At 38.7% G+C, this 58,933-nt stretch overlaps 2 protein-coding genes across 4 annotated transcripts; one reads left to right on the top strand and one right to left on the bottom strand.

Annotated features, from left to right (window-relative positions):
* Nucleotides 1-39,151: 39,151 nt before the first annotated feature.
* Nucleotides 39,152-45,478, bottom strand: LOC306860337 (E3 ubiquitin-protein ligase RNF114-like). Of its 2 annotated transcripts, none has more exons than XM_079401986.1 (6): nt 45,143-45,478; nt 44,010-44,160; nt 43,374-43,480; nt 43,025-43,139; nt 42,582-42,689; nt 39,152-41,670 (listed from the first exon to the last, which is right to left on the bottom strand). In XM_079401986.1, exons 1-6 carry the CDS (start codon nt 45,259-45,261, stop codon nt 41,605-41,607), a joined length of 666 nt encoding a protein of 221 aa, XP_079258112.1. In that variant the 5' UTR covers nt 45,262-45,478; the 3' UTR covers nt 39,152-41,604. The 2 variants fall into 2 exon arrangements, with proteins under 2 accessions (XP_079258112.1, XP_079258111.1); XM_079401985.1 differs by having other exon boundaries at nt 39,390-41,670; nt 43,374-43,507; nt 45,143-45,362.
* Nucleotides 45,479-47,406: 1,928 nt separating this feature from the next.
* Nucleotides 47,407-52,976, top strand: LOC306860824 (spermatogenesis-associated protein 2-like). 2 transcript variants are annotated; one of them, XM_079402768.1, is made up of 3 exons: nt 47,407-47,547; nt 48,968-49,748; nt 51,260-52,976. In XM_079402768.1, exons 2-3 carry the CDS (start codon nt 49,413-49,415, stop codon nt 52,580-52,582), a joined length of 1,659 nt encoding a protein of 552 aa, XP_079258894.1. In that variant the 5' UTR covers nt 47,407-47,547; nt 48,968-49,412; the 3' UTR covers nt 52,583-52,976. The 2 variants fall into 2 exon arrangements, with proteins under 2 accessions (XP_079258894.1, XP_079258895.1); XM_079402769.1 differs by having other exon boundaries at nt 47,410-47,441; nt 51,260-52,940.
* The last annotated feature ends 5,957 nt before the right edge of the window (nt 52,977-58,933 follow it).

Genomic DNA, 58,933 nt, shown 5'->3' with positions numbered 1-58,933 from the left:
GGAAATGATGTAAACCAATTACTTCTCCTAGAAATCTCCCTTGCGCGTGTGTTTCGCTCTCTCATTGGCTGTAGGTCATCGCCAATGACAATGTCATTTCAGTTCAAAACACATTTCGCACTACAAGACACTGACGGGACATTTTGCACAATGCCGTCTTCAGCTAAAAATGGAAAACATTTTATGTGTTTTGCCAAATTATTTACACAACAATGCCATTTCAAAACGCAAATTTGTGAAAACAGTGACGTCATATGCATGCATATTATGAGTTAAGTCTATGGCTATGTGCACAGATGTGTAGTGTTTCTTTGACGTCGCCAACTACTGGCCTGGCATGAATAATAGTCATTTTTGTGGATCCTCTTGAATGGGGATCGCTTTGACAGCATTGATGCCTGTGCATGAAACTTTTTAAAAATGTAAAGGAAAAACTTTTGAATTTTTATCACTTTGTTGTCATGTAAATGTGCAATCAGTTGCAGACAAGTCAAGATGTTTAGCTTGCTAAAAATTTCTTGGCTATCAGCTATGCATCAGCGCTTCTCTTAGATTGTGTCTATGATAATTTGCGCAATGTGTGCGTGAACGAGCACCGATTTGCCTCAAATTTCGAGGCGAAGGTAACTATTCACAGGAAATAAAGATATGATAATGCCAGAAAACACACACTTTCACAGCAATTTGTAACTATTTTATGTTTCAGTGAACTGGCGGCTAATTCGTATGAATTTGTATGATGTCATTCATACAAATCCATATGATCTGTTAACACTCAACTGACGGTTAGGTTTAGGGGTGGACCTTCATGTCAACCTTTTTTTTTTTTATTATTGCTTGTTTCTGTATGAATCGCATTGTAACATGAACTGTTTACTCATGAAATCAGATTGGCTAAAACATTTCCCGCTGTATTAAAAAAAATAGAAGCTGTTTGTGTAAATGTGAGCATTGTGTGTAAACTTTGAGAAAGATGACACATGTAAATATGTAGCTTTGTGCAAAGTGTGCAAAACCAATTCAAAATAAAACAATTCCCAAAACTGATGATTCACAAAGTCGTTGAGATTATATGCTCTTTCATGGCTCTGGGTATACACAGTGTTTCTCATCCTTTAATTTAGCACAGGCTTTGAAACAGGCAGATCTAATGGGGCCTCTTAATTCGGATGACAGGTTTAGCGGCAGTGAGTTATAGCGGCACAGCATGTTCACTTGTTAAGACCAAGTGAGGCCTGGGTTAATGTAATGCACGTTTTTTTTTGGTTTTTTTTACCTTACCTACCTCACCTGCTTCTTGCTTTTCTCCATACCTCTCTTTTTCTTCTCTAATCTCGTTTTCTTCAGTGTCATTCACATTGAATGAAGATCATATGTTTGTGAGGCTGCCACAAGAGACGAACAACAAATTTTGTCACAGGAAAGATTCATGTGACAAGTCAGAATATGATCATACAGAAATCACCTCCACTACACCAGGGTGTTGTTACTAAGGTTATTCTAAATGAGTTTTAGTGCACTGCTGTGCAGTTGCAGGTGCAGTTCTGGACAGCTGGTAGGTGGTCAAAAGAGCTCATCCCTATGAAATGCTCAGACCCTTAGATATGACTCTGCTTCTTCAAAGTTTTGCCCAATTTTTAAACAGCACACCTTTCGTCATTAAACCACAATTAGAGGTAGCAGATGGTGTGCAGAATGAGTAAAGGCTGGAATACACTAAATGACTAAATAAATGTTTTGCCACAATTTGTAGTCTGGATAATTCTACACAAGTTGCCAAAAGTCCCAGCCAGTCTTCAGATTTGGCCAGTCAGAGATGAAACGTAGTGTATGATGTGCACAGACTACTATTTGTTTAGCTTCAGTATATGATTCCATCCATTCAGAGGATATTGAACATGTTTGGTGTTTTGGGCATGGTTAAATGTGCATGCATCCACAAAACATCGTATAACAATGTTTCACATATCAAGTAAATCAGAGAGTTGCAAGTTATATTCAAATGGTGATTTTAACCTAATTTTTGCATTCTTTAACTACACCCTCCCTGCTTTTCTCTCACTCTCTCCCTCTCTTTGGAGACTCTAGTGGTCTGGTCAAGCGTGGTGATCCATCTCTGTCAGCACGCTAAAATGATAATGCCAATTAAATGAGACGGGTAATTGCCCTCGATCCCAGCAGAGCCTCAAAAGAGTAGCGGGTGTGGAGCAGGAATGAGAGGCCGACCCGTGGAGCCAGTCATGGAGCAGAAGAGAGACCAATGGGTGCAGAGATGTGATATGTTATTTTTAACCTCTACTGATCACCATTGGCCTCCATTGGGAAGAACTGGAAACACATAGGAACACATGTACACCGTATACTCAGACGTGGATGTGGACCAGGCTAGTTACAGGCTTCTTGCAGAACTAACCACAATGGAAAATAGGTCCCCATTAATTAGGTTTCCATGCTATTATTAGACACTCTTGTTGACAAGACAAATAGTTGTTTTTATTCACTGTAATTATTTTAGCTAATTTATGCTTCCATTGTTGAGCAGTACAGAGCACAATGCAAAAGAGTAAAATACAGTTTATACACAACTATACATACACAGTGCACATCAACTGCAAAATAATACAGTCTACCATAAAATGTGGTATGCACATATATTAGTCCGTTAACTTTTAGTAATTAGTAGTAAATAGCAATAAGTAAGAATTGTGCAGGTGTCATAATTATTGTCTGTGCAGTCCAGTTTGTTGTTCAGCTGTGTGTGGTGTCCCTGAATAATTATCTGTCTTATTGGTTCTGTGGAACTCCATAAATCCCCCACCAACTTGTTTTTCTTGATGATGCTGATTTCTTGATTATTATATGATTTACATGCTGGTGTTAAATGGGAATTGTTACTGGAGACAGGTACAACAGTCATGGACTCACATTAACTACTTCTATTAAGATGTTCCATGCTCCAGGAAACTGTGGTGGCATATATTTGCACAGATGGGGTTGAATGCACTGGAGTATGTGCATTCAATGATGCCAGCTTTGTCTTGGTGGGTGTAGACTCCACATGGTCTGGGACAGGGGTGTCGAGTCCTGCTCCTGGAGAACCAGCTTCCAACCAAGTTTAGCTCCAGCCCTAATTCAACACACCTGAACCAGCTAATAATAATCTTCAGGATTACTAAATTTTCAGGCTGATATTTGGGAACGAAACTCTGCAGGAAAGTGGCCCTCCATGAGCAAGATTGGACAATTGGTCTGGGACGAGAGGTTGGAGATGGACCATCTTCTCGAAAGTTGTCATAATGTCTGGTTTCAGCTAAATAATCCTTAGGTTTTATGAGATGCCCCTTCTTAAGCATCAATTGATGCATTTCCCAAAAGCATTGTAGGCTTAAGTTAAGGTGACCAGATGTGCCACTTCCCGGGTACACGTTCTGCACTGGATTTCTAAATTGTCTAAAATAGCCAGGTGTTGGTTGTTTGCGCTGCTCCAATTGATCGTTGTATGGCATCAAAGTACCGTGAGAGCAAAGTACCCATCCCTGGAAAGTGGCACGTCTGGTCACCTTAGCTTAAGTAGATCAAACATTGCCACCAGTGGTCTCTACGATCAACTACGAACACAGCCCTGCTACAGCAACTTCTACAGCAGAGGTGTCCAGTCCTGCACCTGGAAGACCACATTCCCTCAGAGTTTAGTTCCACCCTTCTCCAAAACATCTGCCTGGAGGTGTCTAGTAATTTTGAAGATGCTGATTAGCTGTTTCGGTTGTAAGAGTTGAATCTAACCTCTGCAGGAAGGTGGCCCTCCAGGAGCTGAATAGGTGCCCCTAAAGAGTGCATGTCATCAACAACACGGATTTGTTCTGTTAGACCTCTCTGCATTGCCTATGAGGAATATCAGCACTCACAAAATCTAAAAAGTTAAAGAAGAAGGTTGTCCGAGTAGAAAGCTGGTGGTGTCATTTTATTTACCCTTTCCAAGTTCTCCTGTTTTAATAAGTTACCTCCCCTGATGCCCCAAATTTTAACAGTGGTGTGTGTGTGAGCAAAATCGTCAGGTCTTCCTTGCCTCCAGACCTGAAGGTCCATTTCTTGTTTAGGAGTTTTTTTTTTTTTTTGATGATTCACCGCTTTTGTTGCTGGATCAGCACCTTTGGTTTACATAATGTATTGATCCACAAGCTGATGTTGTCAGTCCCTCGGTGTCCTCACTATCAAAGAACACTAAACAGTTAGTCTTCAACGGTCAATCCTGCAAAGTGTGTATTTGCATCCTTTGCCCAGCAGCTCATGCAAACCCAACCCAGCAGCCCAACTAACAGGCACTGATCCATTTCATAAGTAGCTCCTTAACCATTATCAAAGTGTCCACTAAAACGAGGACTTCGCCAACAATGCTTGCAGCTTTGTTAACGAGATTTATAGCACGGGTGAGCCAAAATGCCCATGCACACATCGTATCACAATGTCTCTTCCCGCTGCTAAAAAATAATAACAACAATAATAGCAATAATAAAAGCAAGTCATTGATCCTCCACCGTAACCTCCCTAGTCGTTTTCTAGCACTGCTCGCTGTTGACTTATTGTGAAGTAGCAGCGTGCCAAATCCATAATTAGAGTCTTTTGTTGCCCCCATTGTTGTTGGAAATGTAATTATGAAAGATGAAACACAGCTTTCAATGAGATTGCTGTAAAATAGCATAATTAATATGGGGTTTTGTGTGAACAATTCCACTTTATGGCGGTCCCTGCGTTGCCAGTGAAATTAATTAAGTGTGCCAGGATTTATGAGAGAGGTGCCAGAATGAAAAGAATTAATCGGAGGTGGAAGATGGATGGGTACTAGAAAATGATGACGCCCAAGCGCAGGCTAAGAGCTAACTGCTTTAGGGGCGAGCTTCAGGGGATGGCCAAGACTCCACTGACACAATTACACTCCTCTCACCAACAGCTGCACCAGGCCCGGAATTGGGTAATTTTTTTGGCTGTGGCTCTATTTTATTAATCCAACCATCAAAACCCACCATTTCCCACCCCTTCTATTCTAAATAACTCAAACTAGACAATTACTCTTGCATGTCTCTGATGTACCGCAATATATGATTATTTATGTTTTTATTACACTAGTTGCAGTGATTTCTTTTAATCCATTTTTTTTTCACCGTACATTCTTTTTAATCACAGATTACAATGCTCTACATCCCATTGTAATTAGTTCTGGAAGACGAATATGCAAACTACACAGAATATGTTTTAGTAAATCAGTGCCGTGACTGAACTAATCACAGACTACATTAAGACAAGCGTCAACTCAGATCATTTGAGAAGTTTTTCTAGTGTACAAGCAGAGATCTGCAGTGTTGGGCAAAGTTACATTTGAAAGTAATACAATATGGTGCTACTCTGTAAAGAGTAACTAATCGTGAAATGTAATGCGTGACTACTTTTGTGTTGCTTTTTCTCATCTGGCCTGGGCTTGCTTGTTTGTTTTTCATATGAAAAAAAAAACTTTCATACCCAGGCTGAGGAAAATGTAAATTCAAAAAGCTCAAATAAACCTTTCAGCTGTGCTGGCATTATGGATTACTTGAAGAATAGGATGCAAGAGAAGAAATTTCAAAAAAGGGAAACACAAATATTATGTTTATCTAGTCTTTTTTCATATTAGTATGGTTGAACTGGGTCATTGAAGGTCTGCAGCAAAGACATTGGTTAATGCAAAAAGGATATTTGTGTTATTTAACATCATTGCCGGTTTGTGTCTTATTCTAAGTTTGCTTTTCACAGTTTTTAAGGAATACCAATGAACACTTGTGCTGTTATGAATAAATGCATGTTCACATTCAGTTTAGAACTTGTTCACATCACCTCTGCACGTCCGATTTCTCTTAACATGGGGACAGAAGAGCCATCAGTCAATAACTGTGAAAGAGTAACTGGCATAACTTCTTTGAATAATTAACTCTTGTAAACAGAAAAGTAATGCGTCACTTTACTAGTTACTTGAGAAAGTATTCATAATTCGTGTTACTTGTGTTACCCCGGAAACTGGAGATCTGTTGCAGCTAAACCAGTAATTCCAACTAGTTACTCTACTTTTTTATACAAAAAATGAACAATTTCAATGATGAAGAGAATACCTTGTGACTTCAGGTTCACGCTGGGTCTTCAGAGGAGGTGGGAGGGGTTTTTAACTGACCCTTCTTGGCTCTCTTCATCACAGCCAGTGGAAATATATTTCTTGACCTCCCCTCCTCTTTCACCCCTCCCCACAGATTAACCGAAGCCGTAGACCCATATAGCAGATTATTAGGCCCTTCAGTGCACCGGTGCCCTGAGCTGATGGGAGGCTTGCCAGAGAGCTGTGATAGCCTTAATGGAAGACTAATTGGCCAACTCCTCTGTCCCAGACCAGTGCTATGGCGTCTCAGGAAAAAGACAAGCAATGGGACACTGGGTGTGCAGTGTGTGTATGTACGCATGTGGAGGGGTGTTAGCAGCGCAGTAATTAGCCCCCCTACACTCAGACAAGATAAATGAAGTGTTGGTAGGCGCCTGGCTGCAAAGCGGTTGATTGGACAGGTACGACGGGAGTGTCTGTGGCCACTAGAGCATGTCCAGCCTCGGTAATTAACTACACACCACCCAGCCGTGCGTTTAAGACAACACTCCCAGTATGGAGGTGCCCTTACTTACAAATTGGCGTCCATTGTCAGCCTCGTAGAGTGATTATGAAATATTGTTTAATTTGTTGGGCAGCAGAGTCTGGAGTTGATTTTGATGAATCACACGTTTTTATTTCATCATACGTTTATTGTCTTGTGGTAAGAGACCTAGCACCAGGGGGTTAGACTTGTGCTGTATGGTGCTTAGGAAAAGAGAGTGGGAAGATTGAGATGGGTACGTGTTTGTTCAAATAACTCAATGACGGCTCATCCTAATAGTCATCTTAATGGGACACCTTTATTTCAGAGTCTTCTGCAGAGAACTGAAAATGCATGAACAGTGGTGGCAGAAAAGCTTATATAGATAGATGGATGGCTTAATAAAAAACTGAACTTTGTAATAAAACAGTGTTTTCATTTGACGTGGATTTAGAAAGAACTCTGCTTGCTCAAGCTTAAGTTTATATGCTCTGTGCAGTTACAAAGATATATAACTGAGACTGGCTATCACAGCATCTCTGTTCTTTTGATTGAATATTGTATGTGGTAAGAATCGACAGTCCATAGGATTGAAAAAGAGAGGAAATGAATGGATGAACGTTATAATTGCCCAACAATTTTTGACATAATCTTTCTGCTGTCAAAATAGGCCTAAAAAAGCAATTTTTAGTTTAAGTGTCCCTATCGATCATAATTACATGGGATCAGCCAGAAAAGGTAAGTCAATATTACTGTTTTTCATATGTCGAATGGTGTATGGCATGACAACCAATTTACTTCATGTGTAGTTGCCTCAATGGTCTATTAATTAAAAATCATGCAATTTAGATTTGACAATAACAGAAGATAGTGCCTTGTGAATCTATATAGGATAATAATAACTAGATTACAAATCCTATGAGCATTTATATAAAATGATTTAATTTATTTATTATTTAGTTTAGACTTGAGTTATTTCAGAAGCACCATAAAAGAATCATAGAAGTGGTCTATATATTCATTCATTCATGCCAAATATATTTTAGTAAAATGCATGAAATGGTCCATACAACTCATGGAAAATGTGTTTTTCTGAGTCTAAATTATTACTGAATCAGTTGATCTAGTTCACAAAACTGATATGAATGTTTCAGTCATGAACTGAACTGATTCAGTTCTTGAGTTCAGCTCACTGTTTTTGTTTTTATGGTTATTTTAGGTAGCTTTTGCATCATTTTTGAAGCTTCAGTTACTGAATACCTGCTGGTAAAAATAAATAAACAAACAGCTGAGAACATATATGCCTATTTGCCTACTGCACTTTTGCATTGCTAGATGGATCGCTAATCATCTAGCCACATGTTCCCATACAGCAACCGATACTGTGATAGTGACATCATTGTGCCACCTCTCTAATTTCCAATAACTAAATCAGGACAGTTAATCACCTCTCCAATTATTCTGGCTTGTTTTACATGGACTTGCACAAGCCCTGACTCGTATCCAACCTTAGATCTGCCATGACATCATAATCATGCAGCAATCCTTCTATCCCAAGCGGCACTTGTGGCAATAACGTCAACCGATAACTAACCATACGATCACTGTTGGAGCTCTTGTCAAAGATTGTTTGAAGACGTAGCAGGGTATCAGGTTGAGCTTATTGAGTTATGTCATGACCTATTCAGTATTCAATATTCAAAAAGCGTGCTTGGTTTCCATTAATGTAATATTCACGAGCAGTCAGGTCCTGATGATATGCATCTCCATTGATTTGTATGATAACATAGTGAGGAGCTTTCAAATCATAGAAGGCAACAACACTTAGTAAGCATAAATACAATCTTCCATTTGCTAATGTATAGGTTATATAAATACAGTGGGACACACCAGTCACCACACTGAACATCTGGGATTTTGCTTTAAAGCTGAAGATGAAAACAAAGTTTGGGTAATTTAAAACAAACAGGTATGGCATCTGCAGTTTGGTTATGGGGCATATGATGGAGGATGTTTTATTCAGAGACACACACAAATACTCCATGTCATGTTGCAGGTGAGATATGATAGGACTGATGGATGGGTGGAAACAAATCAAATTTGATTTAGTCAAACGAGGGGTCTGGTTGATCGGACTGGGGTGTTGGTGGTGGGGGTCAGAGGGAGTCATTCATTCATCAAAGTAAAACAATTAGCAGTCGATAGTGCTTTTCAATTTGTAAGAATCAAAGAGCACAGCGAGGCACCTTCTCTTCCATTCCTTGTCCTTCTCTGTCACAAAAGGACACATTAAACCTACTCCTATCCCCCATTCTCTCAAAACTGAATGTTTGTCCATGTTCTTTACAGGAATTTTTCACCTAAAAATTGAAATTCATCATAATTCATGCCATTCCAAACCCATATTTTGCTCTGACTGGTATTTCAAAAAGTCACCATAAGCATAAGGTCATATAAACAACTCTCACCAATGATCTCTACAGTCTACTTGCAGCAGAGACTGCAGTAGTCTCTGCTGTAGGCCTGTTACTCATACAAATCATTTCATTTCACAAATGCTTAAGTGGTAAATAAGTCACAAGTCACATGGAAAAAAGTTCACAAGCCACATGGACAACATTTATTATTCATTTATGGTGTTTTTTTCTTTCTTTCTATTTTTTATTTATTTATTTATTGTCTTGGAAGATTTATTGTCCATTTATTTTAATTGAAGTGAAGTGACATACGGCCAAGTGTGGTGACCCATACTCGGAATTCGTGCTCTGCATTTAACCCATCCAACGTGCACACACACATACCCAAATTGTATACTAAACAAGCAGAGGATAATCTGTTTAAAAAAAAAATAGATTAATGGACCAACATTGCCCCATATGTCCCATTTAATGGTTTTGGTAGTTTCTGCTGTTATATCACAGAATGCAATTCACTTGGCATGGCCTTCCATTTCCAGTGTGCCAAAGGAACTGAAAATAGCAATCATGATCAAACTAACAAAAGATTGCATGTTTTACACTAAATTAAAACATATTATATTATTTATATTGCTAACCATTTTTAAAATACTAGATGATATAGTACTGTATTCCAGAAACAGTCAGAAGAATAGATAAACTACAGTCTTCCCATTTGGCTCTGTTTTGTGGCTCTGGATTTATATCACCACAAAACGAGCATCATTTCACCACTTGTGCTTATGAACACATGAACATATATGTAAACATGTCTGAATCAGGGATTTTGTCATGGGCAACATGTACATATGAAATACATTTCTGAAATGAATATGAAAATTTGATGTTCATAAACTGCAAGGGTTCAGCTGGGAAAACTCTGAGAGGGTGCCAGCATCAATTCTAGGTTGTAATATTTCCAGTGCAATGTATTTCACCCAGTCACTGGTCCATCTGCAGTAATATGCTGTTAATCATCGCGTGACTGTTATTGGCACGGAGTTAAAGTGCACAGCCAGAGCACTGCTCCTGACAACCCATCCAGGAATAAATAAATCCAAACAGAACGACACACGCATGCCTGTATGCAAATAGACACTAACAGCAGCACACACGTCTTTAAGCACAAAGGCCGGTGTAAGCATACATTTCCCCCCGCTGTGACTCCAAAGACAAATAGCCCATAAAAATGCCAGACGTGTTAACATATATGTTTCCAGCACAATCAAATCAATTTTCTCTAAGTAGCCATAAATGTGTTCGCTTTTAAAAGGCCTCCTCCTCCGGCCCGGAAACAAGGGTCACAACTCTTTTCTGATATCTGTCATTACCCCTTCCAATTCATCTTGACCACTGCTGACGAAAACAAGGGACGGCGAATTGAAATTTTTTGTGAGGTTTTTGGGGACCGCGGGACGACGTCTCATTAATCACTGCTTCCCAAGATGCCCCTCGACAAAGAGAGCGAGGGGGGCAGCAGATCAGTAGCCCGGCAGGGGGTAAGATCCAGAAACCTGCCTCTGTTCTACCTCAGGCCTTTGGGCCTGTGGGGCTACAACACACAAAAACGGGCTTGTACCTACAATAACTGGGTGTTCGAGATTGAATTCTTTATGGTTGCTCTTGTGAAATGATAAAATGCATCATCCCAATGTCTTGCTTTGACGATATTTCCTTATTGTTCGTACCCCTGCTCCTCATTATAATGAAGAAGCTTGAGTTTTTAAGGGGAGGTACAAAGACACCAATTGATGTTGATACGTCCCCTACTGTGGCTGATTGTAATTGTAATTGACTAGAACAATTCTTTACATATGAAGCTTCTGTATACCAGCCCCACCCCTGTTTGGGCCAAGCCTCGCGATCCATCTCTTTCATGGGAGATGGCACTTTGCCCGAAATCCAGTTAATATTCAATGGCTCATTAAAAATAGATTGAGGGGCTATAAAAAAGGAAAGAATGAGAGAAAATCAGGCACATATGAGAACACAAAATCCCCGCATTTATTTTTAATTATTCTTTATGTCTCAAATTCGGCCGGAGGGCTCCCATGGTCCTCGTTCTCATCCTCCAGGATGTAGACAGCTTAAACATTAGGACAAAAGGGTCATAAAGTGTGAATCGTAGCAATTCTGCACTGGATTGGTCCAGGGGGACCATAGCTCATTTCCACTGAAATATTGAAGAGCTGCTTAGTGCACCCAAAGACACCAGAGAAAGTCCCAGGATTGACCAGGTTCCTACTGCACCCCCAGGGGTGTGTTTCCTAAAAGCTTTTTGTTAGCTAACTATGGTCGCAATTTCCGTACATAATTCACTGATTCTGTGTTTCCTTAACTTATAGTTTCCCGAAACCGAACATTCACAAACAGTTTCGCAAACTTGCGTGGTTCGACCTGTGATTAGAAGCATAGTTTCTTGTTAGTAAGACATATGGACTTTACCGATTATGCTCTTGGGTACAATAAGCAAGCTAACATGCAGTGCAATCTATATCTTCCATTCCATCTAAATTTATATGCATTTTAATCGATATATTTTTGCGCGTCATCAAAAATCACCGTTTTTGAAGAGAGCACAAGGGAACGCCGGAGTATGACATAAGAGGAAACCCTAAATAGCAGAATTATAACTCCACCACATGCATGTGATGTCAATAACAATGGCCCTATATTGTTGAACCAATGTGGTTCAAACGATGGAGATGCGACCGTGTGTGGGAAACATGACTAGCTAGTTTGTTTCCACAAAAATCAATCGTACTATGGTGGTTAATCACGAGGTACATCACTGTATGGGAACCCCATAGACCCCAGGTTGTTGGTCAACAACCAACAAGTTCTGGTTGATGCCTCTACACCACAGGTGCTGGATTCACACGAGGCAGCATAAAAATGCAGAGAGCGAACCCTCGTTCCTGGCTACCGCTGACCCATCCTACCCGACGTGCTCCTGGGAGATCACCACAGAGACAGTGCAAACACAATTTCTCTAATGTCATTTGCGGAAGTGAAGCAAAACCCCAGGCCTGTCAGCGAGACTCAGCTCAGAGCCAGAAAATGCAGACTGACAGATGATAGATTCTTGGGTTTGTGCAATCAGACAGCTCCCACACCCCCACAAACTCACGCCTTCCCAACACCGCCCCTCGCCCCCACCGCCTCTTATGTCAAATGGGCAAAAATTAATACATTATTAACTCACCAGAAGAGGTCAGGTCATCTCATCATGGCTAATCAAGTCAGGCGAGGCATGCATGATTTCAACAATTCGGAGAACGGACTCGTCTCTCCGCAGAACCAACACCCTTCCTTGTGGAATTTGCCCCAATTAAGGGTCTGAACCCTCAATTTTTAAACTTCCACACTTGATTGATCACTCCATTGATTGAATCAGTGAACTTGAAGAGTTTAAACTCAAACACACGTGCTGAAGGTGATGACCTCAATAATAACTCAAAATGGAAGTGTGCAATAATTTGTCTACCTGTGTAACCTCTGTAATTGTATTTGCCCCTTCCGATACTCAGTGTTTTAGGGTGAGGGAGTTTTAAAGAGTGATATTAATATAGGCCAAATGCAATGCTTCTAATAATTTGCACTAAATAAATAAACATAAGCATCATTTGCCTATGTATTTCCATGTCTTTTTTTCCAAACAGGACACGTGTAGCATTTAGCATTGGACCCTCATCAGTGTGCACATTCACATTACCATCCTTTTTCAGCACAGAAAATGTGAAGCACATTGTCTACTTTGCTGCAAAAATATATATTTGAAGAAGACATTTGGAGAGTGCATTTTTCATTTTCCTTGTATTCTTTAATTGTGAATAGATTGTTATTCCAATCTGAGCAGGAAAGCAAACCATGTACTTTGTAGTTGTTTGTTTATATTATTCAAATTAGCATATTTTGGACATGCCAGCATTTTAGGTTGCTGAGAAAATCTGCCAAACATCTAATGTGGTCAGAGGGAGAACGCTGTAACACTGTGTTATGATATGTTGAGGGAATGATTAATAGCATAAATCACAAATAAATACTGATGAATACGTTAAAACTTACTGATAGATATAAAAATTGATAACTTGGTTAACTAATTAGAGTATGCAATGGGTTTCAAATGTGTTATAAATCAGTATAAAAAATTGTATTTGTTTTTATCTATAATAATAAAAATAAACAATACTTAATTTTTTTTAACTTTCTGCAGCTGCGGTTTCAAACACAGAGGTATCTATCTATTGTAATATAAATGTGAAACAGTGTCATTTCCTTCCATAATCCAGCATACATTTAAGTGGATTTCTGCACTAGCTGAGAAAAAACTGTAGGGCAGTACATGGGTTTATCCATCTGGAATGAACTGGATGGTGAAAATGGCTGTCTCATAGCAGAGTGGATGCAGGTGGTTGGAAGGGAGGAGTCAAAAGCTAAGACGGGTTTGTGACATCAGCCACGTTATGATGATGTTTAATTTCAGATTAAAACTTCATGTCTGCTCAACTCAGAATGGCACGTGCCTGACTCTATCCTCTCTCTATCCGCTGTTCGCTTGTGACACGCTAACAGAGCCCTGACCTCCACCCACACTGGCCCGTAAACAGGTTCACCAGCAGATGGGTGCAGTCAAAGCATTGACAGGTGAGTGGGCGAAGGTGGGACGGCCCGAGATGCAGGGATCACTAACTCTCTGCCAGTGAGTAGGAAGCCAGCGGGTTAAAATTTAACCAGGCCCTTTCCAGCCGCGATCCCCCAACCCTCTGTTAAAGACGGCCATGATGGATAGCCTCTGTCACTGCGTTCAGTAGAGGGTCTGGGGCTCAGTGGGGACAGGGCCTTAATCTGACTTCCCTATTCCTATCTGGACAAGTGAGAGTAATACTGTGACGACCTCCAAAAATGTGAGGCAAGATTGAAGGACAAGAATGGAATGCACAGGCCTGCACGGAATCTGAACTCCAGGCAGAATTCCAGAGAGTACTATTTATTTATTTATAAGTATTTTTTTTTTTTTTTTATCTATATATTTATTTATTTATTTATTTCAAACATATTCTATTAACCATTGACATTTACCTTCGTATTTCTTTGATAGATAGATTTACAATTAACCTGGATAGATATTATTACGGCCTGACCTAGATACATAAATATACAGAGAGACAGACAGACAGACAGACAGAGAGACAGACAGACAGACAGATAGATAGATAGATAGATAGATAGATAGATAGATAGATAGACAGACAGACAGACAGACAGACAGATGATAGATAGATAGATAGACAGACAGACAGACAGACAGACAGACAGACAGATGATAGATAGAGAGACAGACAGACGGACGGACAGACAGATGATAGATAGAGAGACAGACAGACGGACGGACAGACAGACAGACAGACAGACAGACAGACAGACAGACAGACAGATAGATAGATAGATAGATAGATAGATAGATAGATAGATAGATAGATAGATAGATAGATAGATAGATAGATAGATAGATAGATAGATAGATGGTGGAATGATACATTTATACAAATTGTTTTCACACAATGTTGGATGTTATTTATGTGTCTGATTAAAGTTTATCATAGTTTATCATAGGCAAAAAAAAAAAACTATTGCATTGAAACATTTTAAAAGTAGCACAAATTAATATTAATGTATGATATATATATTTTTTTAGTTTTAATGTAATCTTCATTTTACAAAACAAAGCAAAACTAAATAAAATAAAATAAAATAAAATATTAGTTTCAGTAAAAATCGAGTCCTGGGACAAAGTGCCCATCGTTGAAGAAATATTCTTCAATATATAAACACATATATTTGTTCATTTGAAATGCATCCAATTTTCTGTCTCTGTCCCTAAAAGCCATACTTACGTCCAACCTTTTGAGCATAGGTCAGCTGGAAAGTGTTGCTCAGAGGTTGTGTTTGTGCCCAGAGGGCTCGTGGGGAGCAGGAGAGAGTGAGAGAGAGGTATAAAGAAATATCCACAAACCCCTTTTGCTTTTCTATGAAAAATGTGCCCTGCGTGGGACAAGTCCATGTAGACTCATCCATCAAGCGGACCCAAATACAGCCCGCACCACTGTTGACGTGAGGTTAACAACTTGACACTGACAGCTAGTCAGGCATGGCTGCAGAGCGAGGAAAGGCCGAGATGGAAGTGGTGATCTGTCTAAAAATAAACAGGTAGAAATCTGGCCACAAACACAAACTTTCAAATCTTGATTTCCTTTCCTTTGAAAATGCGCTGCGTGATATATGCCACTGAGAATGGGTTCAGACAATGAGGTAAAAGCAGGAGTTGGACATGGGCGCTGATGAGGTCTCGAACACATGGAGACCCAAAACACAGAGGTTAAATTCTGTTAAATCCAACCCCCCGCTGCTTCTATAAAATGAGATGTGGTTTCAAATGCAGGTCCAGTTTTTAATTGCACTTAAAGCAGAATGGCAGAACATCAATCTTGATGAGTAGATCTGCATCCCCACTCTCCCCGGCCAATTTATCACCATTCACGCCTACACACACACACACACACACACACACACACACACACACACACACACATATATTACACCATCCCATCTGCGGATTTCCCATGAACTTCCCCCCTCTTCTGCCCCCAAGTGCCCATTGCCACCAACATACTGCAATCTTCAGTCAACCACCAAAATATCCAGTCCAGTCACATTTTAGATTAAGGATGGGCAAAAATGATTTCAGTCCATGCTGAAAAGATTTCCTTGCTAGTCTAGACTGGTCTAACTTTGCTAATAAACAGCTGAACTCATTTGGTGAAGCAGGCTGGTTAAAGCAGTTCAGAAGTCTGTTTGTAACACAACCTACTGTGCTGCAGGACGGAGATTTCACATCTTGCTGTGTGGTTCCACATCCAGGTGTGAGGATCTGTTCCGGTATTTCTCTCCGGACTATCAGTGTGTGTGTGAGCTGTGGACACCGCAAGGTGATCAAACTTTTGTGAATGTGGAGCCAGAATGAGAAACCTTCTGGCTACCAGCAGCACACATTGTGTTTTGGATGCTGGTGTCTCATTCAGGTTTCTTTCAGTAGTAGTTTAACTAGCAAGGCTTCTTTAGAGAAGGTTCAAGTAGATTTTTGTGACACCTGTAAATAGTGTGGGTGAATTTTTCAGTTGTAAGTATTACTTACCACCCAATTATACAGTATTTGTTATTTTGTTATTGATAAGTTTATACATATTTTAAAAAATAAATAAATATATATATATATATATATATATCGATTTATTTTCTTTCTTTCTTTCTTTCTTTCTTTCTTTCTTTCTTTCTTTCTTTCTTTCTTTCTTTCTGTCTTTCTTGTCTGCCTTATTGGAGTTCAGGAGAGGGAAAATACCCTAAAGATAGAAATGTCTTAGATAGAAACAATTATAGTCCTAAACCCTGGACAATATTTATTTCTATTTTATTTTTATTTAATTTATTTATTTATTTTTCATTTTATTTTATTTTGCCAGTGGTTCCCTATGGGTTTTTTTTTTATGAGTCTATGGTTATGACTTTAATAAATTATTATTATTATTATTATTATCTTTTTTAATGTAAAAATGTAGCTAGTTAAATAAGGACTATGAGAATATGAGTTTATATGCTTGAAAGTTGGTTATCTTATTTTACTAAATCAAAAAACAGTATTCCTACGGGAATTAAAGGGGTGGTTGATTGTTTTTTTTCTAGGCTTGATTGTGTATATGGGGTGCAGTCAAACATGTATTCATGCTTATTTTTTTTAAAAACGCATTATTTTTCACATAATTCCCCTTTATTCCACACCTCTCTGATAAACGCCCTGATTATTTCCTGGTTTTATGAAGCCCCTCCCTCAGAAATGCGTAATGTGATTGGTCAGCTGGTCCAGTGTGTTGTGATAGACTGAACCGCCTCTAGTGCGCGTCTGAACATCCCGCCCCTTACCTCAGCAGCATGTGCTCCGGGTGTATTGTAAACAATGGCATCATCTATATTGCTTATCAATTTGAGCCTGAATGAGACGGAGAGGATATTAGTGAAGACGATCGCGCAGAACCTGTGCAAGCATGGCTTTTAATGGTATGTTTTTTGTTTGTTTGTGGTTGGTTCATACTTTTAGATACGCTGTTATTTGAAAGTGCTACTGTTAGATTTTAATATACGGCTTTATCCTAATTAAAGCCTTAATACAGCACGGCAACTGCACACGCGTCCATGTATAACGCTTCTCATTGATGTGTGAAAAAGAGAAAGTGTATAATTGGAACAGTTTGTTGGAGCTGATCTGACGATCTGAATGAGAGAGAGATGCAGAGCAGGGCGACACGAGTGACAGTATTATGAAGCACTGCTTTAAACATATATGATTTTGAAACTTGTAAATCCATTAAAATCGTTAGAAGACAAAATCGCGATTCATATAACAGATTTTTACGCCCACCCCTAGTTTTCTCTTCCTCTTCTCTAAAGCAGCGCAGCATGGCCTCGCCCCCTTCGTTACGTGTTCCCGGGGGCGGGGTTTATCTGGGTCCGTGACGTATCGTAACTCGTTGTAGTCCCTTACCAGTCGTTTTTGTAGGCATTAAACTGCCAGAATTTTAAAAGACTTATATCTCCGTTTCCACTGAACTTTCAGTATTGTAACTTTGCAGATATTGTTTATGCTTTAACAGCAACATTACACACAAACTAACGTTAAAAAAGTGAAATCGCAATCAACCACCCCTTTAACTATCCGGATTGGCCTACAAATTGACATCATCCCTGTTACAGAGGAGGCTCCCATACCACCTCTTCCGGTCCACCAGAGGGAACCTTCACCTGAGTATTAGTCAGTTGCTATTCGGACTCCATTTCACATCATCCCTTATACCTGGGACTGATCACGCCACACACCTGCACCTCATTAACACACACACATATAAGCCACACTTTCACTCAGACTCATTGCGAAGTCTTGATTTGCCCCGGCCATCACTTCTGAGCGGTCTACCCATGTTTGTTTTCTTGGTTTGATCTTGGACTGTTCTGCCGTTATTCTGTTTGTTTGCCGCCTGCCCTGATTCCCCGCCTGTTATTCGACTCTGTCTCTGTTTTGCCTCTACTGTTCGATCTGCTGGTGTTTGACCCTGTACTGCCTGACTACTCTTAATAAAAGCTGCAAATGGATCCAAACCTCTCTGTCGTTTCACAGAAATCCCTAAATAGCAATTGTTGCTGGGAAACGTATTATATTGTAGACACAGTGAAATACATTTTCAGACTCAAGTTGATGTCACTCACTAAAAATCAAATTTTTTATTTGCATTTGGCACTGTTGACTGTTAATTTGGACTCTGCTGGTCAATCAGTGTCACCAGAGTGACCATGCTGGTAACAAGATTTCCCGGTGAACAACATGGCTATGCCGGTGCACAAAAGATGTATAACAAAATAGATTTTCTTTAAGAGATGTTGCCAAGAGATGATTAAAACTTAGTGAAGACATGAAGATGGCAAAAGAGGGCCAAACTGAGGCAGGCAAGAGGAAGAGAGCAGATGAAGAATGAGCGGAGGAGAGGGGTGGAGAGGAGTGGGTGGGTGAGTGGGAATGAGAGCCGCTCTAGTCAGCTCTTTTGAATAGAGTGAACATGACGGAGTGGACAGGTTATATGGGAAACCCTGAATGGGGCTTCTTCCCCCTAACATGATAACTTTGATCCCTTGTGCCTTACACTGCAGTCAGCAATATTGACTAATGGGTCTGGGTTAATACTTTAACCAACGCACAGCATGGGGCTGCTGGGGATCTCACTGCCCTTAGAGATCTGCATCTCAATCAATGCAGCATTCCCCAGCATACAGTACACACAGACTCCACCCGCAGGGGCGTCTCGCGCTGCTCTTAGAGGGGTTTAGGAGAATCGATGCGCTTTGGGTTTTTGGGTGCATGCAAAGCTTACTTTACTAAGAGTGAAAACTGTGTAGAGCATATAAAAAGCACTTTCTGATCTATACACAATAAATATATTCAGGAATTTCAAATAAAAAAAGAACATTTATTTATGCATGCCATATTTCCATTCAGAATAATTAGTTAAGTATAATTTGACTGCATTGTCTTTTATTAAGCTGCATTGTAATTTAAAGATGAATGAAAGTATAGATAAACTGTCAGAAAAAGAGACAGAGAGGGAGAGCGTGACACATCAGTTCTCTGACAGCAGGGGGAAATCCTCACTTCCTGTAGATGACAAGAAGCACAATGGTTTCACTGGCCATCCATACAGAAGACAGAGCGAGGCAGGTTAATGATTCAGTCCCCTCAACTGAGCCAGAAAGATGGAGAGAGGAAGCCATGTAAAACATCAATTATCTCCACTTACAATGTCATTACATAAGCTCAAGTTAAGCTTTGCCATTCACAGACCTCTTCTCAGAATCGGTGTAGAATTAAATGTGGTGTACAGCAGGCATTTCACATAGATGTAGCCTTCATCGTCAGATGATTAACTCGTTATATCATGTAATTAACTGATTTCATTAGAGCTGTAGTTTGTACTGAGTAATACAGTCCTTTGTTTCACCAGAGGGACAAAGTTAACCACCGTGACAAATTACTGACATCAGCATATTGTCTCTCGTTCTCTTCTTTTCCACACACACACACACACACACACACACACATTCTACCGGGACACTTACAGGCAAACATGGTTCATTTTTATTGCTTGTTTAAACTGTGCATGGAAGTGAGCAAATTAAATCCCTGATGTCAAACGACCTTCACCCTCAGAAGTGAGTGAGCCAAATGCAGGGTTATTGGATAATTTGGACGATCAAGCATTCGATAAGGTCAAAGTCAATTAGTCTGATTATTAACCTACAGTCTCCATTACCAAATCCAGCACTGTCCATCAGGAGGGTAATCAAACATTTACACTGGTAAACAAATGCCAAGGATAGAAATATATTTACAGCATATGCTGTGTATGAGAGATGCTCTTATTTATAACCAGAGAAAACACACCTGCACTGCCGTGATATGCTTTGAAGTAACTTTTTGGAATTCATTCTGTAATTACAAAATGACAGTTTAAAGATTCTGTACAGACCTATTCACATTCTCAAACAAAATGATTAGTTCCTGTAGCAATGCTTCTCATTCCAAAATGGATCCATGAGCAGCTTCATCAGCTTCAATCATCATGATTTATACATTAACTCAATAAAATAAATAAATAAATTACACTGGCTAATACTACCTATAATAAAGTCACAAGTTAGTTCCCACAGTTGAGTTTTCAATTATTATTATATTACTTTATTTAGTTTTATATATTTTAGTTTTGTTTAGTTTAGTTCATTTTTATGAGTCTGTGGTTAATAAATTATTATTATTATTATTATTATATAATTTTAATGTAAAAATGTAGCTAGCTAAATAAGGACTGACTATGACAAGGACATGAGTTTTTGCTTTCCTTGTTATCCTTGTTTATTTTATTTTATTTATCTATTTATTTTTATTTGTGATAGCTATAAAGATCTTCCTTAACCACAGACACTAGAGATGATTTCACTCAAAAAACAAATATAATGGGGCGGGGGAATCCTCAATCTTTCCTCTGTTGATTTTCAAGAAATGGGTCGTGAGAAAGTTCCAATCTCATCTTTTTAAACAAGATTCATTCCAACACCCACACAGTCCTGAGCCATAGCTTGTCCAGAAAAGAGGGAAGCCCCTGTCAGTGTGTGTTGGCATTCAGGTACAGAGGTGGGAGGGGTTGTGTGTGTGTGTGTGTGTGTGTGTGTGTGTGTGTGTGTGTGTGTGTGTGTGTGTGTGTGTGTGTGTGTGAATGTCTGACAGAATAGGATGTGCTTCGTCACTCGATGCAAAGAGTAGACGCTTCCAATACATGGCAGCTGCAAGACTCCAGTAATGTATCACGGTCAGCAGAATCATTGATTACTGCTGGGGTTAATCATTGATTGAAGGGGGGGTTAAGCAAGCCTCCACAGGGACACCCTCAGACCAGTGAGGAGGCGGCAGCCAGTGGCACTTCCATTAGTGCACTGTGGAATTGTGGGTATATTTTCTATCAATCCTCATTGACTGTCATGCCGTATGTAAAATAAAGACCACCCCACATATTGACATGATCGTCCACCAGAAGTACATGTGGGTGTATGTCACAAAACCTGTTTCACATATATTTTACTCCAAAATCACCTGTAATAGAAAAAAGGAATATCATTAGTGAAATGTGGGACAAGTATACTAATATATTAATATGCTACAAAATGTAACAATAAATATATTATAATGCCAAGAATACACCAGAGAAAACACACCTGCACTGCCGTGATATGCTTTGAAGTAACTTTTTGGAATTCATTCTGTAATTACAAAATGACAGTTTAAAGATTCTGTACAGACCTATTCACATTCTCAAACAAAATGATTAGTTCCTGTTGCAATACTTCTCATTCCAAAATGGATCCATGAGCAGCTTCATCAGCTTCAATCATCATGATTTATACATTAACTCAATTTTTGCAAAAGTATTGAAGAACAAAATAAATAAATAAATAAATAAAATAAAAATTACACTGGCTAATACTGTCTATAATAAAGTCGCATTTAAAATGAAAGTTAGTTCCCACAGTTACCTTTCCAATTATTATTAAATTACTTTATTTTGTTTTATATATTTTAGTTTAGTTTAGTTAATTTTTTATGAGTCTGTGTTTATATATATTTAATAGATTATTATTTTATAGAATTATTATTATATCCTTTTTAATGTAACATATAGCTAGCTAAATAAGGACTACGGCCATTTAATTTCTTTCTGTGTCGACTCTATTATCCTCCAGAAAACTGTTAAGCGATATCCAGATAATAAACCGTACGTTACTGAGGGTATCCGGGAATGCATTAGGAGGAAGAGAGCTGCCTTCATATCTGGTGACTTGGCAGGTGTTCGTGATGCTCACAATGACCTCAATTTCCAAATGAGAGAAGCCTGCTGTCAGTTTAAGGAGCGGGCAGAACAGGACTTGTCGACATCGAATACAAAGAAATTGTGGAACTCAATCAGACAGATGACCAATATGGACACAAAAAGGAAGTTACTGTCTACCCTAAGGAAACTGCTAGGGCCAATGAACTTAACAATTTCTATTTGCGCTTTGATAAAGATAATGACAATGTTAAGGAATGTATGGCAGTTTTAGAGAATGTAATTTGTGATATGAACTCGTACAGAATTTTAATTGAACTACATGCTGTTACCAAGGTCTTTAAAACTATACACACTAACAAAGCCACAAGCCCAGATAATATGTCCGTGTTTGTGTTAAGAACCTTTGCTGAGGTGTTGTCACCTGCCTGGCATAAACTATTTCAGTTTTCTATAGACACTCATACTGTGCCGGTACTGTGGAAAAAAATATGTTTCTTAGAAAGCTAGCCCAGGGCAAAGGTAAATCCTTTTTTAATCAAGTGGTATCATTCTTTTCTGTATGATAGGCCACAGCAAGTTAGGTTTAAATCTGCTTTATTTGACATAGCAGTATGTAGCACTGGCATCCCTCAGGGGTGTGTATCGTCGCCATTTTTGTTTACATTCTATACAAATCAGCGTGGAGCTAAATCAATACATGGTGAAATTTTCAAATTTTTGATTATGGCCCTGTGGCCATTTATGGACATGCGATCGAGCAGGTGAACTCATTTAAATATCTTGGAGTTCCCATTGATAGCGATTTGGGCTGGCGCACACAGGTGTCTGTGCCAGAGTTCACCAGCACCTTCCTTTCTTGCGCAGATTTAGATTAGTTGGCGTTTGTAAACATATAATGTTGATTTTTTTTACAGAGCAGCGATTGAATCGATATTTAGGTATGGCATGTAGCTTGTTTGGTAATTTAACAGTTAAATCTAAAGCACAGATCTCCATTTTAAAATTAGGGTAAAATGATGGGTACTCCTGCTCCCCTTAATCCACAGGAGCTGTTTGACCAGGCCATATGCAGACAAGCTAGAAGTATTTTATCTGACAAAAAACATGTGTTTTACCCTGAGCATAGGCTGATGAGTTCAGGGAAGGAGGTTTAGGGTCCCATTGTGCAGGTACAATAGGTATAAATAATCTATTATCCCGTTGTATGTAACATTTTTAAATGATCAAAAGGGAATGTATTCTGAAGGTGTGGAGGGGATTAGGGTGGGAATGTTATCTACATAAATTCACCTGGTTAAATTGAACTGCACTTTGAGTATTATATATATATATATATATATATATATATATATATATATATATATATATATATATGTTTAATATGTCCTTTATGTTTATTTTGTTATTTTTTATGTTATGTTGTGCAGCACGCCCTTTGTCCAAGCCAAATTTCTCCCACGGGAGACAAATAAAGTTAACCTAACCTAATAATAATAGTAAGTAAATAAATAAATCTTTTTGTAGTATTTTTTTTTTTTTTTTTCAAATTTTTTTTTACAAATTATTTTTAGAATTACAAATAAACTCAAAAGAAGCATAAGAATTAGACTTTTTTTCATATTACAGTAATAATCAAAAATAGGGTCAATGCAAATAATAAAAACATCTTAATGGTCCTAATGGAATAACTATAAATGAACAGCTGTCATTCAACTGGTCAAATGATATCATCATTTTTGTGTTGAGTATTGATACAAAATTGATTCAAATTGATTCAGCTTTATAGTAATTTAAAGGGAATATTAATTTAGTATTGCACTTAAGCATATTATTGTGAATTAAATAAAAAATTTACTTAAATGTAATATTGGGTGGGGGGGGGGGGGCACACAGGAAATAAGAGTCATGTAATGTAATGTAAGATGTTCAATAAGAGATTTTATTCAAAGTCTTTCTGGCTGTATTTTATCCACACTATGTAATGGAGTGGGGTGGGATTATGCTGCATATTAGCAGTTGTAAGACATATTTTTTCTCAAGCATGCACACCTCATTAAACCTCATGTCTGTCCCTTCAGGTTACAGAGTGTAGCACAAATCTGCCCTGAGTGCAAAAAGCCATGCACAAAGAACAAAATGAGTACTATTTCCTGCCATATGTGTGGATGAGAAATGCTTCCTTTTGCTGAATTGTTTAGACAAAAATTACCTAGAAATTGATGTTCCTCCGGATATTTGAGAGCAAGGTTACGCTCTCCCCACATCAGTGTATATGCGTCATTAAACGTGATGGGAAACAATAGAGTAAATGAGCCATGATTGATTGTACTCACTGTTTTTACAATTAACCTGGATAGATATTCTGTATTTTTGGCCTGACCTATAGATAGATAAATATACAGACAGACAGACAGACAGACAGACACACAGACAGACAGACAGACAGACAGACAGACAGACAGACAGACAGACACACAGACGGACAGACGGACAGACGGACAGACAGACAGACAGACAGACAGACAGACAGACAGACAGGCTGATAGAGACAGAGAGAGACAGAGGTGTAATGGGTAGAGGGGGTTTACTGCAGGGGGACGGTCCACATAATCCTCCTCAGAATGGCCGGACTTCCTAAAACAGAGGCAGTGTGGAGCCGGATCTTCTCTCTGTCCACTCAGCACAAAGCATTCAGTCCCCTGAGCTGCAGTTAATAATTCAATAGAGGAGAAGAGAAAGAGAGGATGTGTCTGACTGACAGCACGGAGCTGCGCAGAGGAGAGCATTTACACAGAAATCTGACAAATATGTTTGTTTAACACCCTAAATAAAAGTGGAGAAAATACATATAATAATAATAATAACTAAGACAATAGAAAACATTTTAGGCATTAAGAAAATATGGTCACACTTTATTTTAAGGTCCAATTTTTACTATTAACAAACTATTAACTACGACTTTTGTCTTTTTTTAAATGAATAGTTAGGTAGTTGTTAAATATGGTCTAAAATATGGTTATGCAGAATAAGCCATATATGTGCTTTATAAGTACTAATAAACAGCCAATATGCTAGTAATTTGCATGCTAGTTAACAGTGAGAACTGGTCCTGAAAATAAAGTGTTGAAAAAAAAATAAAACATTTAGTAGAGGGCTACAAATGACAATTTTTTACAGATTCAATAAAAAAAAAAAAAAAAAAAATTTCAGTAAAAAATGTATCACAGTGCTTTATGGACTGAAGTAATATGGCAAACTTTTAAGGACCTGGAGCAGGGCCACAGTAAGCAATTCTTGGACCCGGGACAAAACTTTCCCCCTCAAGCCCAGGCCTGGGACAAAAGATCCAGTTGTTCCCCTGTTTTTGCTCCTCCTGCCTTGGAATATCATGCAAAATACAATGGCAAATTAATATAGTAATCATTCAGTATTACAGTGTATATTAAAGTACCATGGTATTAATTATTTTCACATAGCAGATCCACAGTCCAAAGGTTAGTCTTCTGTTCTTGCATTAACCTCAGTTGCAGTAAACAAGTCCATTAATTTCTGACACTAATACACACATTAATGAATGAATAAATAAGCTGTGTGTAATGGGTAATGGCTGTTTAACATCAGTCCCTGTGATTGCTGCGTGGTGTGTCCTCACATGATGTCCTGACCGTTTCCCTGCTGTCCTCTGACCCAGAGCCTGTGCCAGAGCTCCTTCCTGTCTTTCCATCCCTACGGGAGCACGCTTCCCCTCGGCCCGCTCGGCCATTACGGGAAAACTTTAAAGCCGTGCTTGTTTTCCCCTCTTCTAGAAGGCTCCCTGAGAAACTCATGACGGGGAATGCCAAAAATGTGCAGATGAGAGATACGTTTGAGAAAGAAAAGACAGAAAAGAAAGAATCGTATGAGCGAGGGCTGAAAAACACAGCCATAAAGATGTCAAAGAAAGGAAAGAATCTGCTGATGGTACAAATAAATGCAGGGCAATGAGGAGGGCTCCCCGTTATTGTCCCTCCACCTGAGTAAGGGTGTCCTCCGCCTGGAGGGGCAGGAGTGATGTTAATGTTTAGCCGGGTACCCCAGCAAAACTGAAAGAGCTTGTCTTCGTTGACAGCATGACAGAACTCTCATCAAAGAGCACCATACTGAGTAATCGAGATTTGAGAGCAAAATTGTTCATTGTGACCCCAAAAGATAGTTTTAGGCTTTGTTCGCACAAATCCGATTTGGTTTTCAAATCCAATCTTTATGATGCTCCATATTTGGCAAATATAAAATCGGATCTGTTTGTTAAGCGCAATCAGTATCTGCTGTTTCTACAATGTTTGATATTGTAATCGTGTGATCATAAGCAAGATGCCAAGAAACAAACAAGAGTAGCTGTCAGTGAAGACGGAAAACTGAACCATTCTAGGAGCCAATCCAGTGATTACAAACCAGTTATCGATCAAGTTTTTTGTTGTTGTTTTTGTTTTGCGTTCTTCTGGATATAAGATGCCGTGATGAAAGAAAAAAGCCATCATGTTAACAACTGTGACGACGAGTGCTTATCAGGATCAACTAAACGCTGGATTTTCAAAAGTATGTGAAATATTTAAAGTTTGTGGCATAGAATCTTTAAAATACGTCCAAGAGTTTTACACACCTGTCTGTTATTGTGGCGACATTTCCACACCCCGAAATGTGACACTGAACGAAACGAACTGTGATTGGTTGTTTGACATGTCGATCAAACAGCCTCATGGGTGGGCCTTGGCCAATGAAAGCTGCCATGAATTCAGCCGTCAGTCTGAAGGTCTGGCTACGCGAGATTACCGTATTACATACCTCATTGCACATTTCTAAGTGAAATATCCAGTGAGTGGCGCTAAAACGTGTATTCAGTAAGTAACCATGGTACACTTATTGCACCGTTTTACACTCCTTCATGTATATATTGAGGCTGTTCAGAATTTAAACGTCTGAGGAGTGTTGCTAAGGTTAACGATCTGTTGTGTTGGAAAATAACAACCCCCTACACCAAATCCAACCCCAAACCAACCTGATAGTGTCAGTGATAGTGTTATTTCAACTGGAAACTGCAGCAATTTGTACATAAAGGTATGTTTTTTTGAGTTTTGCAGAAATGTAGGCATGTATTTCCAGTGAGCCTGTGTACTATAGACTGTAAAAAAAGATGGATGACGCACCTTCACTCACTTCCATTGAAGAAAAGTGAAGCCGCCATTGTCCCAATAGGGCTTGGTCATACTGTGCTGATTTGGGACCAGAGTCTGCGCAGTGAGTGAATTGGAATCGCGTCCTGCCCACATGATCGCAAACACACGCCCGTGACGCTTTTTAAATTAGCCCGACTGCTCCAATTTTTGTCTCCTGATTGCCATATAAGAGGCTTGTGTTAAAATAAGATAAATACAACTCCAATCTCTTCTTGAAAATCCCGAAAAGTCTGTCTGCGCCTGAGTTCACTCAGAGAACCTGTCAGTCTCAGCTGTCAAACATGACGTCACCCTCCCGTTTATATACTTAACTAATTAAAACCAAACTTATTTAAAAACGAATACTTGAACTTACATCAGTATGATAAAATATCAAAATACAAAAAACATCTTTGAAAACAAAATATTTGAAGTGAAATTTAATTATTTAATTTGTCTCACGTCCCATTAGATTACATGGAGAGGGCAGGTTTTGTGACCTATACTGGAACCAGCCACCTGGGGGCGATCGAAACTTTTGAGGACTAGTGGGGAACACTTGCTAGGTACATATATCATGTGTGTCTTTGGTGCCACACCAGTGGTTCCCAACCCAGGTCCTGGACTACCAACTCCAAACGGTATAAATCCACCTCCGAAGGGCACTTCGGTATTAAAAAACTCATGGCCGCCATATTGAAGGGTCGCTCCAAACAAAAAGTGCTTAAATCTGGCTGCTTCAAAGGGCCCTTCGGAATGAAGGATTTAAAAGGGGGCTACTGATGGACTCCTCTCTCCCTTGATTCTTTGCTCAGGTTTAGTTTATTAAACCTTAACTGGATCTGCAAGATGAGGCAGAAGTGCATTCCAAAGGACTTTTTTTTCTTTTAACCTTTATCTTTCCCATGCTCTGATTCTAACTGGTAAACCTTTCCAAGGGATTAGGATTAGGGCATGAGGATAAGACCTTCGAAATGGAACGCACCTGAAGATTCCGTAATCAAACTCACTTGAATCTACTCCTCAGCTCACAAATGTGAAAGTCCAAGATGTGTACTTTTGGAGGTGCTCCAGGACCCAGGTTGGGAACCACTGGTCCAGACTACCAAAAACTAAATGGATCCAGATATGCCAAGAAACCGATTTTTGCTGCCTGTCTGAACAAAGCCTATATCTGCCAATGTGAAGCCCACGTTAAGGCGTAATAACACCCACGTTGATCTTTCCAATGACGGCTCTGTCAAACCATCAAACCCACCTCAATCAAAAATCAACAATCATGCCTACCCTTCTTCAAAGCCGTCTACCCTAGACCACCTGCGCTTCATCTCGACGACTCCCTACCTTCCTGGTTAATTATTGAGCAGATCCGAGAGGAGGAAAGTGTGTGGCAGCAGTGAAGAAAAGAGGAATGACAGATCTGCCTGCGTCGTCGCTTCTCAAAAGAAGGGAAAGAAACTCCACCGTAGACAGCTGAGGTCTAAGAGAGCGGAATGGAGACGTTCAGTCGAAGAGCTCAGGGGTGGTTCGTTATTGTGACGTGACGGTTTGTCCCCTTGAGGGACACCGTTGATCATACCAGTTATTTGTATCTTCCATCATAACGTAAAGCAGATATGCCGTCGAAAGGAAAGTGCTGCAAAGAAAGTTGTTGCAGTCGTAGGAAGCCGTCATTTTCTTTTTGTTCTATGACAAATGACGTGTAACCATGATATTCGAGTTCAACTTTTTAACACATTAGTGCTTTGATTCTACTTCCTTTTATATTTATAGAAGGATACTACAATAATTGATTAGTATCACAACGCCTAAATGACACTTGCAACCATGTGTGAGTGATCACACACCAGTCAAAAGCATCACACACCTCTGTCAGAATGTCTCAGCTGTCACTCAGGATTCCTAAAGTCTTACATGACAACTACAGAATGTAATTTAAAAGAAACAAAGATTTGCACAACAAACATTGGCAGTTCATTTCTTATTGGCATTAGTCTTCTGCACTGTGAAAAGGTTGTTTTGTTATATTTATGGTTCAGAATTGTTAGCTGTGGTTGCCAGAATTTTACCATAAAGAATAAATTTACAGGGCTTCAGACAGCATGGGATGACATCAGGGCGACTGTAGATTTTACAGGTCTTATGTATAAATAAATGAATATTTTTTTAAAAAGAGTGCTTTTTATGGGAATAAACTAAAAGCATATTTAAATGCAAATGAAATGTGATGTTTTTGGACACTTAATTGCACGCTAGTTACCATTAAATGCAAATGTATTATGGTTTAAGTTTATATTAAATACAATTAGCTGAACTTTAAAGTGCTTTTTTTTTGGTCCATTTTAGTACGACATCTTTAAGTACATCTTTATAAGTAAACTCATAATAACTTGAGTGGCTTTTAATTTAATGAATGAGATATTTTATTATCTGCAAGTACAGTTGTTTTGAAAATAAACCTTTATGGTTTGAAGTACACCACAAATGCACATTTAATACAAATGTGTTAAACAAGGTTAATAATAACAGTATCCAAAACAAGTAAAATAGAAATATGAGCTATCAAACGTTTCCAAGAACTGCCATTAAAATGTACACAGTGGTAACTACACAAATGTACAAAATGTATGTTTTTTAATTAGCAAAATAAAATGTGATGGATGTCATCTGTCATCTTTTTACGATATTTTACAGTAAAATTGTCTCATTTTAATTTCACTGTATATGGTGAAGTAACTGACAATACCGTTAAACCAATTAATAGCCTTATACTGTAGAATTATTTTACACCAAGTTAAAATGACAAACATTTAATTCATTGGCATGCGTAACAATCAATTATTGCATTAATTTCCACACATAATTTAAAGGTGTACATTTACATTTGTACATTTTTATATTTATTTGTAAAAAAAAATTTTTTAATCAGATGTAGACCAACATTTTACCTTGAGTGGACAACAAACAGCACATTTTCTTTCTAATGCGTATTATAATATGGATAATTTGGAGAGTTAGAGTCCCTCCTGCATATCCACACCCCCATTTTAACAGTAATACTGTACGTGTTTATAAAACTTGCTGAGAAAGAAGCAAACTTTGGGCCGGCGATTTCATAAATCTCTCTGTTAAATGTTGATATCCTTCTCTCTAATGGCTTGGTAATTGACGTCACGCCAGGCAGATTCAAGGTGCTTTCACTGCTTTGACAAGTTAAGTGGGGGGAGGAGGGGGCATGGGGCCATTGTCTTTCAAATGAGCTGTCAAGAGGGGGCGTCCCGTCAGCAGTTTGCCTTAGTACCTGCTCGTTAATAATTGAGCCGCGAGCTTGTGGAGGTGTATGGCGCGTAACAGACAACTTATGTGCTTTGATTGACAGATGAGCTAACTGCGACTTTTTTCCTCCTATTGAATAAAAACAGAGGCAGGAGACACACCAGTGATTGAAATCAAAGAGAAATGGGAGGTCTAAATAGAAATGATGAGAGAGTATTTGTGTGTGTTCAGATGGGTTACTTATTGTGTGGGGTCTGTTCTCAAGGCATTGTAAGCAACTTCCTTTTTGGGTTCCTTTTTGTAGATGAGTGTAACTGAATGTGTGCTAGTCTATGACAAGCGTGTGAGTGTCTGTGTGACTGTATTTATAACTTCTTTTCAATGCAGAAAGAGGATGATGCATCCAATGTACCTAAGACAGCATAAGTTTCAGAAGCCGGGTGTCATCAATCACCGGTTGCGATGCGTCCACACTAACCTGGTTTATGACAGCCAGAACAACATTACACTAAACAAACCTGTTTTTGGCACTAGTGATTGATTCCCTCTCTATTTCCACACTGTCCTTTCACACGTCACGCATGCCAGAAATCACTGTCAAAGCAGTGGACTCAACTGGTGCTTATTTGAACCCGGTTCGAATTTCAAATATATTCCAAATATATTACATATATTCATGTACTGAATATGGTTTTATTTAATGTGTGTGTATATATATATAGTGTATAAATGTGTGTGTGTGTGTGTGTGTGTAATGTTCTCATATGCTTATCAAGGCTGCATTTATTGAATTTATTACAAGTTAAAATAAATAAAAAAAATAATAAAAAAAACTATACATGTTAAAATAAGAATTTTCTATTTTAATGTACATTAAAATAAAATAAAATAAGCATAATTTATTTGCATTAATATTTCAGCCTTATATTTTTCTGGAACCTGTGATTTATTCAGGATTCTTTGATGAATAAAAAGCTTAAACGAACAGCATTCATTCGAAACAGATTTTTTTTTTTATCAATTTAACATTTTTGCATCATAAAATAACTTCTTTCCAAAAAAAACCCCAAACATTTGATTTCTAATTTGAATTAATGCTGTTCTTTTAAGCTTTTTATTCATCAAATAATCCTGAAAAAGTATCACAGGATCATAAATGTCTCTATTCTTTTAGGACAGAAGATTTACTGCACCGCTACTGAACTTTTAAATACACCACATCAAAAGAAATTATGATTTCGTTGAGTTGGAAATTGGCCGGTGTGGTCCGATTCATAAACTGAGTATTTTTAAAGAATCAAATGAATCAAAAAAATAAAAAATCTCATGAACGATCAATTGAAATAAGCTTGACAATCCACCACCTGAAATGATCAGAATGGTTCTTGAGTTTTGCTCTCATCCATAATTCCTGACTGAATGCTGTTCAAATGACAGCATTATATGTTTAAAGAAGCGTTCTGTCATGATAAATGTTCATTTAAATAAATAAATAAGACCGATTATCCTTCAGGTACTAACAGAATCATTATGGAATGGACCTGCTAACTAGATTCAAATTCCTTAAGATTCCCATTCTTAATCAGAACAGCAGCATGCTGTGTATGAAAGAGAGAAAAGCACAGATGTTTTTATAAAGGAGATGTTCTGAAACGTAGATGGTTCCTAATTAACAGGAACACGTCCCGAGGCGGTGCGGAGGTTGGAGATGGCTGGGAGGCGGACTGGAGGAGCTGGCAGGCTCGGGGATGAGGGAGGGAGAGAGTTTCTCCTTAAACCAGGTTTTGGTAGGAGGCAGATGTGAAAGACATAGTTAGATGGTGTTTTGGGAAGTGAAATTGCCTCCCCTGTTGGGCATTAAAGCCTCTGCAGCCCCCTTTCACAGAAAGCCTGCAATTCCCTGCGTCCCATCAGCCCCTCCTGAAGTCTTTCCCAGCGAGGCTTGAATTCAAATAGAAAAATTAATGTGGGAATAATAGCCCTGGGCCTCGCCATCACAAGACACTTTCATATACTCCCTTTTTACAAATTTTACAAGAGGGAGGTGAACAAAATTAGCTTCAACTCTTTTTTCTCTTCCATCTTCCACTCCTCATCCAGAATCCAGCATGTATTACATGATCCGGAGATGTCAAAGTCACATCAATATGCAAAACTCAATCACAAGAGTGTTTTGATTGCTTTGATTGCTAAAGACCTCATGAAATTGCTTTCACCTGTGTTGATGCATTTCCCATTATTAGAATTGGGGGTCTTAAGTTTTATTTTTTTTTACTTGCTATTTAATTTTTGGTTGATTTTTCCCTTTTTTCCAAAAAGAAGGAAAGAAAGGATTTTTTTGTTTATGTAAGAGACTGGTTGCTGTCACTTTAAGAATGAAAATCTGTTTCTGCACTTAGGAAAAATGGCAACGGTGAGTTAAAAAAATGTATTGAGAAAAATATCTGCATCAAACAATCACAGAGTGACTATTAAACAAATTGCTTTTTGAAGTACACCACTGGTGAATCACTTGTCATTTTACCACAGTAAAATATAGACTGGAAAAGATGAACTGAGGAAGATGGCATCAGTAAAGATCAGGTCCTACAGCATGTTTCCAGAGCCACAGTGTTGTGACCTCATACTCCAGTGAGGTTACTGAGTATATTTACTGTCCATCTCACTCCGATATGGTCATTCCTCTGCATGTATCTGCTCTTCTCCTTCCTGGCAGTGAAACATCCCCTTACCCATCCATACCCAGACTCCTTTACCACAGAAACCACCGTGACATTTACAGTCACCACTGCCACAAGTATACTGTAGCAAAAAAAGACGAAAGCTGCAATTATAATCAAATACATCAACTGTAGGCCAAATTCGATGGCTCTCAGATTCAGAGTGGATCAAATTTTGAATTCATCTGATCAAATTCGTTGACGGACTGCAGCTACACAGAATGATAACAACTCATATCAGGATACTTATACAGATGGTTCATCTAAAACTTTTACTTGGTATCATTTTTCTCACCCTTGTATCGTTCTGAACCAGTTTGTTGTTGTTTTAACAATGGAAAGAAAGAAAGAAAGAAAGAAAGAAAGGAAAGAAAGAAAGAAAGAAAGAAAGAAAGAAAGAAAGAAAGAAAGAAAGAAAGAAAGAAAGAAAGAAAGAAAGATTCTTGTAACACTTTAGATTAGGGAACACATTCATATTAATAGTTTTCTCTTAATAAACTCCTAATTTGCTCCTTATTGATAGTAATTAAAGTAGTTGTCGTAGTTATGTTTAGGAATGGGGTAGAGTTAAGGGATCTAGAATATGGCCATGCATTCATGTGTGCTTTTTAAGCACTAATAAACAGCCAATTTTCTAGTAATATGCATGATAATAAACAATTGGCCGCCCAACTGAGCCTGGTATCTCCTAAGGTTTTTTTCTCCATTTCTGTCACCAATGCAGGTTTGGTTCCTTGCCACTGTCACCTTTGGCTGGCTTAGTTGGGGACGCTTGACCGATTGCACAGACTCTATTGGAAGAGAGCTGAACTGGATGATGACATCAATGAATTATCAATGAATTGACTTTAGCTGGAAATATGACTCTTTATCATTGTCCTCTTGCAATATTGACAAAACATTTTTCCTGTTGACACTGTAAAGCTGCTTTGACACAATCAGTATTGTATAAAGCGCTATATAAATAAAGGTGGCTTGACTTGACTTAAGCAACTAGTTAGTGGATAATGTTCCCTAATCGAGATTCTGCTTGTTCTCCATCAAATGTCTCCACTGCCTACAAGACTGCAAAATAATAGATGCAAACTAATGTCTTTCCTATGGGCATACACTTCCTTCATATTTGGAGGTCACTTTCACAGTCATTTCATGACCACTGGGGTGAGGAAATGTATCTTGGTTACAGAACGATACCAAGGCATGGGATCTCTCTCTTATTCCCTTCCTCTTTCTCTCTTTAATGCATTTGAAGGCTGGCATGGAGCACAGGAAGTTAACGAGTGTAAACCTGAAAAGCCTGGTGAGTGGTAGGAGCTGATTCAGTGCCAGGTTGGTTTCAGGCGTTATAAAATCAAAGCCAGGACCACTTCCCACACACAGGCAGCCACACAGGAAGAACTGCAAGTTGGACGGCAGGAGTTTAGCAGCGGAAGAGTCGTGCAGACTGGGTCTTGAAGTCGGGGATGCCCGGTGGCCATTTCTGTTCAAACATTTGAAAGGATTAACCTGCCGTGCCGCGCGCGCATCGCCAGGGCATGTGGCGGGATTCCTGTTTTGGGCTTCCTGTTTCTCCTGACGTTGAGGAATTTTGGCGGTGAGCAAACTCCCCATGCTATGATCAAAACGCACAGATATACCTGGATCAGCAAAATATGAAGGAGAGAGACCTTATACTATCCAGGCACAAATATAAGAAGATAAACAGTACACAGCCGCGAGTGAACACCATGTTCATCGGAATATATATTAAGAGGTAACTCATCAGCACGCTGATGTGAAAGAGAGTTCAATGGGTACTGGCAATACAGAGTCAAGAAACATCTTGAGAAACATGTAATGATACACTGCGGAACAAACTTGATGTCTTACAGAAAATATATTTTTGAAGAGATATTTCATTTCCAGTTGTTGACCTAATGTAACCACAATGACCAGAAAAGCAGATACGATGTTTCTTAAAGTTGGGTTACATTTACTGTTGTTTGTCAAATTTTCACAGCCAAAATCCAGTTATTTTAACAGGAATCCATGCAATCTGGAATTTCACTGGAGGGGTTATCTGGAAAGTGATTTCTGTGGAAGCTGTACTTCATGCATGCCTGCAAAATGTGGCCGGAATTTCAATAATGTTACCACACCTTTACATGACAAGAGGACAGTAAAACAGGAAAAACATGCCTGTGACATCATTTCTGCAAAATGATATAATGTTGGACGTACTTTGCATGTTTTGTGACACTTTTAACATGTCCAGTGAGCAGCACTAAAAGTGCGTTCAGTTTTTTCCAAAATAGATGCTTGTGAATCTTGCTTGGCCATTTGTAGTTGATAAACAGGAAAGTGGGTTCAAGCGCCAGCAGAAGGCAGTGTAATGGAAGTGGTCTTTAAGAGAAGCAGTCTATCAGCGGAAGTTTAAAATCAGCTCGTAAGTGTATTTACTTGACTCAGTGTTTAGCGCATTTGCCGTTGCTAGGAAACGCTTATTTTGTTTACTAGGATGAGAGTTGCTGAAATCGCGTTTGGTCTCGTACTGTATCGTGTATCTTGTCAGTGTGTGCACTTGCTTGGCCATTTGTAGTTGATAAACAGGAAAGTGGGTCCAGCTGAATTGAAATGATCATTTGTTAGATTGGTATAATGAAGGTTATTATACCGCGGCAGCGGTCGCGGCAGTCGTCGTGTGAAGCCCTCTTAGTGTGAAGACCAAAGAGTGTAAAGACCATCGACTTTACCGTGCGACTCCACTGGGCAGGGACACCGGCAAGGGATAGTAGTAGCTTTTTATTTAATTTTTTCATTGATATGTTTATTATTGAAATGTTGTTGTTATATGCATGTGTTAATTTTATTTAATTTCTTTATTTTCTTAAATATGTGGGTAGATAGTATTTATAGAGTTGTAACTTTTTCGTTTTAGTTACTTTTTCTTATTTGTAAGTCGCTTTGGACAAAAGCGTCTGCTAAATGACAAAAGTAAAGTAAAGTAAGTAAGTAAGTGAATCTGGTAACGTTTAAATTTCTTGTTGCACATATCACAGCTGTTTTAATAAAATGGCTGGTACTGTAAGTGGCATCAAAAGGTTATATTGTATGTAAAGGTTGTGCAGATAGTATTAACAGTGTAGGAAAAACATTTGCTGAAGCAAACATGCCATTTTAGCTTGACTCTACAAGTCATCTTGTTTTATGGGAAGCACTTTGCATTTCATGTGTAATGCTGTACCAGGTGAGCTACTGAGCAAGTTTACTATTTTAGAAAAGCCACACGTATGGACCTTTTGGGGTTATAACATATTATTGTGCAAGGAACTGCATGGAAATAATCTAATAATAAACTTTAATCATAACTTGTGTGAAAATAAATAAAAGGTGTTAGTGTTTTACTGCCACTAGTTGTAATTTTAATTGGAAACTGCAGTGAATAGTATGTATAGATACATTTTTGGAGTTTTGCAAAAATGTAGGTATATAGTTTTGGTAGATTAAATTATTATAAAATTAATTTAAATAAGGGGATGTATGCATGTGTATTAATTTGTGAATGGTGGCTGTTCAAATTCTCTAAAAACCACAGATTTGGGCCTATAGTCACACTGTCTGTTTAGTCAATTTCAGCTCTACTTCACTGCCAGAAACAATGGTGAGTGCTCGTTATTCACTTCCAACAGGTGTTGATTCCTGAGACTTTGTGGATGACTGTAGAAGGGAACATGAGAAAAGGACTTATGAGTGTGAATCTGAGCATGACACATCTGAAGAAAACAAAGCCTTCGTCTCTCTCACGGCAGAAGCCTCCAGGAGGAACATGCTATGCTAATTGCCGCTTCTACACAGCCCTGAGACTTAACACCATTTCACATTCTCTCATCAAAGAAACCACATGCTCAACTTTATGAAAATTTCATTCAGTATGTTCACCCCCCCCCCCCCCCACCCCTCCACCTCTATCTTCCCTTAAAACAACTGCCACCAAAAAGGGGGAGACAAAGAGACAGTGTTTTGCAGGACCATTTCCTTCCTGCCTGGAAGCCCTACAGTAACTTGCTAGATCAAACTTAGAGAACTTCTACAGCCGCCAAGAGCAAAGACAAAAAAAGGGGAAAAAAAAAAACAGCAGGAAAGAAGAAAGGAGAAATCTTAAAAAAAAAAAAAAAACATCAAGCAGGTTAGAGAATTTATTGTGCAGAGGCAGGAGACCTGATGGAGGTCTGAAAACTAATTACTGAAACAGTGTGTGGGAAGGAAAGACAACAAACGTTAAGTTGAAGCATCTTCTGTCCCTATGGATCGTGTAAATAAACTTGCTGCTCTCCACTGATTGCCGGGAAGAGTTTCATCATAAATTCCCCTGTCACTCACAAAGAAGTCCAATTAACACTTTATCTACACAAACCCCAAATAAGTGAGTTGAAAAAGCAATATTTAGGCATACTGAGAGCTTCCCTTAAAAATAAAAAAGGTTCTACACAGCATCCTAGGTTCATTATTAAGAATCATTTTTTGCTATATGGAGTTTGACTTTAGCGATATCAAAAACAACTTACACTCTAAAGAGTCTCACTTTATATTACGTGGCCCTAATACCTGTGTACTTACATAGTAACTAGATGTGTACGTAGCATGTAACCACAGTGTAACATAGTATCGTAATATTTCTGTAACTACACACATGTAACAACCCTCAGAATGGTATGTGCAAATACAAATGTGTAACAGGACCTTGGTAACAACACTTTTTTTCACTTCACTAAGTACTCATGTAACAGGAATTATATAACTACATTTTGTAACAACAATATGTATAAGAGTAATTGGAACAAGTTGACCCAGGAGGTCCAGGGGGTGGAAACGGGTAGGTTTTGGGATATGTAAAGTGGGAGGAGTTGGATCTTGAGTTGGTGCACCACTGTAACATTAGTGTAGTGTACTTACATGGTAACTCCTCAGGAACTGTCCACTTAATATAAAGTGTAACATTCTGGACACCAACCACAATTTACATGTAAAGCCTAACTTACTGGCCGCTGCTGTAAGCGGAGTAATTACATGGTAAATCCATAGGAATTGTTTACTTAATATAAAGTGTAACACTTTCTTTACCAAAAAGTGCTGCTAGTCCTGTTACACATTTGTACTGTCATTACCAAAAAGTGTTGTTACCAATGTCCTGTTACACATTTGTACTTACACATACCATTCAGTGGGTTGTTACATGTGTGTAAACATTAGAGCTGTAGATACTATGTATCAATGTGTACTTACATTAGGGTTACATACTACATACACATCTAGTTACTATGTAAGGGTATTAAGGCCACAATATAAAGTGGGACCAAAAAAAATAAAAAAGGCAAGACTGCACAGGGGGTCAGGGTGGGCTAAATAACAAGCGATTTCAAAATTGGTGATGTTCAATTCAGCTCCAGATTCGTGTCCTAAATTGCATACTGTCTGAGTAGGTATGTTCTATATAGCATGACTATGGGTATATACTGCATCCACCATGCTGTTACTGTCACACCATCTACCTGCATCAGCTGCGTTGCTTCACTGCCATTCATAAATCCTCTCCTGTGGTCTCATGGGATAGTAAAATGTCCATCAAATGCGCACGTCAGAAGTAGTAGGTCATCCGGGTACTTTTCACCTACTGTTTTTCAAATACTATGAATTTGGACATGCTACTTTTTTTGGCGTACAGCTTAGTAAGGAAGTATTCAATTTCTGACAAAGCGTATACTATATAAACAAAAATCAGTGACATTATCAAACTGAGCTCACAGTATTTTGGTGAGTCTCCTCATAAGCACACAGTCTTAACTCCTAAACAATCAAATCTACTTTATAACTTATTTAGCTTTACTACTCTTCTGCAACACACAGAATATGATATACTTTTTATTCTCAAAAAGAGTAAATGTTATGATATAGTATAAGAATACCAACTGTGAAGCAGCACAGAACTTTCAGCCCTCCAAGGGTCAAAAAATTAAATTGCATGTGACTTACAGAAGAACATTGTTTTAGATGTTTTGGCTCCACTTTTGGCTGTGGCCCTCCAGGAATTGAGTTGAATGTGCACTATTCATTGTAGCACATCTCTATTTACTACAGTTCACGCATTCACGGCATACAAGTTTTATTGATCGTCTTTCCAATTGAGATTTCAGTAAGGAGATAAAGGTAGGATCATGATCAGTAACATACAGCAAACTGTTAATGCATCTTTGTGTTTGTTGTTTGCTTTTGGGATGTATATTGTGGAAGTCAATAGGGACGAGCAACATACATTCTTTAAAATATCTTCTGTTACCTTCAGGGACAAAATGAGGGTGAGTAAATAATGACAATTATTTTTGGGGATAACTATCCTTTTAACAAGCGGATAAGGAACTGAAAAGGGTTCACCCACGGCATTACATACAACTTCCTATGTCCTATCACACAGACTTTAGGAAACTCCTTTCATACAGTCTCATCAGGCTGAAAAACCACTTGTATTTCCAGAATGATATGTAATTTTGAGATGGATATCTGTTTAAAAAGAGAAAAAGGGTTTCTGGGAAAGATCCTGTAACTGTTATAGCGTGCAGTGTTTGCTCCCCCTCCATTTAGTCATCTATCAGAGAGGTGGGTGTTGTTTCTGGCCCAGCATGTCTAACGCACCAGTATAAATCACTCACAGTGATTTCAGGGTCCAGTGTTTAAATAATTAAAGAGCTTTAATTTATCAGGATTTAGCACCTTCAGACATGAGAGCTGACAGTCGCTGGGGGACAGGAAATGAGCAACAGTAATGGAGTTAGAGCGGAGGAGAGGGAGAGAGATTCACACTGTAACAAAATTGAATGCACATGCATTGAACAAGTGGGGGAAAAGCAATATGTGAGGGGGGAAGTAATAAAGTGTGATTCTGAACATGCTTCTGGTAACACAATCAAGGGTTGAGAAAAGAATGCTATAACTGTATAAAGCGACTTCTAAATGAGGACAATAGAAGCAATCAAAACCAACAATATATGCTATATTTTGATTGCTTCGATGAAAGCGTCTGCTAAATGACTAAATGTAAATGTATATCAGTTTCATTTGAAACAGGCTTTTGAAAAAATGTTTACTACTTCTACACAACCAATTCACCCAGGGAACATACAGGCCAATGAATCATTACCATTAAGCACTAATAATAACAGCACATGAATGAAACAGGCACGGGATATGATTTATCTTCACAGTGGTAAAATCTGTGTCAAATAGCATGCAACACAAGCTTGACTTTATGGATCGCAACATCACACTTTGTTCAATAGATTGCAGGATTTCAAACTAATGCCAATTAAACGGACTAACTTTACCATATCATAAAACTGCCATGTACAGACTGCGATACACGCTATATTTACAAAACATCACCCAAAATGGAAATTCTCCCATCATCTATCTATTCTGAACCTGAATGATTCTTTCTCATGTGAAATAGAAGAAGATATTTTGAACTGTTTTTATCTATAATGAAAGTCAGTGTGGTCCAAAACAACAATGTAGATATATGTTTCTGTGTTCCACATGGTATAGAAATGCAGGTCTGGAACAACATGAGTGTGAGTAAATAACGACATGATTTTCATTTTTAGGTGAACTATCCCTTTAAGGGCAGATCCTATCAGTACATACTGTACCTCTTGATAAGTCAGATCAAGCCGGTAGCTGCACTACACTTAGTGAGCACTGCAGAGATGATAAACAATATGGTGGACTAATGATACAATACTGCCCCCTACTGGTCTGAACAAACTCATTTCAGGACATAGCACAAGTGATACACACCTCTAATGGTTTCAGCTGAACGGCTTCTTAAAAGAACAAAATAATACAAAACACAACGAGAGAAAAAAGCGTATTCCTTTGCTTCCTCTAAACTACCCCCGAATCAGCTGTCACGCTCATGATCAAAACAACGACGTATTGATTCAATATCAATATTTTCTACACTAGAAGCCTTATTACAGTTCATTTACAAGCACATACTGTATATCAGACTGTACTGTTCCAGTGTCACAATCTGCTACGCAAACTATACTCTAGAAACAAAAATCAGTTATATAATTTGAATTAATTATAAATGGGCAGAATATGTATTTTTACAGCTACGAATGAATGTATAAGGAAATATGTTATATATGCATGTATGGAATATATGAAAATTACACCAATAGGGACTTTGGCATGACCAACATTAGACAGAACCCTGAATCCCAATGTAGTTTGTTCATCTTTTGAGCATAAGCATTGATTTTTGGCTGTATTAAGTTCAGCTGGGGATCCATGTGTCCCTCACATCAGTTTTCCAAAAGAGAGCGCTGTAGAGCTTCCTGGATCATGGCTTGCTCATCTGTAGCATAATCCTAAAAAAATAAATAAATATATTATTTAAGTTTTGGTTACAAGCAGTCTCAGCTCAGTCAACCGACCACCAACCACAGCCAGTCTCGACTTCATACTTAAAATAAAAAGTTATATATTTCTGATATAAATACTGCATTAAGATGTAATAAGCATGATTGTTCATTTAAAGCTATAAAAGCAAATGAGCTTCATATGCATCTGCCTGAGCATTACCACTGGAGAAAAACTGTGCTATACTCATCATTTCTGTTTTGGTTAAAGCATGAGGCTTTACAGGGACATGGACATATTTGTTATTCAAATTAAATAGTCATGTGCAAGTCCCACAGTAATTAGTGTTACGTTTCTTCTGCTTTTATAAGTAGTCCATTCAGTTTGATTTGGTGCACATTCTATACAGCTTTTTCATTTTTCCCAACAACAAGTTAGACAAACACACACTGTTTAGTGCAAATAAAGCTCTGCTCAAGAGATCAGTAATTCACAATATTAATGACCATCTTCAGTTCAACTGCAATTTAATAGAACTTGAACAAAAGTTTAAATAACACATTACAGACCACTGTAATTGTTCACTGTTAAGATTATACAATTAATAAAATAATAATGATGATAATAATAATTCTGGTTGCTCTAATAAATTCAACAGCTTTAATAAACTGATATTGGCTAAGACTATTTGACAGTATATTGTTTATACCAAAGGTAATAAGTTATGTTTGTTTACTAATTATTAGATTGGAGAACAGATCGAATGTTAAATCACTGAAAAAAGCAAACAGCAAGACTGATCCATGTTATAGCTACATATAAAAGGAATATTAATAGGATTTATTTTGTGTGTCAGGATTATGACATGTTTAGTTTCTTTTAACATAAGCAGAGCATGCACATGATGTAATCTACTTACCACAAACGTGTCATAGGAAAATGCATGTCTCATTCTGAGGTGTTGAAAGAAGTCAGAGCTCCTGTAATTAGGGTCGCCCCAGGGCATCGAGGCACATATCGGACACACCTGCAGGAGTGGAAACAAGGGTCATAACTCCTGACTCCACAGGTACTATTTCAGAGGGCTTGGAGACATAGCTAACAAATATATGCTATGTATTCCTTTTCAGTGATATTCAATATACATCTAGCTATACGTAGATACATGCACTTTAATAGAAATGACTTAAAAAGGGTGACTTTTACAAATCAAATCAATACACTTGATATCTCCTAGGCAATCTCTAACTCAATGGAGTCCAGGAAGCTCCTTTTCAAACTGATGCACTATATAAACTTAATAGAACTTTTTCACAAATACAATTCACAGCATTGTAAATGAGATCCATCCAAAATGCTCACCACTGGACGTGGGTCGTGTGAGTGCTTTGAGGTGCAGTGCTCCATCAGACCATCCTGGTCAAAGTTCTGTTTGCTACAGTAGGGACAGGAGAACGTATAACGGTTCGGCACTGAGCTAAAGGACCAGGAGGAACAAGAAACCAGTCAATCACTATAAATGGGTGATTGTTATTTTTAATTAGGGGCACTTTTGACTAATTTAATGTCAACTTTTTCTTATTCAAACTGGAATAAAGATCTGATCATGGCTTTGATCAAGGAAATCGTGGAGTAATTTAATGTGTGAAGTAATGATGTTTGATAGTAATGACTTTTTTTCATATTTAAACACTGAAAACCGTTATATTACCTGTCAATGGAAGGCTGGTTCTTTGAAAGGCCCTTCATACCTTCCTTGATAAAGTCTTGATATTTAGAGCAAGCCACTGTGTGGCTTCTCATGTCAGACAAAAGAACCTGCCAGAGAGTAGATAAAAAATAAAACTAAAAAAATGGTTATGGGAGCACCTTATACTCAGACAGCGAGCTCAAGTCTGTTCACGAACCGTCTGATGCATACCGCATACTGCAAAGCACTTTTGAAAACCGAAAGCTCCAGACAGAATATCTGATAGTACACACTTTCTACAAGTCAGGGTGAACAGGTTTTCATCAGTCTGACAGGAAAATTGTGTTTAAAAGGAACCAAGCTGTAATCATGAGTGCTAACTAATCGCTGGAGCTGCCAAAGTAGCTTCAAACAAATCTCTGTTTTTGAGCAAATTGTTTTATGAAGACTGCCACTTGCTTCATATGTGAATAAATGACTTTTATTATTCATTTATTATTGTAATACAATGTATTTTACATGCCCCTAATGTGACTGATCAATTTCTATATCAGTCTGACAGTCTCTTCCGGACTAAGTGGGTGGTTCTTGGCCAGAATAAGCACCGCATTTCAATATAACTCACACAGTTCAATTCATAAACATGCACCCACACACCTCATTTTTACAGCCTTTGCACTTTCCGATTGATCTTTTCATCTTATGTTGTACATCATCTGCATTTTTCCAGCTGTGCAGATCAGACCTGCAGACTGCACACACAGGTTTCTGAGGCCGCAAGCACTCCTTAAGACAGCTTTCACAGAATCTGAAGACAAAAGAAAAGGACTTTCACTCAAACATGTCATTTATACATATATAATAATATAAGACATATGTGACTCTGAGCTGGGGTATATTTGTATCAATAGACAAAAATACATTGTATGGGTTAAAATGATGCATTTTTCTTTTGTGACAAAAATCATTAGGATATTAAGAAAAGATCATGTCTCATGAAGATATTTAGTAAATTTCCTACCATAAATACATCAAAACTTAATTTCTGATTAGTAATATGCATTGCTAAGAACTTCATTTGAACAACTTTAAAGGTGATTTTCTCAGTATTTTGATTTTGTTTTTGCACCCTCAGATTCCAGATAGTACAACTACTTGTATCTCGGACAAATATTGTCCAATCCTAACAAACCATACATCAATGGAAAGCTTATTTATTACTCAGTTTCGAAAATTGACCCATATGACTTTTTTATGGTCCAGGGTCACATATAATTAATAAATATATTAGGGCTATTTTGTCCCTTGATCATATGCACATTTGGCACAAGTCAGACATTTAAAGCAATAAACTGTTAGATTAATAAATAAATAAATAAGCGTCAATGTATCTTATCAAGGTAGGCTATCAAGAACTTGTAAGAAAGAAAAGTATTTCTCTGTGTCACTTTTACTTGTGTTATGTTTGTCAGTAATGTAGGAGCTTTAAAATTAATACAAAAAGCAGGCTATTCATAGAAGGACCGCGTGAGTATTGTAGCAGCACTACATCTCCCAGCATCCCACGCAGCACAAGTTTAGTAAACAAGAAGCAAAACTGAAAGTAACCAATTTCTGTCTCCTCAGAAACTCTCATCACAACTGCATTTATTATTGATTATTCGACACGATCATATTAAGATTAAATTACATGACAGTCACAGTGAGCGTCGGTTTCACGTGATTAACATGAAACTAATCAACATGTCAACCGAGAAGTTCCTGCTGCACGAGACCGCGAGGATACTCACGTATGTCCGCAGTCTGTGGTCATCGGAGAGAGATATATCTCCAGACACACGGGGCAGAGGTAGTCCTCGTATTCTGCATCGATCACATCAGTTTGAGGGTCTGTTTTGAGCATAGCCATGTCTGCTGCTGTGCTCCGTGTTCTTCTGTTGGGATGGGAGGAGCCCTAACTCCCTGATCACACCAGGAAATACATTATTACAGCCTTATTTACCTGATGACACAAATAGCAGTGATGACTGCAATGAAGTAGTGTGTGCGTGTAGTCTTTTAATGAAGAGATATAAGTGCGATATGGCAAGTGGGATCCGATTCACGGATTTGAACCGGTTCTTTTAAATGATTTGTAATGTGAAAATGAATCACTCGACTGCGAGGTATTCAATACAAACATTCAATTAATAAATGCATGCAAATCAAATGCTAGAGGGATGTATAAACAATATTACGGGAATACATTAGAGTACACAAGCTTGCAAAACTAGAATAGCTTTGAAAATGAATATGAAATTTAGCCATTAAATTATTAATAATAATACAAAGTGTGGGTCTGTTTTCAATAATGCCTAAAAGAGCATCTTTCCACTGTAAAGTAATATTTTTTACATTGCTACATTGTCAACAATAAAACCAGGTACATTTCGCCAAAAAAAGAAGACAAATAAGCGCAGTGCCAAAACAAATGAACAGCTACCTCTGTCTACTTCTACATATATGTTTTTTTATTTTATTTATTTATTTTTTAGTTGATGCAGTTTAGCAGGGTATCTTCTGTGAAGGACTTTTAAAAAATATCTCTTTGACCTTGTTAAAGGAACACTCCACTTTTTTTTTCTTTTTTCTTTAAATAGGCTCATTTTACAACTCCCCTAGAGTTAAACAGTCGAGTTTGACCATTTTTGAAACTCTGTTTAACTCTGTGGGGAGTTGTAAAATGAGCCTATTTAAAGAAAAAAGAAAAAAAAGTGGAGTGTTCCTTTAAGAGATGGCGACTGGGCAGAAGCCAGACTTTTTTTCCAATCAACATCACTCACAAATTGATTCCAATGTGAAACATTTGGTTTCAAAGCAACATCCTTCTGGAAAAGGGCTCTTACTGATCTGTTATAATTATTACAATGATATGGAAAAACATATTTTACCAATAGGGGAGTACATTCGGGAGACGGACGGACGGACGGACGGACGAACATACAGACAGACAGACAGACAGACAGATAGACAGATAGATAGATAGATAGATAGATAGATAGATAGATAGATAGATAGATAGATAGATAGATAGATAGATAGATAGATAGATAGATAGATAGATAGATAGATATGTGACCCTGGACCACACACCAGTTTAAGTCACACAGGTATAATTGTAGTAACAATACATTAATTGTATGGGTCAAAATGATCGTTTTTTCTTTTATGCCATAAATCACTAGGATATTAAGTAAAGATCATGTTCCATGAAGATATTTTGATGAATTTCCTTCCGTAAACATATCAAACCTTAATTTTTGATCAGTATATTGACTTCATTTGGAGACCTTCAAAGGTTCTCAATATTTAGATTTTTTTGCACCTTCAGATTCTAGATTTTCGAATAGTTGCATCTCATATTTGTCCTATAATATACAAACCATACATCAATGGACAGCTTATTTATTCAGCTTTCAGATGATGTGACCAAATCAACCCTTGTGACTGATTTTGTGGTCCAGGGTCGCATATTAGAAACGTAAACAACAGGGCAATTTACAGCAAACATATCCCCGGTTTTATAAACAAGGTTTAGGCCTAATCCCAGATTAATATGATCTGAGCTGTTTCAATTTAAATTAAAATAAATTTGCAGTAACTGATCATGAAATATGTCAGTGCCTTTGTTTTGTCTCAAGATACACATCAGTATTGTTTTTTTTTTCTCAAAGGCATGTTTATGAAAAGTATTTAAATGTCCTAACTGAATTAATGCCTAATCCTGGTTTAACCTAAACCGGTCTGTGAAACCAGGCCATAGAGTCTCAACTGGCTCGACAGCAACAAACTGGAACACATTGTCATACATTTACAAACCTAATGAGTTTACGGTAACTGAAAACAGCACGGTACGTGTTTAAGCAAACATAAAGTTCAGAAAAATAATTGTTTTGAACGCTGACTCCAATGACTCGAATCATTTATGCGAACCGACTCGCTGAATGAATCGAACGATCCAGCGCTAGTCCCGCAGCCTCGGGAGCGCGCAGGGGACGCAGTGTGGCGCATGCGCAGTGCGGCGGTGGGGATTTCCAGCGGAACATGAAGGTAAGAGGATCTGGATGATGGGGAGAGGGCGGCTCGGTAATGCTGCTGCCCAGCACTGCATGACACTCAACGGGCATGTTTACATTCACGTCTTGTTCTTATTGAGGTAATCAAAAAGTAATTGCAGGATGGTGTATGTTTAAATTGTGAGGTGTGTGTGTATTTACAGGGCCCTGCAACTGCGCTAATGTTAGCAGGGCTGTGCTAGCTGCATCTGATATCTGTCACAGAGGAGGTTGAAACGAGTTATAGTAGAGTAGCAACTTTATTAATGTCTATTCCTTTAATAACGACGAGTTGAGAGATCAGATCTTGCGCGTTGACAGATTTATTTACTGTGAGTAAAGGAGACTGTCAGATTAGCTGTGTGGCTAACACTGTAGCATTGAAATGCATATAGAAAATAATTATTTATTAGTACCTAACTGTGTTCTCTGCGAACGCTGATTTGTTTAGATGGAGATTTTTGCTTTGCCATGTTCAGTGTGGTGTTAAGATTATGATATCTTGATGAATGGAGGTAGTGATGAGGATGATGTTATGTATTGACAGGCCTCTCTGATAAAGTACCTGATGTTTAGTGTTAGTATGAATTCAGCAGCTTGAAATGACCGCCTAAATTACATCAATGAAGGTAAACACTGGGAATAGTGTGCAAGTGTTTAGTTGGCAACCATCTAGATAGAAGAATAAAGTGCTTCATTGGGCAACAGTCCACATTCACTGCTGGAAATATTCTGTGTACATTATTGGCAAGTTCAATAGGAAATCTATACATGGCAGAGTTTTGCAAAAAAATATGAATTCCTGTCATTCACAGATATGGCAATTCAAGAATTGTTCCCTCTTCCTTAACTGTTTGTTTATTATATATTTTGGCTAATTTGCTTGTGATTTCAGCCAAGGACTAAAAAGCTATTCATTGGCATTGCCATTCATCTCAATGAATGGAGAAAACCCTGGAAGTACTGTTGCAGAGCATGGCCACCATTAACTCAAACATGCATGGCAGTAGACCGGTCAAAAGTTTAGTCCATTTTGCTTTTTTTTTTATATATATATATATGTAATAAAGACATGTCATCTTTATTATAGCTAATGAAACATTTGCAGTGTATATGTTGCTTGCAGCAAACAACAACAAAAAAACATTTTGTTGGAATACATGGTTGTATTTAAATGGTTGTCAATTTTCAGATTCAATATTAAAATTGTAATTTCTCTGTGTAACCCATAAAAAAAAAAAAAATCCATTCCACAGAATTACACACATTTCCATTTAAAAAAAATAAAAAAATGCTCAAAGCTCATAAAATGTAAAACAGATTTCATTTAGGCCCAGTTATAATCACAAATAGGCTATGTATTTTTCATTCTCATGGTCTGCTTTGGTCTTACTGTGATGCATGCCTGCATTATGAACTAGCTAGATGATTGCAGGCAAAGAGACTGAGGCAAGCCTAATGTATTAGATTGCAGCCTGAGTGGTCTTTTTCAAAAAAAAAATTGTTCTTCTGTCATTGCAGCAGCGGGAAATGTTGGACATGGTGTTATTAATGTGCGCTCCTCTCTGAAAACCCTGACCTTCAACCTATTGGGGGGAAAGCCTGGCAGTAAGGGCTTAATAAGGTGAGGACTCTCCATCCAGCACCCAAATCAACTACCTTCTCCTGTCACGTTGCGGTGTTTTGGCTAATGAGGAACCCAGAGATGCCCATTACAGCATGAAAGAGCCCTGGGCAAGGCGTACGCCCGAATTAAACCAAGCACAACTTCACTTTCATTATTCCATATCGCTCCTTTGGAGGATGATTGCAGCTTGCTGATTTCTGAACCCACCACACTGCACCATTGTCCCAGGTCGTCCGGTGTCTAGTGGGAGAGAGGTCTTGAGATGGCAAGAGGTCCCGTTTAAAGAAACTCCTGGATTGTAGGATAAGAGGTTGCAAGCTACGCAGCCCATTGCCACCAATGGATGCCAAGTTGCGAGAAGATCTATTCCGCAGGTATGTGGCGTCTTTGGAGAATCGGCTTGAGGAGGGAGCCGGTGAAGGAGGAGGAGGAGATAAGCAAGGAGCTAAGACCGAGGAGGCACTGATTTCTACTGCAACAGCACTGCTTGGCTCATACCAGCCTGATCCAGGGCAGCGCTTTCGCATGGTTCGGTTCTATGACATAGCTGAGAACTCCCTGAGGACTCAGAGAAGCGCAAACTTGCGGACATTGGAGACGGCCTTTGCGACGCTGGAAACCATCTGTTCCAACTTGCTGCTCTTTCCTTGGAAGAAAGAGTTCCGTTGCATAAAGGTGAGTCAACAGATTAAAGTATTCATTGTTATTTTTTTCCATGGAGCACAAAGGGAATGACGTTTCAGTAGGGCTGGGCGATTAATCAAAAAGAAATCGAAACCGAATGTAATTTTCCTATGTCGGTTATATTGTTTTTTTAATCCTATTAATACTTTCCCCTTAAAAAGATACTTACCATATGTGTAGTCGCCGCTATACGGACATGAATGACCGTTTTGCTCTCATCTTTTGCAGCGTCTTGCATGTGAGAGGCGCGTTAAAAGAATTTAAACTTTTACACACAGTGCCGCTCTTTATTTAATGTGAGTTCCAAAATAGTGGACCAATCAGAAGACCCTGAAGGCGGGGCAAGCGTTGCAGCTTTTGTTTACAGTAACAGGTTGGCATGGCAAGTTTTGTATTTGAGGGCAACATGGAAGAGTAGGCATTCTGCGCTGCGCATTATTAGTCCTGTTAGTAGTCACAGTGCTGTCACAGTTTAAATGCAGGATCTAAAACAGTCAATCTAATCGTCATTCAGACAAAACTTGGCTTCAAGAATTGAGCCACACTGCTCACGTGATCTAATCACTAGCACATGTGAGTTAACCCATTCCTCTTATCGGCAAGATATATCGGCATCATTTTTCATATCGGGCCGATGCCGATATTTACATTTAAAGCCATTATTGGCCGATTCCGTTATCAGTCCGATAATATAGTTCATCCCTACCTGTTTATTTAGTTTGCAGTTTTAGATGCGAAGATGTGTTGTGCGTGACACGACAAGATCATTGAGATGATGCCATGCTCTTTCTAATGCTCAGTGCTATATTTACATTCATTATTTAAAACATTTGTTTACAGATGCAAGTTATTATTTCCTACTTTTCACAATGCATTATTTAAAATGGTATTAATTTACAAGAGATACTAGTCATTTTCTACTCATCACGTCAATATTTAAAAAGTAGGCTATTTTGTTTCCTGGTTATTTTCTCATGTTGACATGGCAATATTCCTTTATTTTGTTTGCAAAAGTGAAACTTTTATAGGAAACTTGCTTTTTACAATCAAACCGAAATTAGTTTTTTTTTATAAGACGTCTTTATTTCAAACAAGCTCTGATTTTAATTGTTGGAAATATTCAACAAATAACCACAAATAGTTTGTTTCCTTCAATAATTTAAAATCACAAAGATAAGAAATGCACTCTTGTCATTAGACAACAAAAATCCCACTTTTAATAATGAACTATGAGGGCAAGAAAGAAAGAATAAAAAATAAATCAATAAATAAAAAATCATCATAATCGACGTAAAGTGTTCAATTAATCAAGGTTTTGGTTTTAGGTCATATCGCCCAGCCCTACGTTTCAGTGAGAAGTCTGTAGGTTCAGCGAGACTGCACTGCATTCTGGGGACAATTATTCAGCCTTCTATTAAAACCTTTCTTGTTCGTGAATGTGAAAAAAAATATTTTTATCTTTGCTTTTGACCAGCGTAATGACTTTTCTTTCACTCTTACAGACCTTCACGGGGCCGTACGTGTACCAGTTGCAGTCAGTGATATGCGACGCAGACTTGCGCTCGCTGCTGCGTTCCATGGGCTATTCAAGAGACCAGGAGTTGCAGTACCACGTTAGGGACCATCCAGGTGGAGCCTCCCACCTCCGGACGCTCGCCTTCGAACTGCTTCTCGCCCAGGCCGAATGCCGTCTGCTCGGCGAGGTGGTGTCCATGTCTCGGGGCTTTGCCTCAGAGCTGGAGGCCGTGGAGGTGAGAAGGAACACCAGAGAAGATGCGACAGGGTGCGCTGATGCCCTCCGCCGACGAGACAGCCTTACAGGAGACTTGTCCCGCCTGTCGGTGCGGCCGGTGGACATCGACCGCGCCCACCTAAGGCGAAGCGGTCGGCCGTCCAAGTCGGTAGATGTCACGGACAGCGCAGGACACTGGCACCAAGCCAGCAAGCCAGTGCTGAAGGCCTCGCTCAGTCTGCGCAAAGAGCCATTGTTCGTCGACATGGAAGAAGACATGAAGGATGAAATCATCCGACCGAGCCCTTCGCTTTACCCTGTGGCGGCGCCACCATCTTACAGCCCAGTGGCTGACTTCTTCCCTATTCAGTCGCCCCAGTCTGAGCCATACTCCTACCACTTGTCCTCCCTGGATGAGGTGGACTTGTACACTGAACGGGGTCTGGGCAGCCACCAAACGCCCTCTAGGCCACCGAGCCGGGAGCCTCGAGAGTCCCGGGACAGCTGGGTTCTGAAGGGGCACGTGATGAAGTGCCAGGGCTGCGGCATGGGCTGCCCTTCGCTCTCCTCTTGCCAGAGGTGTGACATGATCTTGTGTTCGTCCTGCCATGCTGTGGAACCGGCGCCTTGTTGCGGCTTCCAGGATTACACTAAAACTTCCCGCCCTTTGGATGGCTACATGCCCATCAAGGAGAAGTTGTCCGTCTACTCCAACGCTCACTCGCACACTCACCCTCACCCGCTTCCCCACGCTCAGTCCCACTCGCTGTTGCTGGACAAAGCTGTGATGAGCGCCAAGCTGTTTCCCAGTAAAGCCATGGGTTCGGGCAGCAGTCCGGTGGTTGGCTCAGTCAGCAGTGGCAGCAGCAGCAGTGGGGTTGAGCGGCTGGGTGTGGGCGGCTCCCGCTGTGGCTTTTGCAACAAGCCAGGGGCCTCTCACACCTGTGTGAACTGCTCCAAGGTGTCATGTGACATGTGCATGAGCCTTTACGCCAATGACTTGTGTACCCGCAAAAATCCTCATCATAACTTTGTGCCCAATCATCAACTCAATTTCAAATCCAGCACCATATCCCACCTTGTATATCGATAGACCAGGAACACAGCCGCGCTACAGTTGAGCACTACACCTCTATCGCTCCTTTTGGCTCTGCTTTTACCACCCTTGATTTTTATTTTATTTGTATTTTTTTTTTTTTTTTACTCTTCCTGCTTTCTTTCTCAGTTGGCATTTGTTTGGTTTTGGTCATGTGATCTTGCAGTGCATTTCTTGTCCCTCAGTAGCTCTACTTTATCAAGGAAAGAAAAAAAAGCTGTTTGACCGGAGAATTCCATTCAGTATCAGTGTTTGTTAACTTGAAAAATAACCATGCAGCGCATAGGAACTGTGAATGTTTAGCAGAGACTTCACTCTGGAATTGAATCGAGTAAGTTGGAACTTCTCAAACTTGAACAAAAGAAAAAATAAATAAATAACATTACACTGGAAGTAAATAGTATATATTTTGAATTGTGAATCTATATATCTATGTAAGACTATCGCTCTCATGGTGGGGTGGTTTTCCCTGTTGAATGGGGCTTCAGTTGTGAATTTGTATCAGATTTCTAGTTGCTGTTAAGTCACTATGTTGAGTCCTCTGACAAGAAATGCCTTGTGGGTTTAACCCCTAAGAAGTCAGCCTACGCTGTTCAAAATGCTGCTGTTGAAAGTAAAACCAGAAGGGGGCGTTCCTGGCCTCTAACATGTTTTGCAAGCTCCACGAAACGTTTTTTTTTTGGCAAACTTTATGCACATGTGGTTGATTATGTCAGTGTGTGTGTATATATATATATATTATATATATATAAAATTATTATTTATTTATTTTTTTCCCTTTGTCCAGTTTTCCTTTACATTGTTTTAACCCGTTAAGATGTTAAGTCATTGAAATGGAAAATAATTTAATATTTTCCGATGCTTTCTGTCATGAGAAACAATTAAATTATTATTATTATTTATTTTTTTCAATTCATTGTACAATAAATTTCTGGTGGTGTGCACGCATACAGTGATCAACTAAAGTGTCACTGGGTGAATGTAACAGGATGTTATGGGTCATATTTCACCCCACAATCCAAAGATGATGTGATATTTTACATAGAGAAAACAAGATTCTCATTACAGCAGTGCACAAATACAGAGATACAGTGTTGAAACTCATACTTTATGATCCAGTTTTTTTTATAAAATTTAAATGAGAATAAACTAAATTCAGTACAACAAATACTACTGCAATGTATTCTTACAGTACTACTTTATAAATGATCTTTTTCACATTACGGTTAGTTAGAACTTGTAAAAATGATGCTGTTTTTATTTATTTATTATTATGGGGTAAAATATGACTTGTGTTGTGACATTCACCCTAATTGGCCTGATTTGTATTCTTTCCTCAATATGACAGTAATTATATATATTTTTCTTTCCTTTATTTGGTTTTTCTCTGCAACTACTACTACCATTGTTTTTTGTTTTGTACCAACAGAACAAAGTCAGTATATCATTCTGGTTACATATCCTTAATTTCAGAGACCTTTCAACCTGCTCTGCCTGCTGGTTTAGGTAACCTTTCCAATACCTAAAAGCTGCACTAAATGCGGGACTCGATGCTTAATGTCTGTACGCAGCATAAAGCGAGGGCCAATAAATCTGTCAGGGAAACAGAAACTAGCACAAGATTGCATGTTCTTACGAAGTACTGTCAGTATGTGTTTTTGATTTAGTGAAATGAGTGTTAATGGATGCGTCAGCCCTCAATCTGTCCTTGCCTTTGTCTCTCTGTTGGATGAAAATCTGCTGCGTCCTTAAATTCTACATTGGTTTCCAGCACTAAACAGCAGCCAGGAATAATTTGATTGGACTTTACACTCAAGTGACAGCATGATTAACCAAGCAAAACTGCAATGTGCCAAACACCCACACGCTGTGAAGATAGAAGCGTACCCTATCACTCATCTCTGCACGGTAACTGAGCCATTTGGAAGTGTTTTAACCCTGAGTGATGAATAACCTGTGTGTCACTAAGCCCCTTTCTCTCACACACCTATCAATTCTCATTGTAACCTGTTAATGGGTTTGTGTGGTGAATTCACTAGAGATGAACTGATGAGTGAATTGACCCTGACATGCCCCTCCATACACACTCCTCATTTTCTCCTGTCCATGAAGCATTATTCACATCTGCAGAGGTCAGATATCTCTCGGGCAAACAAGTTTTATCTTCGAAGGAGACGTGGTGGGCGAAGGGGCTGAGTGGGACGGGGGTGTGAAGTTAGCCAAAATGTTTGTCAGGAAAAGTATAATCCTATAATTATATAAATTAATTAAAAGCGATGATTTTATAAAATAATTTCAAAAATAAAGTTCTACAAAAAAGCACTGTCTTTGGTGGTTGAGTTTTACATAAAACATGAGCTTGAACTCGAGGATTTACCACAGCTCGTGAATTTTTAGGATGTACAAAAAAAGGTGGATTCAAAATGTACATATCCTACACTGACACCTTATTAAGTTTTAGAAAATTGTATTGCTCATATTTATCTTTCAAGAAATAAATATGAAGGTACATTTTCTTAAATTAGTTCACATCCAGAATAAACATTTCCTAAGCATTTGTGGTTAAAAAAGTATATACTTTTTTTTTTTTTTGGACAAAATGACCCATTGTTTCAATAAATAAGGCCCTTATTACTCGGCTGGGATAGAGCTCTTTGAAGCTGCATTAAAACTGCAATTGGGACCTTATACCCATTGGCCAACACTGAAGTCTACTACAGTATATGGGGAGAAAAATAAAAATAAACTTGGAATATTTTCTTTAAAAACCTAAATTTATTTGCAACTGAAGAACTAAAGACTTGGACGACATGGGTGAGTAACTTATCAACAGGTTTGTTGTTTTTTGTCTGGAAGTGAACTAATCCTTCAAGCAAACTTGTACATTATAAATGCTTAACCATTACTTTAAGAGAAATATTTCAAAATTGGAGATGAATGCTTTAATAAAGCAATTGTTGTTAATAATAACAACAATAATATATTTTCTAGATTTGCATGTTTAGTTCAGATTAAAATGCAAAACAATATATATGCGTATTATTACATTTAAGCAGAGGATGGCCCACTGGATAGTGGATGCCATCGCCCTGGCTTATGAAGTCCAAGGCGTGCCCTGCCCGCCTGGGTTGAAAGCCCACTCCACTAGGGGTGTCGCTTCTTCCTGGGCGCTGGCACATGGCGCCTCGCTGACAGACATCTGTAACATTTTTTTTAATGAAAAATACTGTTTTGACTTTCTTCTCTGTGACAAGCAAGTGTTTGCAGAGCTGCTTTTGTGTCGAGATAACCGCTGTATTTCTGCTGTTCCATTAGCACCACCTTCTGTCAGAGAAGGAACTTGCTTTTTATTTAGCCCATCTGCTGATTTTGTTCAGATAAAGTCTGAAAAAACAAATCTTACAGCAAACATGATGTGAAATTAAACTGGTCACGTGTATGAATAAGGCTAACCCTAACCCTGTGTGTGTGTGTGTACAGTGCCGTGAAAAGGTTTTTGCCCCCTTTTTTATTTATATTGTTTTATTTATTTTTTGCATGTTTGTCACACTTAACAGAATCAGATCATCAAACTAATTTTAATATTACACAAAGATGATCCGAGTAAATACAAAATGCAGGTTTCTTGAGCCATTCAGAGGTGACTCAACCCAAGTGCGCTTGAGCTTAAGGTCACAAACTGACGGCCAGACATTCTCCTTCAGGATTTTCTGATGGAGTGGAGAATTCATGGTTGCATCAATTATGGCAAGTTGTCCAGGACCATCACACACCCACCACCATGTTTGACTGTTGGTATGATGTTCTTTTTGTGAAATCCTCTGTTGGTTTTATGCCAGATATAACGGGACACACACCTAAAAAGTGAAACTTTTATCTCATCAGTCCACAGAATATTTACTCTTGACGGGAAAATTAGAAATAAACAGATGGCGACGATGGGTATAATATCAATAAGAGCAAATGTTTCCTCCACAGACCAAACTCTCATTTTTCACACTTTTTTTGACGTAGCGTAGCTGTTTACTTGGCTATATGATCAAATAGCGCGCTTCCGCTTAGCCAGGTATGGAGAAACTGGTAGCCAAGCAACAGAGTGGCGATGTCACACACACGCACTCTTCCAGCACGGTTGTCTAACCGGGCCGAGAACGGTTTGTAATCATGCCGCGACGTACCAGGCTCACGTGGACATACAACTGGAACCATACCTGAATTCCGTTTGGCCTGATAGTGGAAAAGCGGCTTTTGTTTCTCATCTGTTCTTGAATTTCTTCAGATCGCGGCGTGATGTGTTGCTCTTTAAGCATGTTTCACTTTGTCTGATAGGTTCTATTTAATTGATTTCTTGATTCAGCAGGTCGGGCAGTAATCAGGCCTAGGTGTGTCTAGTGAAATTTAACTCCGCTTTCTAAAATGATGTGGTTAATCACAGCTCTTTCATGATTTAACAGGAGGGGGCAAGTAATTTTTCACGAAGGGCCAGGTGGGGTTGGACAGCCTTTTTCCCTTAATAAATGAAATCATCACTTGAAAACATTTTGTATTTACTTGAATTATCTTTGTGCAATATTACAATTTGTTTGATGATCTGAATCCTTTAAGTGTGACAAATATGCCAAAAATAAAAAACAGGAAGGGGGCAAAAACCTTTTCACGGCACTGTGTGTGTGTGTGTATGCATATACATTTTGGAGAATAAGATATCAAGATTTGAGGTATTTGAAGTTCCCACGATTGTGGCACAGCATCTTCAAAGCACTCACAAAATGCTAAATTAAAATCCACCCTTATTCTGCTCACTTTCCTTCCTAGTTTTCCTCTGCACTAGACTTATGCTGTGCCACTTTGACACGAGGGGGAGGTGGGTCCTTGCACAATTTGCGGGGCCCTACACAACTTGTGGAATAGAGGTTTCAAACAGGCATGCCTAAAGACTGTTCTTCCTAATTTCACACAATATGTGAATTGTGCCACCAGAGAGAAGAGCATATTAGATGATCTATATTGCAAAATTAAGCAAGTATACGGGGCATTGCCACAACCACATGTAGGTCAGTCAAACGATCTGTCACTGCACCTTGCTTACACCCCTCGTAGGAGAAAAACAAAGCCCATCAGAAGACTGATCGGCATTTGGCTGAAGAATGCTGTCTCACAGTTACAAGACTGTTTCATTAGCACAGAGTTTTTTTTTAAATCAGGACTTGGAAGAATATATACGTACTGTTCTGGGATACATCTCATTCTGTACTGAGAACGTCACTGTTAAAAAAAATCTTCAAATTTTCCTTAACCAAAAACCATGGGTGACGAGGGATGGCCAAATTCTTATACGTGACCGTAAAATTGCATATAGATCTGGGACAGAGTACAGTATTGCGTGGCCCAAGCAAATTTAAAGAGGGGCATTTAAGCTGCAAAGAAGTCATACAAACAAAAGATTGAGGGGTATTTCACTGATAGGGATCCAAGGAGGGCATGGCAGGGGATACAGCACATGACCAACTATAAGGGTTGTAATATTACACCGGGCAACACACTGATGCATTGCTGACAGAGGAACTAAACATTTTCTTTGCACCCCCGCCCACCTTCAGTAGCACTTCTCTAACTCGGCAGCAACATCAATTGAGGAGTGAATTAAGGAAAGTGAACCCCAGGAAGGCTTCAGGACCTGATGGAGTACCAGGGAAAGTACTCTCGGTATGTGCAGACCAACTTTCGGGGATTCTTAAGATCTTCAGCCTTTCCTTGACCCAAGTCATCATCCCTACTTGCCTAAAATCGTCTGTTATCATCCTTGTCCCTAAAACAACCACAGACTGCAGCTTGAATAACATTAGGCCTATTTCTCTAACATCAGTGTTGATGAAGTGCTTTGAGAGACTGATCTTGCACCACATTAATCGGGTTTCTTGCTTTAGTAATGGAATTCATTTTTGCACCTGTGTTATACCGTATTTCTGTATATTATTTATGGTTTCTATAGCCATGGCATCAATATGATGGTATTAAGAGGTGGATTAATTCATGTAGGAAATGTGAAATACACGGCCCGCCACTGATATATATATATATGTGTGTGCGCGTGTGTGTATACAGCAGGTAAAATAAGTATTGAACACGTCACCATTTTTCCCAGTAAATACTTTTCTAAAGGTGCTGTTCACATGAAATGTTCACCAGTTGTCGGTAACAACCGAAGTAATCCATACATACAAAGAAAACAAAACAAACAAGTTCAGAAATTAAATTATGTGTAATAAAATGGAATGACACAGAGAACAAGTACAGAAACTACTGAAATGTGTTTAATACTTTGTACAAAAGCCTTTGTTGGTATAG

The sequence above is a fragment of the Barbus barbus genome (assembly GCF_936440315.1).
Source record: "Barbus barbus genome assembly, chromosome: 41".
In the NCBI taxonomy this organism is placed as follows: Eukaryota; Metazoa; Chordata; class Actinopteri; order Cypriniformes; family Cyprinidae; genus Barbus; species Barbus barbus.
This window is presented reverse-complemented; position numbering and strand designations above follow the sequence as displayed.

Excerpts from the sequence above, each read along its gene's own strand:
- LOC306860824 (XM_079402768.1), top strand. The coding sequence starts at position 49,413 with ATGGATGCCAAGTTGCGAGAAGATCTATTCCGCAGGTATGTGGCGTCT. Across the intron at positions 49,749-51,259 it reads AAGAGTTCCGTTGCATAAAG|ACCTTCACGGGGCCGTACGT; the intron begins GTGAGTCAACAG and ends TCACTCTTACAG.
- LOC306860337 (XM_079401985.1), bottom strand. The coding sequence starts at position 45,261 with ATGGCTATGCTCAAAACAGACCCTCAAACTGATGTGATCGATGCAGAA. Across the intron at positions 44,161-45,142 it reads ACCACAGACTGCGGACATAC|ATTCTGTGAAAGCTGTCTTA; the intron begins GTGAGTATCCTC and ends TTTTGTCTTCAG. Across the intron at positions 43,508-44,009 it reads GCAAAGGCTGTAAAAATGAG|TTTTATTTTTTATCTACTCT; the intron begins GTGTGTGGGTGC and ends CCATTTTTTTAG.